This window comes from Lactuca saligna, chromosome 8, assembly GCF_052625555.1.
Source record: "Lactuca saligna cultivar CGN05327 chromosome 8, ASM5262555v1, whole genome shotgun sequence".
Lineage (NCBI taxonomy): Eukaryota > Viridiplantae > Streptophyta > Magnoliopsida > Asterales > Asteraceae > Lactuca > Lactuca saligna.
In genome coordinates this window covers 100,209,777-100,279,469 of record NC_136424.1, presented here as the reverse complement: position 1 = coordinate 100,279,469, position 69,693 = coordinate 100,209,777, and the positions used below count along the sequence as shown (strand labels likewise).

The window sequence follows — 69,693 nt, the reverse complement described above, 5'->3', positions numbered from 1 at the left end:
TTGTACACTACACTCACTATCTCTCTTCTCCAAATGATTTTTAAGTAGAAGGCTACTGCATATGAAGTTTGGGAAAATATTAAAACGGTTTTTCGTGACAACAAGGCCAACAAGATTATTCAGATTGACAATGAACTTCGCCACCCTGTTCCCGAGTTCAACTTAACGAGAGAAAGGAAAGAAAATGGGTGGAAATGAGAAAAAATAAAAGAAATTTGTGTTCGTGAGTTTCATTAAAGGAAGGAAGCAGAGGGAAATGGAATGATCATTTTCCCCTCCTATCTTTCCTTCCGATTTGGGAGGATTTGGAACGAAATAAGAAAATGATTAATTTTCCTTCCATTTCTCTCCAACTCGGGAACACAAAAGAAAATTTTGGTTTCCTTTCATTTCTCTTCTTTTCTCTCATGACTTTCTTTTCTCTTCTTTTCTTTTCTTTTGATAAACTAACTCCACAATCACTAAATATTGTAATCATATAAAAAAAATTATTGTTGGCCTGTTGGATAACATGGATGCAAAAGTGCCTAAACACAAACCTTGTTGCCTACACCTTGAATGGATTGTCTCAAAATTTTCGATATATTGCAACCACCATCGGTCATCGTGATCCCCTGCCTTCGTTTTGGGATACACTCTCCATCCTTCTACTTGAAGAACAACAGATGCAACAAGACGAATCCAGACATTCAACTCAAATCCACTCAAACCATTCGTCATCTTCTACAGTTTTGGTCTCGAAAGCCTCCCAATCTCACAACAGCCATCGAGGGCGCTATCGTGGGGGTCGCAATCAGCATCACAGAGGTCGAGGCAGCGGATGCTAAGGTGGTCGGAATAATCTTCAGGGTGGTGGTGGTGGTTACACGTCGTCCAAGAGCATGGGCGGATGCAGGATTTCATAGTAGAGGTTGCACGGGAAGATTATGGGTTGCACGATAGTAAAAAAAATAAAAATTTAAAATTTTCGAAAATTTTTCCACTGCGGCCGGAAAATTTAGGGGTTACCGGTGCCACCCTGGAACCCCCCTAAATTTGCCACTATCCAACAGCAACCATAGAAATAGCAGTGGTACGTAGGTGTTTGGTTGGCATCAAGTTCCGTCTGGTTCTAATTCGATGCAAGCAAGTCTTTTGTCAAGTCCACCTAATCTACCCTAACAGTCCTTAAATGGGCCTTGTCAACAAATAACCCAGCATCAAGTAGACCATTAGTTTTTCAGCAAGGACCTAACAACCCATTTTCGCCCCCAACAAGTCTTTCACGTCTCCCAGACTGCTCAAGGCCCCATGGCCCAACAATGCATATCCTAAGCTCACCTACATACCACAAATGTTCGACTCTATGCCAGTAAATAACCCGAGACAAGATGGATGCTACATGGACATTGGCGCTACGACTCATCTTCATTCCAATGTAGGTATACTCAACTTTCTTTTAGATAATAAAAGTAATTATACATCATCAGTTTTGGTTGGTAACAGGCCATCCATGCCCATCACTAAAACTTAACATATATTTATTCCAAATCCTTATCGCACCCTCAATCTTAAAAATGTCTTGATTACCCCTCGTATAAGTAAAAATCTCATTTTCGTTCATCAATTTACTCGTCAAAATACGTGCTCTATTGAATTTGATCCTTTTGGTTTTTCTATGAATGACTATCGGACAAAACAAACTCTAATGCAATGTGACAGCACCAGTGACCTCTATCACGTCATTCTCATACTCCTCAAGTATTTGCTTCCATTGCACAGTCAATTTGGCACTAACGCCTTGGCCACCCGGTCTCCACATCATCAAGCATCTAGTTCATAGTCGTTCTATTTCTTATTCTTTTAATAAAGACTCTAGTTTATGTCATGATATTCAAATTGGAAAACATGTTAAGGTGCCATTTAGTGTGTTAAATTCTATTATTCCTTTTAAAATTGTGCACTCTGATGGTTGGACCTCTCCGATTGGGAGTATTAGTAGTATTAAATATTATGTCATATTTTTGGATGGTTTTTCTCATTTTTATGTGGGTATATCCGTTATGTGCCAAATCTAAAGTGTTTTCTAAATTCATACACTTTCGTTTATTTGTCAAAAATGAATTTCACATTGACATTAAATCTTTTCAATGTGGAAATAGGGGTAAATATGAAAATCATCAGTTTCATCAATTATGTGATCAAAATGGTATTCGAATGCATTTTTTGTCGTAACACCCTGTTCTGAAAATGTTTGTTCGGAGGCTCAGGCTAGGGGCATTTTGGTCTTTTATGAGTTTTGAAGTTTTTATTCAAGAGGTTTGGAGTCGGGTGTCCTGCTAGAAGCGTAGGGCTTCTCGCCACCTTTTCGTGGATATAAAGTTCGTCAGAAACGGACTCAGAACGAAGGAGTTAAGCACTTTGAAGTTATTGGCAATATTGGTCCTTAAGGGAGAAATATGACAAAGAAGGATCATGCATGCAAGGTGGTGAGCACGTGAGTACGCCCAACGTAAGGCTGGGGTATGCCCAGCGTATAAGGGCACAAAGTCGCGGGTGTTTTTGGTGTACGCCCAGCGTACGTCCAGTGTCCAGAAACCCTAACTTTAGGGTGAGCCACTATATAAATAACATAATAGCTCAAACACCGACCTCCTTATCTGTTCCCCAAACCTCAGTGAAACCCTAGAACGCTCATCTCTTCATCCTTGGGCGATTTTGACTTCAAGAAGATCATTTTGGTGGTGTAGGCTTGGAAGAGGCAAAGAAGAAGTTGGCAAGGAAGAACCTGGAAGGTTGAAGATCGTAGATCTTGAATAGCATCCTCTTTTGGAACTCTTTTGAGGTCTAAAGTTCATAACTTTACTTAAGGGTGCTTAGATCTAGTGTAGTGTGGTTTTGGAGTTATTTTTGGTCGCAAGATTGGACCTTTATGATGAAATCCCATTCGTAAGCTTAGGGTTGCCACCCTCAAAGCTAAAAGGGTTCCATAAGCAGTAAAGTTTCCATCCTGAGTGACTTAGTGAGTTTATGCATGAGATTTAGCCCTCTTTATGGAAGAGGAGTATCATTTAGGGGGGTTTGGGCTTGTTGGGCCAAGTTAAGTCACCAAGTCAGTGACTTTTATGGATTAAGACGTGAAAAAGGACTTGGATCTATGTTTGTAGCCTCTGAAGTGGAGTATTAAGCTCTGAATGTGAAATGGACTTAACAGGGGGTTACGCTGAGCGTACGTGTAGGTACGCCCACTCACCACTTACCCAGTACGTTAAGCGTACGTGGGGGTACGCCCCGCGTACTCTGTCATTTTGGGCTTCGTGTTATTGGGCCTTGGTTTAGGCCATGCCTTGGACTGTGGGCCTTAGTGGGCCAGAAAAAGTCGGATTATGTGGGCCAATAAGATATTTGGGCTTAAGGTAAGGCTCATTAGAGGGATTGGGCTTAATTTAGCAAATTAGGCCATTAGTGGGCTTAGGAAGCTTACCTAATATTGGGTTTTAACCTTAGGCCTTAGTTATGGATCAGGTTGGCTTAGGGATAGAATGGTCATTCTACCCTATGAAGGGTTATTGAATTGGACTAAGTGATATTTTAGTATTAATAGCTCGAGAAGTCGAGGGATCAGCAGTGCGGGGATCGGCCAGCTAACAGCGAGGGGTATTCGTAGGATTCTACAGTCAGCTTTGCGAGGTGAGTTTTCTCCAGTAGGAACGGGTCTAAGGCACCAATGTCGGCCCGTTTATGTGTGTTAGTGAATACCGGATTTAGATTCGACGTCGGGTGAGGCTCGAGGAAGGTTTATATGTATGTTTCCAAGCTACGGCTCGATGTCGGTGGTACTCCAGGCAGTAGTGTATGTGTAGGTATAGTCATTATCTTTGTGATACTTGTATATGCCTGGTAAGGGGATGAGTGTGGGCGGGGGGTCGTATCTCATCACTAGCTAAGTGTGGACAGGGTTCCATATCTCATTAGTAGCAGAATAGGGGTGAGGCCCAAGATAGGCGGTGCCATGAGACTAGCAGTTATAATATAGTGATTTTTGTCACACCCCAAAACCAAGAACGACATAAACGTTCTGGGGCGGAGGACGTCATGTAAAGTATCACAACAGTGTAAAGTAGTAAACAAGCAACTGTTGGATAAGGTGTCTAAGTCCATAACTATTTCTGGTATGTACTTGACCCGACCCGGCATGGTCCATTTGGGTTGCATGGCACCATGCAATTGGATAAACTAAATGAGAGAAATAACGCTTGGAGATTATTAATATATTATAAGTTCTAATATATTAATAATATTATTTGATTAGTTTGATCAAGAATTAATTTAGAATTAATTAAGTGATCAAAAGATAACTAATTAAATATATGGGTTGATTAAGTAAATCATCCATATCTTGTATAGTGGGCTAAAAGGCTCCATGGATCATCAAGTTGGGTTCCACCCATAGGATGCTCCATGGGAGTTACAAACCCATGGGTCATGGAAATGAAGAGTCATGACACATTAGGGTTTAACCCTAGATGTGTCAACACTATATAAGGAATATGATCTCCTCCCAAATCGGTTACACTAAGTAATAAGGGGGCTTGGCCGATTTTGAAGAGTGTGTATTCTCTCATAAGTTCTTCCAAGAGCATTTGGTGTTGTGTGAAGCATTTGAGGCATCACCACTTGAGGTGCTAGGCTCACAAGGTTTCAAGGAACACAAGCAACAACAAGGTAAGTTATTCTATCTATACTTTATGTTAAAATTGTTCCCCATGTATGCTAGATAGGAATATAACCTTGGAAATCAACTTTGCATGACAAATTAGACAAACATAGATCCAAGGTTATTAGGGTTGCATGTACACTTAGGAAGTGTTAGAATGCTCAAAACCCATCAGTGGTATCAGAGCCTAGGCTTGTTTGTTCTTATTTGTGCTTAAAAGTTGAAAACAGAATCGAAAATTTGCTGTCTGCGAATGGACTCGTCGAGTCTATAGGGGGGACTCGTCGAGTCCATGTGTATCTTCAACCAACTCGGCGAGTCATGTTCATGCACTCGGTGAGTAGGGTCGACTGAGTGCAGAATTTCGATTCAGTTACTGGAAAATGAATTAGAAACATTACCCTAAACTGTTTTGGTAATTGTAAACTTGTTTTTGGTGGTGTAATGTTTTGCTTATTCATTTACAACAACTAGTTATCAAAATTACAAAGTTTTATGTAATTTTTTGATTATGTTCATATTCATGTTCTTGTTCTTATGATGTTTTAGATGATCATAGGAATTATTTGTAACCTATTTGGTAGTTTAATTCTTGATCATAATGTGTTTTAATGGAGTCCATAACTTATCCTTAAGTTATGGAAAACCAAGAGTCACACTTGAGTTAAAACCATTAAGAAAACACAAGAGTTATAAAAATGAAGAGTCTTCATTTTATGACTCTATTAAACTCATAAGTTACAAGAAATGAAAAGTTTTGAAAGTTACAAAACTTGCCCTCAAGTTTTGGAACAAGTAAAGTTAAGTTAAAACTTTAGTTCCAACCCCTAGAATTTTAAAAGTTAAAATTCAACCCTTATACTTATATTATGATGATTTAATAATTATATATATATGTATAAGAACAAGTCGTCTTACCGCTAGTACGCCTCATTCACGAAGCCGGTCTATAAGGTGGGTATAAGGTTGTTGCCTATAAAATGGTGACTTAATGGGTGTATATTCTCACCCACCGCTTGCTTGACTGGTGGAGGGTCGTTAGCCGAACGGGTAAGACAAGGACTTATAAATTCTCATTCAAAGTATGATGAATATATAAAGTAACTAAATGTTTATTAAATTCCCAATCTTAGTTACTTTAGGAAAAATGTGAATAAGGTGCTAATCCATGAAATTACACTTTACACTTTGTCTGAGTCGTTGGTGGAGCGTGTGTGGTTAACCGGCACACTAACTTGGACTTAACAAGGTAGGTAAAGGGTGACTTAAAGTTTATTATAGTATCGGTGGAGCGTGTGTGGTTTACCGGCACATCGATTGAGTGATAAACTTTAAGGGTACCAAGTGATTTGCATGGTTACTTCACACCTCGTTTTGTGATCCTCGGCATCCCAGTCACAAAACCTGGAGGGCACTCCCGAGATCGAAACATGCCTTTGAAAAGTTCATTGGATCTCAAAGAATCTAGGAATTTCTAAAACCTATAAAAACTAAATATTTAATATTTCGGTTTTCGTGGTGGAAATTGGTGAATCGCCATTCACCTACCTTTCAAATATGGTATAGCTTAGATTACGGCATACCTCTTCTAAGTTATATTATATTGTGATTGGATCCTAGCCTTAATATTACATTTGGGTGTTTTATTAAGGACTCTCTTAAATCTAAACTAAACTTGTTCTTCTTTTTCAGATGTCTTCAACTAATGCTTCTGGCTCGAATCCTAATGGCTCCTTTACTCTTATGATTCTATGTGGGAAAGTCACCTTTGATGGATCCAACTTCAATAAGTGGATCAGAAACATCAGGATGATTACCCGCTACGAGGACAAAGAATATGTCCTTGACAAGGAGCTTAAGGAAATTGACGAGTCCACTGCAACTCCCCAGGAGATCGCTGACTTTCATACTCATGAAAGAGATGCAACCAAGGTGGCTTGCATCATGTTAGCCACCATGACAGCTGAACTCCAAAAGTCTTACGAAGACTTCTACCCTTATGAAATGCACCAAGATTTGATGGAAAGATACCATCAAAGTGCACGACAAGAGAGGTACGAAGTCATCTGCTCCATGATAACAACCATGATGAAGGACGGAGAGTCCGTCACGAGCCACATGCAGAAAATGCAAAGGTATGTGGATCGGTTGCTGAAGCTCAATGTGAACTTCCCTGAGGAGCTTGCAATAGATATCATTTTGCACTCCTTACCATCGTGCTATGATCAATTCCGCATGACATATCACATGAACAAGGAAGAGGTCACCCTCAGCAAACTTCAGGGACTTCTCAAGACCGCAGAAACAGGTCTTAAGGGGAAGTCGGTTGCTATCACTCCTACTCCAGAAACAACTCCGGTCTTGGCAATCGGGCAAAGTCGAGGGAGGAAGAGAAAGAGATCTTCAAAGGGTACCAAGGCTCGGACCCTTGATGGCTCTTCTTCAAGTGGAACCAAGAAAGGTTTCATTACTCCTTCTTCTGACCCAAAAGAGGCGGAATGCTTCTATTGCCACGAAAAAGCTCATTGGAAGCGGAACTGCCCAAAGTACCAGCAAGATGTAAAGGATGGGAAAGTCAAACCCAACCATGCAGGTATTTACACTATCATTTCTAATAACTCACCCCATTCGAAATCTTGGGTCCTTGATACAGGTTGCGGAATGCATATTTGTTGTGACTTGCAGGGACTAGGAAGAAGTGAGAATGTGGAGCAAGGAAGAATAAACTTAATCATGGGGAATAGGAAAGTTACACCTGTCACCAAGATTGGAGTTTATACTTTATCGCTAAGTAGTGGGTTAAATTTAGATTTGAATAAATGTTGTTATTCGCCAGAAATGGCAAGAAATATTATTTCCTTTCATGCATTGTACAAACAAGGTTTCACCTTTTCGTTTGATAATGAAGTTGGTTCGATTAATGCTTTCTTTAATAATGTACTTTATTTTAAAGCATTACCTTGTGATGGTGTGTATGAAGCTGTATCTATTGTAGATAACTTAGGAAATAATGTTTTGTGTATTGATTCTACTAATAATAATAACTTGGATAAAGCATCACTATGGCATTGTCGTCTTGGACATATAAGCAAGAAACGCATAGGCCAACTCCAAAAGGATGGAGTCTTGGAGTCGTTTGACCTAAAGTCAAATGATAGTTGCGAATCATGCTTACTTGGAAAAATGACAAAGTCACCCTTCACAGGCTCATGTGAAAGGGGTGAAGGTTTGTTGGACCTTATACACACGGATGTGTGTGGACCATTCAAACATGCCACAAGAGATGCTAATCGTTATTATTTGACTTTTACCGATGATTACAGTAGATATGGATATGTCTACTTAATCAAGCATAAGTCAGAGACTTTCGAGAAGTTTAAGGAATTTAAACAGGAAGTCGAGAATCAATTGGGCAGGAACATTAAGATGCTTCGATCCGATCGAGGTGGTGAGTATCTTAGTTCAGAGTTCCTCGACTATCTAAAGGAATGTGGGATTGTCTCACAATTGACACCTCCCAGGACACCGCAGTTGAATGGTGTGGCTGAGAGGCGTAATCGAACCTTGTTGGACATGGTTCGTTCCATGATGAGTCGAGCTTCGCTACCTGGGGGTATGCCTTAGAGACTGCCGCCCATATCCTTAATCTAGTCCCTACAAAGAAAGTTGCCAAAACTCCTCACGAGATGTGGACTGGTAAAGTACCTAAACTAGACCACATCAAGATTTGGGGCTGCGAGGCTTTCGTGAGACGCGAGACTCATGATAAGCTCGAACCCCGAAGCGAGAGGTGTATTTTCATCGGCTACCCACAGCAATCCTTTGGTTACCTCTTCTACAGACCTAGTGACAATGTGGTCTTTGTAGCAAGAAGAGGAGTCTTTCGAGAAAGAGAGTTTATAAGCCAAGGAGACAGTGGGAGGCAAGTTGATCTTGAAGAAATTCAAGAGTCAAGTGGTGAAGGAACTTCAAACTCTAGCCCTCAACTTGAGGAGGAAACTCCTGTTGAGCCAATTGACGAATCTGTACCTCTGAGGCGTTCCACGAGAGTTAGGAGTGCACCTGAGCATTACCATGGATTCCATATTACTGCAGAAGGTGAGACACTTATTAGTGATGAGACACTAGTAAGTCAAGATGACCCTAACAGCTACGAGGAAGCCATGGCGGGCCCCGAGTCTGCCAAATGGAAAGAGGCTATGGATAGCGAGATACAATCCATGTATGACAATCAAGTTTGGAACTTGGTTGAGAATGTACCAGGTCGAAAGACTGTAGGGTGCAAATGGGTCTTCAAGAAGAAGACCGACATGGATGGTAAAGTACACACTTATAAGGCTAGACTGGTTGCAAAGGGCTTCTCTCAAATTCCTGGAGTGGACTATGATGAGACCTTTTCTCCGGTAGCCAAGATTAAGTCTATTCGGGTTCTGTTAGCCATAGCCGCATTTCATGACTATGAAATTTGGCAAATGGATGTCAAAACCGCTTTCCTTAATGGAAAGTTGGCTGAAGATGTTTACATGAGTCAGCCAGAGGGTTTTGTCAGTAACGAGTACCCTAATAGAGTGTGTAAGCTTGAGAAATCCATTTATGGATTAAAGAAAGCACCTCGCAGATGGAATCTTTGCTTTGATGAAAAGGTCAAGGAATTTGGCTTTTCTAGGAGTGAAGATGAATCTTGTGTATATGTCAAGGCTAGTGGGAGTATAGTTAGCTTTTTGGTATTGTATGTGGATGACATACTACTCATAGGAAACGACATTCCAACCCTGCAGGAAGTAAAGTCCTGGCTTGGAAAGTGTTTCGCTATGAAGGACCTTGGTGAAGCTGCCTATATTTTGGGGATAAGAATCTTGAGAGATCGGAGTAAAAGACTAATTGGACTTAGTCAAAGTACCTACTTGGAGAAGATTCTGAAGAGATTCAGAATGCAAAACTCCAAGAAAGGAGAGTTGCCCATCCAGAGTAGCGCCAAGCTGAGTAAGACACAAAGCCCTAGCACTGAGGCTGAGATAGCAGAAATGAGTCGAATACCTTATGCTTCGGCTGTAGATTCGATCATGTATGCTATGACGTGTACTCGACCTGATGTAGCCTTTGCCTTGAGCATGGTTAGCAGGTTTCAGGGGAACCCTGGCAAGGCACACTGGATTGCGGTAAAGAATATTCTCAAGTACCTACGAAGGACTAAGGACTGGGTCCTTACCCTCGGTGGGAGTGATGACTTGAGAGTTGTAGGGTATAGTGATGCTAGCTTCCAGACTGATAGGGATAACTTCCGCTCTCAGTCGGGCTGGGTCTTTACCCTAAATGGAGGAGCAATTTCTTGGAAGAGTTCCAAGCAAGAGACAGTGGCAGATTCTACTTGTGAATCAGAGTATATTGCAGCTAGCGAAGCGGCAAAGGAGGCGTTATGGCTGAGAAACTTCATTGGAGACCTTGGAGTTGTACCAGCTATTAAAGAGCCGATGGAAATTTTCTGTGATAGTGAAAGTGCAGTTGCCTTAGCCAAGGAACCAAGGGATCACGGGAGATCCAGACACATCGACAGAAAATACCATTTCATCAGACATCGGATCGAAGAAGGACTCCTCGTGGCAAAGAGGGTATCATCAGATGAGAATCCGGCAGATCCCCTCACGAAGGGACTGACTCGGGTTAAGCATCTCCAGCATGCTCGGAGCATAGGGCTGAAGGATGATATTAGATTTAGTAGTTAGATAATCTTGAAATTTGTAAAGTGTAATTGACATTTGATGATGAATAAAAGTGTTTTATTTATGAGTAAAGTGTTGCTATCTCTTGTCGATCGTTTACTATATTTCTTTTGCATGTTTTGACTTCCAGAATAATTTTGTTTGGTATAACATATTATTCAAACCTCCACAGTCGGTCATATGTCGGAAGTAGGTATGAATCAAGACTGTCATGTTTGGTTATAGAGGTCTGGGACAAGGCTACAACAATCATGAGTGCTCATAAGTTCTGAGCATTGGACTCAACCCACGCTCACTGGAATCACTTCATGGAATTCTATCTCGAGTGATCGTGAGACGGTAATATCATATAAGTCTTTAAACCTAGAGATATGATTTGTTACTTACGAGTTGGTTATGCATTGATTGTACGAAAAATGCATTGGTAACTCGATGTTATAAAATCGTGCTCTTATGTGTAATTCAATGAGTAGTAGAACAAACATATGAGTCGAAGTTTATCTGTTCCTTCTTGGATTAGAAGCTGATATCTGGGCCCCTCGATGATTTTGTTTTGACCTATGTACCGGGCCCGGTCAGAACTAAATTGATGTGTTCAATAAAGTTCTTTGTCAAACAAATCGGAAATCGGGAAACAAATGTTGGACAATAAGTAAGACATTGTTCCATGTATTTGTCCGACTGATATCTAGAACAGAGGATTATATGATCACTTATCTTAAATGGCGTACCATCATCTTCTCAAGTTTCGAGAAACCTTGTAAAGAGCTACGATTGCCGATCGGTTCCTGAAGTCATACTTGCAGTAATAGTTACTAGACTTATCCAAGTGGGAGACTGTTGGATAAGGTGTCTAAGTCCATAACTATTTCTGGTATGTACTTGACCCGACCCGGCATGGTCCATTTGGGTTGCATGGCACCATGCAATTGGATAAACTAAATGAGAGAAATAACGCTTGGAGATTATTAATATATTATAAGTTCTAATATATTAATAATATTATTTGATTAGTTTGATCAAGAATTAATTTAGAATTAATTAAGTGATCAAAAGATAACTAATTAAATATATGGGTTGATTAAGTAAATCATCCATATCTTGTATAGTGGGCTAAAAGGCTCCATGGATCATCAAGTTGGGTTCCACCCATAGGATGCTCCATGGGAGTTACAAACCCATGGGTCATGGAAATGAAGAGTCATGACACATTAGGGTTTAACCCTAGATGTGTCAACACTATATAAGGAATATGATCTCCTCCCAAATCGGTTACACTAAGTAATAAGGGGGCTTGGCCGATTTTGAAGAGTGTGTATTCTCTCATAAGTTCTTCCAAGAGCATTTGGTGTTGTGTGAAGCATTTGAGGCATCACCACTTGAGGTGCTAGGCTCACAAGGTTTCAAGGAACACAAGCAACAACAAGGTAAGTTATTCTATCTATACTTTATGTTAAAATTGTTCCCCATGTATGCTAGATAGGAATATAACCTTGGAAATCAACTTTGCATGACAAATTAGACAAACATAGATCCAAGGTTATTAGGGTTGCATGTACACTTAGGAAGTGTTAGAATGCTCAAAACCCATCAGCAACAACATCATCCATTGCATTAATAATATAATTTTAATACAATTGTGTTCTTTCATAGAATAAAACACCATAATAAATAATCAAAATAAAAGACGACTCTTGACTGCTCCATCTTCTCAAAACCTGGTCCTTGTACCCGTCTACTGGTGACTTGAGAATACAAGTTATTTTGAAAGAGTTTATTAGTATAAAGATGGTGAGTTCATAAGTATTTTAGTGTCATTGATTTGTAAGACTATAAAGAACGGACTTGTAAATGTTTGATGAAAAGTGTGTATAAGTATGAAAACCCTAGAAAATCCTATATTTCCTATTAGTAGTAAATGTTGTCTTCTACCAAGACCCGACTGTTTTTAAAGTATGATTCTTTGTAATAATGACGGTTTTTCCCATGTATAACTATTATTATAAAAATATAGTCTACCTCATCGTTTATGTGAATATATTACAAAATAAAGGTAATAAGGAAAATAATATATTCATTTGAAATCGTATCAAAATATATTCTACCTCATCATTTATGTGAACGTGTCACAAAGTAAAGGTAATAAGGAAAATTGTATAATCCTTAAAAATGTATCCATTTGTCTAGGATAAACACGGTGCAGTAAATCGCCGAACAGTACAACCGAGAACATCCATAGATGAACACACCTGCTGTAGCGAGCAGCCAGGTGTAGGATGGTCAGTCCAGGAGTGTGTAGTAGTATCTCTTCATATAGTATGTGATGGGTTTTGGTCATAAGACATCCTATGTGCTCATACAAACCCTAATGCTTGGATCTAGGTTTCTCTATTGTACATGCTTTGAATCCAAGACTATAAACCCTAATTCTAGCATACAAGTAATCATATTAATGTGTAATTAGGTTTGAGATCATACCTTGATTGTTATGTACCAATAACAATTACAAATCTCCTTGAATTGACTTTGGAAGGCTTAGAGTCACAAGTGTCACTCCTCTAATGGTTCACAAACACCATAAGCAAGAGGATGAAGAGGAGAGAGGATGGAGGCTGCCAAAAACGTGTAGAAACCCTTACAAGAAGCTTAGCCACGTTTTTGAGCCTTAAGGGGTCTTTATATAGTTGGGCTATTAGGGTTATCTAACAAGGAAACCCTAATTTGGATGCTTAAGCCCTAAGCAACCCATAGACTCCTTTAATTAAGCCCATGCACGATTTCCTTATGGGTTTCCCATTAGAATTCGTCCATCCCTTAATAAAAGGCAATCCATGGCCCAAATTATAATTATCTTATAATTACAATTCCAGTCCCTTAAGTTTAATTAATCTCTTTTAGTCACAAAACTAATTACCAATTAATTATTGACTAATATTAATTAAACAATATGATTTCTCCTTTAATATATTATTCCCATAATATATTAATAAATCATATTTAATCCTTACTCTCCATAAATCATCCTATCAAGTTGCTTTGGTGAAGGCAACCCAAAAGGACCATGCACCATCGGGTCAAGTACATACCAAAATAGTTATGGACTTAGACACTAATCCAACAGTCTCCCACTTGGATAAGTCTAACAACTATTATGCGTATGACTTCAGATCCCGATCTGCAATCGTAGCTTTCCAAAGCCGCTGTCAACTCTGATCATATCAGATACGCGTGTCCTTAGATAAGGGATCATATATTCCTCCATTCTTGATATCGTCTGAGATATGATTTCTAATCATTCTCTTTGTACTACTTCTCGATTTCTGATTTATGACGACAGACTAATTGAAAAAATCAAATTAGCCCTAGCCCGGCCGAGCATTTACGTATTTCATCACTAAACCATCGAGGGGCCCAAAGATATCGCTTTTATCCTACATTGGATAAAAGGAACGGATAAACTTTGATACAATGCTCGCTTGCACTCACTCACCGAATTACACACAACAATATGTTTTATAACACCAAGTTACTGGTGCGTTTACATATTATCAATGTCCAACCGATTCGCAAGATACAACTCACACATCTCGGTTTCAAGAATATAAGATATTATCGTCTCACTAATCACTCGTAATACAATTCATGGAGTGATCCAAGTGAGCGTGGGTTTAATCCAATGCTCAAATCATATTCATAAGCACTCATGAACGTTGCAGCAAACATTTGCTTATCTCTAATACTTTTCTAGACAATCCACACACCAATTCATGACAGTCTTCATTCATATCTACTTCCAACATATGAACGACTGTGGCCCGTTTGAATAATTCGATTATTCTTAATAAACTCAATTATCCTGGAAGTCAAAACATGCAAAGTGAAACACAAGAATAATACTAATCCCATATGGCCTCAAACCTTTGAGTATAAACAAAACACGTTTTATTTATCACCATATCGATTACTCATTATCTGTCGTTTCGGGTAATCAACTTCTTACTTGAATTCCAACACTTGTCCCATGCTCCTAGCATGCACACAATGTTTACCTATGGTTCTTACTTTTGTGAAATAGACAAATTGAACACGTTTCCAATCCTTCTCATTTTACAACTCCAAATCTGCTTTCTTAAGTGTAAGAATATCAAATTCTCGCTACTTATAGAATATGCTAGATTCTAACACTTTATGCAACGATCCTTTCGTAATGTCACTGCACCAAGGTCACAAAGACTATTGCCAATGATATTACAAAGTCCTCTATCGGAGATTGTTACAAGACAATTCCTTAGATACGATGTCTCTCACTCAAAGTACATTCCTTTGAACATCCTTTTGCATAAAAGTTTCTAATCTAGACATAGATTTTCAATATTTACTTCCTAATATGGACACGCTTCCATATTTTCCATATGACAACTCTTTTTCTTAATAGAATCTTATTTATTCATAATGATGTTGATATTGTCCATCCAATATGAAACATTTCCATAATTTCCAATATTATACTTCCAACTACTCACAAGCGACCAATCCTCGTCGAACTTTGGATTGTCCTTTGATAGTTGTTTAATTATTTTAGTCAAAACCGATTCTAGTCCCTTTTCCCTCTAAATGCACTAGACATTTGGAAAATTTTAGAATGGTCAAACATTAAAGCATTTGCAATCGATCCTATACTCAAAGCGTATGGGACACGACTCACAATGTTTTATTTTCTATGTTCTCAAAATTCGAATTGTGAAGAGGAATGCCGTAATCATAATCGAAATTTTAAGAACACACTATGTACCCTTGACTAAGTTTATTAACATTTCACAACCTAATCCTTTAGATTTGAAATGAAGCATAATATTCTCTCCCTTAATTATAGCAAAACAACCTTTCAACTCTTACAACTTTGCAAAGTATGACTCTTGTTTTCTATAATTAATATTACCAACTATGCAATACGTGCCTTAATAATCATACAATCATAACATTTATGCTCCCACTATCATGATGATTATTATAAAACATAACACTTATGCTCCCACTAGATTCGACATGTATTCATAAACATCTTAACTTTCAGAAAAACAATACTTATTGAATTTCTTAAGTTCATGTTTCTAATACTTAGTGCTTTGATAATCTTTTATCAAGGCTTCTTGAACTTATACACTTTTGCCTTAGAGAGTTCATATGTGTGTCTTAACAATTAAGACTAATTGCCAACCCTCACAATTCAAATTATGGAAAGGGATGCCGTAACCATGATTGAATTCGAGAATGCAATTTTACAATCACTATCTTTTAAAATCTTTCTTAGTGAAAGCATTTCCTCACAATCATTTTCATGAAGGAGGAAATCTTATGACACTTAGATTTAAACGGTGTATGTGTTCCTATCCATGTGAATTTGTTAAAAACCAAAGTTTACGACAAATTTAAACTCATATGGATCGAACTTTCTTAATCTTGAGTTCTTGCCTTATGGTAGCACAGCTACCCACCACGTCTTCCAAGTAGTTAAGTAGCTCACTTTTTCCTATCAATGTACTTTCCATTGATCAAAGTCCTTGCCTTTTATGCATTCAAATGAGAACTCATAGGACTCACATGCATAATTAACTCGATTGGATTGGCACAGAAACAAAATAATGTCTTCACGATAGGTTGTAAACCTCAACTCGTGTGCTAGTGATAATCGATAAGGTTTATTTGATTTGTTCTTGAAACTTTTCAAGACTATTAAGACTCCCACTGAATCCTTGACATATAAGATTCTCTTGTCAATACATTTCTTGACAAACAAATATTCAAGAGTTAGTGTAGCTTTTATCAAAACACTTCATAAATTGGTCCAAGTTGGTCTTTGTCTTATTCAAGACATCACAACTTTCCACATTTGATGAATGTTATAAACCTTTAATACTTTTCACTCATTGTCACAATCTTAACTTTAAGACTTGTTATTGGAACGAAGTATGATAAACTTCTTGATTTAACCATTTCTTCAATCCTTGATTCCTCTTCTTAAATATACAATTGTACTAAGACTCACTTAGAGGATCAATTGAGATATGGTTCTGAATCATTAAGACCTATCATAAAGCATAAAAGCTACTCTCCCTTCTTCTTAGAATGGAGAAACTCTTATCTTTCTGCCTACTTGATTCTTCTTATTCATTTTGCTATTGATCTAAACCCTTTAATCAATTCAAAATTACACTTAATCTTGTAAGTGTAATCATATTTACTAAGCCTTTAGTAAATCATGACGAATATATTTGTTACTCTTATGGTGAACTTGATCAACACACAACTTTGTGTACTCGATCTCCTAGTCCTTCACTTGACACTTTGTCAATGAATTAGTCTAATTTCCAAATACGAAATTTCTCATTCATCGTGCATCCACGTTGCATGATTCCAAGTTTCTGTCCAATTGAAACTTGGGCGATGAGAAACTCTCCATATTTGGTAAATTCTTGACATTTCCATAAATAACATAACTAAGAATCACATCCATTCGTTGTAGAAATATTCAAACATCAATTTTCATAACGATTTCATTGCAAGGAAATAAACAAATAAATAAGTGAGTCAAAATTTATTTTATTTATAAAAGCAGCGGAAAAACATTTGTCCTTACAATGCAAAATCCATTGAAAACTATGTAAAAAATGAAAATTTTCTAACAACTCTATCATAACTATCTAAGCTCAAAATCCAATCTCCAAGTCCATGCGATCAAGATCCATCCCTTGTGATTAGATTCATCTTGCTTTCTTATCAAGCTTCCTTTCTTTTCACCGATCCTTCAAAACATTCAAATGCAATCTTATCACATCATGTATTAAGAATCAATGAATAGGAACTTAATGGAGTTAGATAGTGGATTCTTACCTAAATCATAGTCATACTTTTGACTCTCCCATCTCTTAGATCTATTAGGTAAATAGGGAAACTTCGTCTCCAATGCCCCTTCTCTTGGCAATAAAAGCAAATTGACTCTTTTGGAACAACACATGGAACTACTTCAGACATCGCCTTTCTCTTATGATCAAACTTTTCGATCATTGCATGTCGTTCATTGCCATTGTCCATATCCATAGAAGTCTCGAAGGCAGATTCACCAATCAACTTTGCTTTTCTATTGCGCCAAATCATTGCAGATTCAGCAACAATAAGCATATAGGTGAGATCTATAAGGGTCACGTCGTAGTTCATCATATAGTACTCTCTTACGAACTCACTATACGAGTTAGGAAGTGACTGAAGAACCCAATCAACAGCCATTTCTTCACCGACAACGGATCCCAACATTCTTAACCTATCAATGTGTGACTTCATCCCTAGGACGTGTGCACACACGGACTTGCCCTCTTTATGTTTACTTGCCAAAAGGGCTTGAGTGATATTGAACCTTTCAATTTTACAATCTTGTGGGTTAGGGAGAATAATTGGAGGAGGAGGAGGAAGTGAAGCATAATTTCTTGTTCCTCGATCGAATCGTGGAATATCATCTTCATGTGGAATGCTTGTTCCATGGGATTTGAGAAGACCATAGTTGTCGAATTTTGACATCGAGAGAAAAACGAATTCAAGTTAGTTGATTGATTGAGTCCTTGGTAAATCACCCAAATGAAATTCCAAGGCTAGGACCCAACACAATATCCTACAACTCGGGAAAGGGATGTCGTAACCCAAATTGCAGAACATTTGAAGGTAAGTGAATGACGATTCACTAATTTCCACCATGAAAAACGAAAAAGAAATTTAAGTTTTAAATCTATGAAAACTCCTAGATCCTTTGAGATTCATTGAACATTTCAATGGCATGTTTAAATCTCGATATGCCCCTCTAGTTTGTGACTGGGATGCCGAGGATCACAAAGCGGGTGTGAATAACCATGCAAACTACATGGTGCCCTCACATGTTACAATCACCTATTCGATGTGCCGGTAAACCACACACGCTCCACCGAACTATAACAAACATTGAGTCACCCTTTGCTACCTTTGCTTAGAACCATTTAGTGTGCCGGTAAACCACACACGCTCCACTAACGTCTTCGCAAGAGCACAAAGTGTAATTTCATGGAATTGCATCAATTCACTTTTGCCTAAGTAACTAAGATTGGGAATTTGAAAAACATTTAGTTACTTTGTATTTCATTATACTTATAATGGAAGGTTTCGTCCTATCCTACCCGTTTGGCTAACGACCCTCCACTAGTCAAGAGTGCGGTGGGTAAGAGTGGATACCCATTCAATCGCCATTTTATAGGCAATTTCCTTAAACACCCCTTATAGACCAGCTTCGTGAATGAGGCCTACTAACGGTAAGACTGACTTTTAGTTATACATATATATAATGTTAGACTTTTAATGTTATATGTAGTATAGGGTGTATTTTATAACTTTTAAAATACTGTGTGGTTAACTTTAACAATTACACCTTTAATCCTATTAAATATTTAACCTAAACTTTTATGGATTTATTAAACCTCTTTTAATTATACTCCTTAATTAATTAATAAAACCATAAGGGTGTGATTTGAACTTTTCAAAACATTACTAGAGTTTTAGAATTTAACATTTCTAATTAAACCTTTTAATCAACTTTTAAATTCCAAAACTTGAGGGCAAGTTTTGAAACCTTTTTCAAAACATTAGGATTTTAACTATTTAAATTTCAAAACAACAAAACTTTTGGGGTTCAAATTTAAACTATAAAAAACCTAAAGGGATTAATTTGAAACTATTCCAAACTTTATCAAGAGTATTCTAGATCACATAATTCAAATAAGGCAATTAACTATAATTGGTGGTTATCTAATTAGATCTAGTTCAAATTCTTGCAAGATAATGATCAAATAATTTCCATAACTTCACATATATCAAATAAGGTAACAATTATCTAATTAGATGACCAAAATCTTTTATTTTGACAAGGATAATCATAAGGGATTAATAAAATTCGAATTTTATTAAGTTTAAACAATTATGGTAATTATCCTAAGTCATAATAGGTAAAAATCCCGAAAATCCGCCTGTCTGACGAGTTGACTCGTCGAGTCAGGCATGGACTCGTCGAGTCTGGCATGGACTCGGCGAGTTCAGCCATGGACTCGGCGAGTCCAGCCTCCACAATCCAAAAAATCGAATTTTTCAGTTATACAATGCATCAATACAATAGAAACCAATCAAGGCTCTGATACCACTGATGGGTTTTGGTCATAAGACATCCTATGTGCTCATACAAACCCTAATGCTTGGATCTAGGTTTCTCTATTGTACATGCTTTGAATCCAAGACTATAAACCCTAATTCTAGCATACAAGTAATCATATTAATGTGTAATTAGGTTTGAGATCATACCTTGATTGTTATGTACCAATAACAATTACAAATCTCCTTGAATTGACTTTGGAAGGCTTAGAGTCCCAAGTGTCACTCCTCTAATGGTTCACAAACACCATAAGCAAGAGGATGAAGAGGAAAGAGGATGGAGGCTGCCAAAAACGTGTAGAAACCCTTACAAGAAGCTTAGCCATGTTTTTGAGCCTTAAGGGGTCTTTATATAGTTGGGCTATTAGGGTTATCTAACAAGGAAACCCTAATTTGGATGCTTAAGCCCTAAGCAACCCATAGACTCCTTTAATTAAGCCCATGAACGATTTCCTTATGGGTTTCCCATTAGAATTCGTCCATCCCTTAATATAAGGCAATCCATGGCCCAAATTATAATTATCTTATAATTACAATTCCAGTCCCTTAAGTTTAATTAATCTCTTTTAGTCACAAAACTAATTACCAATTAATTATTGACTAATATTAATTAAACAATATGATTTCTCCTTTAATATATTATTCCCATAATATATTAATAAATCATATTTAATCCTTACTCTCCATAAATCATCCTATCAAGTTGCTTTGGTGAAGGCAACCCAAAAGGACCATGCACCATCGGGTCAAGTACATACCAAAATAGTTATGGACTTAGACACTAATCCAACAGTATGTAGTAGTGTCTCTTCATATAGTATGTATTAGTGTCTCTTTGTATAGTATGTCATAGTGTTTCTTCATATAGTATGTATTAATGTCTCTTCATTTAGTGTGTATTAGTGTCTCTTCATTTAGTGTGTATTATTATCTCTTCATTTAGTGTGTATTAGAGTAGTGTATATATTAGTGTATTTTATGTATTGTTTATAGTATGCATTGACTCATGTATGAACTGACTCTTAGTGTGATTCCTTGTACTGGGAATAGTAAATAGTATCTCCTAACTATATCTATTATAATTACTAGTAATGTACGTGTATAACCGAAAGTATGCCTTTGCTACCTAAAGGTACTGAATTGACTGATATAAATTTTATGTCTATATATGTATACATAATATATAACTAATATTTAGACGACATTCGGACATATAACCACTACCCTAAGGCCACATCCAAACAAGGAAAAGGAATTAAAGCGAGCTAGCAGTCCTAATTCCTTTAAACATTACTTATATAACTATACATATACAGGCATGCATTTGACAATACAAAATTTTAAAAAAAAATTTAATCTTTGAAAAGTTTAATAAATAAGAATTGATGACTTGATGTCAGTTTATAAAACGGTTTAAAAGCAGTTTTTTTGATAAGAACAGTTTAAAGTATAAGAAATCCTTTGTTTGAAACACAGCTTGGAGTACATGAAAACCTTTGTTTGAAACATAGTTATAACAGAGTTTGAAAGGAAAGATATAGTATGTAAGACAGTTTGATAAAGAGTTTAACATGTAAAAACGTTTTGAGAAATCATTTTTGAAGTAGTATACTTAGTAACACAGTTAAAGGTATAGTGAAATCCATTTGTATGCTAGTTATTAATCACATGTGATTGATATAATAACTAGTATAATTCAACTTGTATCCCCCCTCCCCAATAAAAGCATTTAAAAACATTTAAAAGGTTAATTAAGGGATATGAACTCACCTGTAGTGAGTGGATTGTACAGAAGTGTTGGACAAGGTGCTAAGTGTCAAATGAAGACTTGAACACACACAATGATCCTATTTAACATATATATATTTATCTAATTAGTGATTAACACACCAATTAAGCAAGTATAAACACCCTAAAACATGGAAAACACTTTGGTTTAAGTGTTAGAAGGTCATAGGGTTACATCTAAGGGTTGTAAAGCATTGCTATGGAGTTTATGGCCCAAGAACCACTCTCAATGGAGAGTGTTGAGGAGTTTACGACCCAGGGGAGTTTACTCCTGGATGTAAAGTCTCTAAATGGTCATATTTAGGGTCTTAAAGGCGGGGAGTCTCAAGGGTTTAAGTGTTCCAAGGTTAAACAAGAGTCTATATGAGTTTAAGGTTCAAGACTTGACCTTAATTGGAGTTTACGGCCTAAGGAGCATTTCTCCATGAGTTTACGGTCGTAAACTCATGGTATTATGTACCAACTCAAAGTTTAAGGTCCCTAGTTCAATGGTGGAGGGTTCTAATCCAAGTTCTAAGTATTAGGAAGGAAATTAGGGCAACATTAGACATGGAGTTTACGGCCTTGGGAGATTCTTGGCCATAAACTCTCTTCCAACTTGGATTTCTTGATGTTTCTTAAGTCTAAACAAGTTCATTCTAGTATATAACAATCTAGGACAAGATTACTTACGATATAGGAGCTTGAAATGGCTAATTATAGCCAAGAGCACTAGTGTGTGTTCTTGGTGTTCTTGGTGAAACTTGAAGATCTATGAAAACATAATTTTCATGGATGAAATCATGAGAGAATGCTAGATTAAGAGGTGTATCAACAAGTCAAGGAAGAATACTTACTAGTTTTGAAGATCTAAGGTGAAGATCAGGATGATAAGTGAGAGAGAACTCGGGTTTTCTCTAGTTTGGAAAGTGAGAAATGGGGTAAAAATGACTAAGTGTCATATATATATATATATATATATATATATATATATATATATATATATATATATATATATATATATATATATATATATATATATATATATATATATACTCCTTAGAGTTTACTGTCGTAAACTCCATGTTTGGGCCGCAAACTCCAAACTCTTGGAGTTTTGGGATTTCAATGTTGCACATTTAACCCTGGAATACACTTCCTATGATTACCTCTGAGGTATTAAAGCTCAGAATGGTCAAATGGACGCCAAAAGGGCTAAAAGTTAGCAGAAATGAATTTGATTTTCAATGAAGTGTTTGACTGTACAGGATAAAAAATTTCGGGTTGTCACAATTATGTTAGCTTGTTTATATGTTATTGTTGTATGTGAGTAGCGGGCGGGGCTCGAAGACAAGCGGGGCCTGGTAGGAACAAATCTGTATACCAAGCGGGGCTTGATGCCAGGCGGGGCCTGATATCGGAAATCTGATGTCGGGCTGGGCCCGATGTAGTAGTCTAGGCCCAGTGTTTGCAGTATGTGATTATGTATGGTATGTGGTAGGTTGGGGAACTCACTAAGCTTCGTGCTTGCGGTTTTCAGTTTTGGTTTCAGGTACTTCCGGTAGCGGAGGAAAGAGCTCGGGATGATCGCATTGCACACTCCAAGAAGTTTTAGCCTGGGAGGATTATACTCTGATAAAATATTATGTTTTGAGATGATACTCTGATTTGATATAACAACTTTTTTTTTATGAATTATATGATCTGTTATTATGGTTTTTATTAATTAATTATTTCGGGACCGTGTTTTTGGGACGTTACATTTATGCCCTCACATGTCCCAACAAAATGGCAAATCTGAACATATGTTCCGCACTATTAATAATGTTATTTGTACACTTTTGTTCCATGCTCGTATACCTCCAACTTATTGGGTTGAAGCTCTTCACATGGCTACACACCTACTTAATATCATTCCTACTATTATCCATAATGACACTCCATATCACAAACTCTTTCAAAAACAACCACCATACTCATCTTTGTGTTTTTGGATGTCTTTGTTTTTTGCATATTGTCACTCCTCATAAACTTTCACCAAGATACATCCCATGTGTCTTCCTTGGCTATCCATCCAATCAAAAAATTTATAGATGCGTCAATCTATATACCCAATAAATTATCATATATCGCCATGTTGTCTTTGACGAAACTATTTTCCCTTTTGGATCAATGACCCCGAATGTCACATCATCATACTCGTTCCTTGACTCTCTCCATTTCACTCAATCTCCATCTTCCAATAAAAATCATTTCGATGGAGGTATTCCTCATGAAACCTCCCCTCATACTCATTACACTATTTTTAATGAGACTCCATCCATCACCATCCCTCATTCGTCGGAATCAATTCCTAGCACTCTGATAATCTCTACCCCTTCAGCATCTTTTTCGCCGATATCTCCCGTCTCTGAGTCATTCCCCTCAACCACCTCTACTTTATCTCTTTCATTGATGAATTCATATTTGTCTCCTCCTCCAACACCGAATCTCTTAGGTTTCGACACCAAATGTTGACTCGTGCAAAAACAGGCATTTATAAGCCTATCTGGAAGCTCAACCTTCATGTTAACTACTCTTCTCTTAATCTTAAAAACTATTTGCAGGCCTTTACAGACCCTCATTGGCTAAAAGTGATGACTAATGAATTTACTTCTATTATCTCAAACAAAACTTAGGTTCTTGTATGACGACCACCTAATGATAATTTTATTAATTGTATTTGGTTGTTTAAAAAGAAACTCAATGAAGATGGATCTCTATCTCGTTACAAAGAGAGACTTGTTGCTAATGGTTGGAGGCAGAGACACGGTATTAATTGTGATGATACATTTAGCCCGGTTGTGAAACCAACTACTATACATATTGTTCTCAGTATTATTGTAACCAATCAGTAGCCTATTCGACAGCTTAATGTCAAGAATGCCTTTCTCCATGGGGATCTTTAGGAAACTGGGTATATGCAACAACCTCCAAGTTTCAAGAACCCTACTCGTCCTGACTATATTTTCCTACTTCATAGATCTCTATAAGGTCTCAAGCAGGCACCTCGAGCTTGATTTCAGCGGTTTGTTATGTTTATCTCATGTTTTGGTTTTCTTCATAGTAGGTGTGATACATTATTATTTATTTTTAGACATGGTTCTCATATTGCATATCTGCTCTTGTATGTGGATGATATAATTCTCACCAGATCCTCTTTACAACTTTGTCCATCCTTAGATATAAGTTTTCGATGAATGATCTTGGTCATCTACATTACTTATTGGGCATTTTGGCTACTAGATCAAAGGATGGTATGTTCTTATCTAAATAGAATGCCAATGAGATTCTTGAACGAGCGTCAATGCTCAACTGTAACCTTCCCGAACACTTGTTGATCTTTCTGATAAGTTCGATAACTCCAGCCCTCTAGTTGTTGACCTACTTTATATCTCAATCTTGTCAGTGCACTATAGTATCTCACATTTACTAGATTAGACATTTTATACGTTATTCAACATATATGTTTATATATGTATGACCCTCGGGAACCTCACTTTAACGTTCTTAAGCGTACTCTATGCTATATATGTGGCACTACAAGTTATGGTCTTCAACTTTTAGCTCTCCGTCTCGTGACATCATTGCTTACTCTGATGCTGATTAGGTTGGTTGGCCGGTCACCCATCAATCTACATCCGGATACTATGTCTTTTTGGGAAACATTCTATTGTCTTGGTCATCGAAACATCTGAATACCATCTCTCGGTCTAGTGCAGAAGCAAAATATTGAGGTGTTGCCAACGCTATTGTAGAAACCTGTTGGATTCTCAACTTGGTTCTTGAACCTCACTACTCACCACATCGGGCTACGACTGTTTATTGTGATAATATGAGTGTTGTGTGCATGTCTTCTCTCCCGATACAGAGTCTACGGACAAAGCATATTAAGATCGATCTTCATTTCGTTCGAGACAAGGTTTTGACAGGTCACATACGAGTTTTACATGTGTCATCATCTTCTCAATATGCTGACATATTTACCAAGTTTCTCCTATCGTCTCTTTTTCTAGACTTTCAGTCCAGCTTGAACATATGTGATTCTCCTCCTATTCGTACTATGGGGGGCTGTTAGTGGATCGTTATTTCTTGAATTATTTTTATTCTTGTATAGATAACCTACATTGTTTATCTCATTGTATTTGGGCCCTTTCCTATATATTTTCTATAGTTTCGTTAATCATGAATGGAATGATGTCACTGGTAATTATTAGAATTTCACAACCAAAAGCGTCGACTTTAATGGTGTTCACTTGTCTTCAAAAGATCCTCCGACAAATTTATTGTGGGGCCAACTATTGACAAAATGATATAAAAATATCATAGTCAAATTACAAATGTATCTGAATCTGAGTATGACATGATGTGTTAATATGATCGAGATATTAAGAACTTCGCCTGCTCTTTCCTCCTCTCTCAAGTTAAAGTTCAAATGAGCTCCTACGTTTGAGTAGGTATTATTAAAAAGTTCAATAGCATGTTTTGTCCACCAATCAAACAATCATTATCAGTTTGTATTCTAATTTCTATCAAGCTATTAATTATAGTGAAAATAATCATATATTGATAAGCATCTAATCTTGTTTTGAAAAGATCAATAATGAATCAATCAACATTCTAGCACACTTAGCTGTCTTCCTAAGATTTTGTGTTGCCTATACAGATCTTAGGCATTCACATTGGTCTAAAAATCATCCATATGGATCATCTTTATATGTATGAATTAGCTTCTACAATTAACTATATAGTTTTTTTTCAATCTTTTCTAGTTAGATTGTTTATTATTTATCGTAAGATTATGTACCAAATTTTGAACATGGACACAAAGTAAATCCAACTAAGACTCCTTTCTTAATTACCAGAAGCTTAGAGACCACAAGAGGACCATAAAAAGCTCTGAAGTTCCTCAAAGTCCAAGAGCATCCATGGAAGGGACCAAAAACACCCAAAATGACCCCAGATTTGAATCTAGAAGAACATATGCCAATATATGAACTTTATACCTCAAATAGTTCAGAAATCAAAAGATAATGATGGATCCAAACAAGCTCCTTTCTTCCTTGCACCAAAGTGATCTTTCTCCTTCCTCAAGCTCCACCAAAATCCAAGAACAAAGTCTTCAATCAAGCAAACAAGTTCCTAATCATCCATAGAGGCTAGGGTTTCGAGTTGAAGAGTTGGAGTAGCCTATTCGCAGCATTTTCTTCTTACAATTGAAAGAGAATATGTAGATTAGCTATTAAATTTAAATGGTGCACTTAGGAAAAAAAAGAATCACAATTTCGAGGTCAATAATTTCCAAGATTAGTAGTCATTTTATTGTAGTTTTTTTAACAAGAGAGAATATTTTAGTGAAGAACTCTATTTTAAGCCCAAGTTTATAAAAGACATTATAGTTTGATTTTTTTTTTTCGTTTTAACCATTTGAATTTTTTTTATTTAATTACCTAAACTCTGATTTCTTTCTTTAAAAAGCACTACATAAAACTTTGGATTTTATAAAAACCATTATAGTCTTGAATTTGTTTGGTGTATATATATATATATATATATATATATATATATATATATATATATATATATATATATATATATATATACCTTAAAAAGCATTTACAAGATTTTGCTGAATTTTAAGAGGTACAAGCTTTTAAGCATCATATACAATAATTTTGATGCATCGGAGAATAATAAATCTTATCCGGTCAAAGATAGATTTTGAATAGGTCTTTTAAGCTTATCTTCAAATTGAATGGGTTAAATATGAAAAAGTCAAATAAGATGACGATGATAAGATTTTGAATGGGTCAAAGTTTGACCAAGTGTTCCTTATATCCAATTGAATCGGTAAATACTAAATCTTATCCGGTCAACATTTATGAAAAAGTCAAATAAGATGATGATGATAAGATTTTGAATGGGTCAAAGTTTGACCAAGTGTTCCTCATATCCAACTGAATCGGTAGATACTAAATCTTATCCGGTCAACATTTATGAAAAAGTCAAATAAGATGATGATGATAAGATTTTGAATGGGTCAAACTTTGACCAACATTTATGAAAAAGTCATATCCAATTGAATCGCTAAATACTGAATCTGTCAATAATAATGAAAAAGTCAAATAAGATGATGATAAGATTCTGAATGGGTCAAAGTTTGACCAAGTGTTCTTCATATCCATTTGAATCGGTCTAATACGATGTACATGTTATAAAACATTTCATATAACCAAAAGAGACGCATCGATCTAGCATTCGTCTATCATGAATGCCTTGCCATTGACTGCAAAACCTTGGTTCTCTCTCATGTTCGCTACCTCCTCCTTTGTTTTTCTTTCTATTAAAAATGAATAAGCCCAAAAATATCTTACGTTTAATCCTAGCCCAGGTATAAGAAATCTCTATCTGTTCGTCATTTTGTTTAACAAATTTTTTATGTCATTTTGTTGATCCGCACCCGTCGCTTTGCGCGGGTAAACGGCTAGTGTATATATATATATATATATATATATATATATATATATATATATATATATATATATATGTATATATATATATATATATGTATATATATATATATATATATATATATATATATATATATACATATATATATATATATGTATATATATATATATATACATATATACATATATATATATATATACATATATATATATATATATATATATATATATATATATATGTATATATGTATATATATATATATATATATATATATATATATATATATATATATATATATATATATATATATATATATATATATATAGGTTCAGGTTCATTTGAAACCATGCTAATTTTGTAAGACCGTGAGAGCAAATCTAAAAATAATTTTAAAATGCAAAATAAAATGAAAAATCCAAAAATTATATTTTTAATTATTATTTTTGGAACTTTAATAATAATAATAATAATAATAATAAAATTACCGTTCTTTTTTTTTGAAAAATACGTGAAATATTCTAATAGAATATTACACTGTAAAAATTTTAATATGAATTTTAGAATGTTAGAATATTATACTAAAATTCTCAGATATGTAAAATATTCTATTATTCTACTAGAATATTTAAAAAAAATGTATTTTTTTTATTTTTTATTTAATTTTTTTGGTATTTTTTTTTGGAAAATATAAATTCTGAAAAAAAAAATTCAAAAATTTTCAATTATTTTGTATTTTAAAAATGTTTTTTGTTTTATTTACCAAATGAATGACTAGTATTACAAAATTAGACCGTTTCACATGGACCTAACCTTATATATATATATATATATATATATATATATATATATATATATATATAAAGAAATTCTTCAAATGTATTTTTATAATCCATTACCAAAAAACACATGTTTTTTCGAAAAAAAAACCAAACTACCTGTGGTTAACCCAGAAAAATAGGCGGTTAAACAAAGAAATTTGGCCTATTCTTTATCTGTAATTATGTGTAATGTTGTAAGTTTGAAATTTAGTTAAATGTTTTAAATTTATCCATATTTATCCACAAGAACAATTTATCTTTATCTGGAATTATGTGTAATGTTGTTAGTAAGTTTGAAATTTAGTTAAATATTTTAAATATATTCATATTTATCCATAAGAACAATTTACCTTCACCAAAACAATTATATAATGTGAATTAAAATGATAAAAATAAATAAAAGTAGGTACCAAACACACAATTTACTATTAACTTGACAGGTTTTTACACTCAATTCTCCTGTCCTGTACACTACTCCATCCGCGGAGTACAATACAACCTAAAAATTGTCTGCTTCCGCAAACCCTTCCTATATAATATATATAACTCCGTTCAAACATCCAAATCAATAATCAAATAATTGAAACTTGAAAAAAATAATAAACCAAAAATGCAAACACACAGGCATTAAAAAAAAAATGAATAAAGAAACAGAAAGTAAAGTATAAGAGTTAACTGAAATTTGCACTCCAACTCTCATATCAACCGTAAACCAGCTTCTTGAGAGCAGAAGCAGCCAGCTAAAAAAGCACCCCATGCTCTCAGCCTCTCACTATTACACGAAAAAATTAATCAACCTTCCGCTGCAAATGCAAGATATATAATAAACCTCAATTAGAACTAATATCGATGCCCCACCTAAAAAGACGTTAAAGAAAGAGGGAGAGAGAAAAGACATACAAATTTTTGGAATTCAGAAAAGTTGAAGTGCCATCTTGAGTTTATTTTGCTTCCATTTTGGGAGTTTGTAAAAGGCTTCTTTGGTCATTCCGAATTTCTCCCTGAACTCGGATGAGGAAAGGTATGTCTGGAGTGGAGAAAACAAGTTTTTATTAATTAGATTAAAAGTAAATATATATATATATATATATATATATATATATATATATATATATATATATATATATATATATATATATATATATATATTTCATTTAGAGAAAGAAAAGGAAAAGGAAAAGGAAAAATAGGTACCTCTCTTTTGGTTACATCAATATCTGGAGCAGGGTCGGTGGATAGAGTTGTGAGACGATCATATGGGTGCAATGTAAGGCCTTCCTCATCTTCAACTTCATTTTCTTTTACATCTTCTTGAATTGTTAAAGATTCCATTTTACTGCTCATCAAATTTTCCTTGGAGTTGGATTCTGATTTTGGTGGTGATTTTGGCCTCGCTACAACATTATAACAACTTTCACTAACTTTATTTATTTTATTTTTTTATCAAAAGAACAATATTTTAACATAATAATTTAGTAAATAGCACAAGGACCAAAATTTTAAGAGAAAACTTATTGGGACCAAAAATGTAATTTACTCTGTAATATAGTATAATAAGACAATGAAAGAAATCTTACGTTTCACAGAACGGGGCATGAGAGGTTCTCGTGGCGGCGGTTGTTCAAAAGTGGCGGTTAGTGATGCTATGGCGTTGGATCGTGCGGCGGCATTTGGGGAATCGGCGGCGCCGGATTTTGGATACGGTTTTCTCACAAGGGGTGGAGGAGTTGACAGGTTTCTTGCATTTGCATTCTCAAATGTGGAAGCAAGTGCATTAAAGGCTGGAGATCTGCCTCTCACACGAACTCGATCTGGGCTAAATGACACGCTTCTAGAACGTTGTGGTTTTTCGGTTGCTACAGACCTTCCTCCGTGTGATGACACAGGTGCTCGCCTTTTTGGTTTCTAATCACACAATTATAAACACCAAATCTCCCTTCCATTAATATTCATCAATTTTAATTTTTAACAAACAGCCTTGGCTTGAATAAATAAATACGGAATTTGTGTCTTACGGTATTCAAGGTTGGACGACCTCCATTTTTAATTATAGATAGCTTCCTTTGGAACGAGTTTCCGTGCATCTGCAATCATATTAACAGATACAAGTCGTTAAAATTTTATATATTTTTATTAGCTTTAACAGATTAAACTCGTTAAAAACTATATATAGTAAAGCAACTTACTGAAGATTTGGTTGAATCCCATGTGAAGAAACGTGTGAAAAACTGTGGCTCGCTTCCTTCAGTTATGATATAAATTGGAGTTTGAAGAGATAATTTCTCGAGAAGGAAATCATGTTTCAGGAATTTCTGTTGAATTCCCATCTCAATGAATGAACTGAACTATAGATATAAATTTTTGGAAAAATATATATATATAAAAAAAAAAAAAAAAAACCTTTATTTTTATTACCTCTCCAATAACCAATGCTTGTGTTTTCAGTTTCTGATCAACTTGCTGGCCTATCCAAACAAAGATGCTGGAATGACAATCAAGGATAAATATATCTTCAGTCATCAAATCATCCTGGCTGAAGTTGTATATCTCAGTGACCTGTATCAATGATATAATTAACTTATTAAATTCGGTTAAAATGAGAAACTCATATGAAAGAGAAAATTTGAGGTAATACGGACCTTCAGATCTCCTGAACCAGAAAAGTTTAAGAAAAGAGAAATAAATAAATTAGCATATTTGTAGCAAGTAAGAGATTTAAGAAAAGAATTCAATTCATCATGAAATTTGGTGTTTGTTTCAACCTTTTGAAAATGTGCATGTGAACAAATGGGGATCACTTTCAGCATCTCTAGCAATTTTCTGACTTGGGTATTCAGATTTTCCACCTAAAATTTCCCAAAATTGTTCGGACTCTGAACCCTCCTTTTGTAATTTGGACTGCATATTTGGCTGCATAAAAGTAAATCATAATAAGAAAACATGAACAGTTTGATACATTGTTAACAATCAAGTGGTTTTCAAAACCTTAATAACATCCAGTTGCCTCTCAACAAGTTCCTGGAGTTCAGGAGTTGTAAGATTTCCAATCCATGTGAAGAGAGAAGAACCACTGTGTAGTATGTAACAGTAGGAGGAGTTCAATGATGACGCCACCTAAGCCAATTACAAACTAAATTAAACACTTGAATAAATAACAAAATCTTATAAAGTAAACACAAAAAAATCAAAGAAGCGAAGGACTTACAGGTTCAACTTGGATTGCTTGCATGTTTTCAGGTCCAGACCCTTGAACTCTAAATAGTGCAACCCCATCTTCTTTATAAGTTTCATCCGGAAGTTCCTTCTCTAAGATATAATTCTTGTATCCATCACTTAAACCCCCCTGAGAATTCCATATATAAATGTAAATGATCAACAAAGATTTCATCTCTAATCTATGTTTTTTAATTTTTATAATAGCATCCGAATTAAAGCACACCTTAAAAACCAGAAAGCTCTGAAAGATCGCAAAGAAAAGAACGGGTTCTCTTCCTTCGTAAATTTGCAACTACAAATCCATGAAATCAACCAAATTATAAGTATAAGTATAAATAAATACAAGGTAATAAAAGAAATGTGAGAGTAAATTAATGATCAACCTGAGCAGCCATAAACTTGAGTGACTCAACCATCTTGTTTGCCTGTGAGCTAGCTGAATGTTGGTCTTCCTAAAAGACATATTTGGTTAAATATATAAGGTAGAAATAAAGATAAGATAATTTAATTTAATTTAATTGCAAAATAATTAAATACCTCAACACTTTGTTTTCCAAACCATGTCCCTATAAGATATTCCTCTTGATCTTCACCAGGATATGTATACTGGAAGATGTAACATTCTCCACTGTAGAACTTTGACTGATCAGAAACTGGAAGGAGAGTCTTCTCTTGCCCATTAACACGCCAAACCTGTGAATACAATCGTACATAAACAGATTTAATATATTTTAAATAAATAAATTTAATATTTTGATTTTTGAGAATAAGATATAATGTATTTTTTCCACTACCTGCAAATTTCCAGTGCAATCGATATATGGTTGGGGTTCCTCCTTTTCAGGAGCAGCTTTAAGAAGACCCCTCACATTCACCCCTTGGCGCTTCAGAAGTGCTAAAACAAAAGATACTCCAAATTTAGTAAATTACATTTTTGGTCCCTTAGTATAGCTGTTTTTTGCAATTTTGATCCTTATCTGAGATTTTTGTAGCGTTTTTAAAATAACTTTTTTTGTCTCTGAATATAGATCATTTTTGCAGATTTGGTCCCAAAAAATAGTCATTTTATTTGTAAAAGGGACCAAAAACATTACAAAATTCTCAAAATAAGGACGAAAGGTGCATTTTGGGATGAAAATGTAAATTACTCATAAATTTAAAGTGTAATAATGTAATTACTAACCTGCCACCTTGCCTCTACCATCCTCAGAGACTGCCACCTCAGCTGATTGAGGCCAGGTGTCAAATTTTGAGCGGAAAGCTACCGTCTCAAAATTTTCAATCACACGAACAATATGAAGTTTTCGTCTTTCTATGCTACGAAGATATTTCTACAAATTAAAGTCAATAATAATAAATGAAGATGATTTAATATAAAAGCAAGACACATGAGAGAAATGAAAATTTAAAGAATTAAATTTTACTTCTGCAGCTCCACTTGCAGATTTTCTTTCATCAAGAGAAGTATTTCTCCCCATCCATACATAAATTTCAGCCCCAGAATCCAAAAGATAGCATTTATTCGTGTCTAGCAACTCCTTTGTCAAAGAATCTGCTACAACAGATTCTGCCTCCCCTTTCTCCACACTTCAATACAACAAAAAGACTTTGTCAAAACTCAAAACCACTATGTATTCCATCAATGTAGAATCAACTTCATTAGAGATTCAGTTCTATGGTTATGGGAATAGCAAATTACCAAAATAGCTGCGTGGGAAGAGCATCAACACTTTTGGTGTCATCTGTTGCTGTTTTCCTTGGAAGTGGAGCAAAGCCACCAAAGAAACCCCAAAACTCTCCGGTTTCAGCATCAGACATCAATTTGCCATCCTCTATTCAAGAAATAAGATAAAATTTCAATTATAAAAACCATTCATTTATGTAGCAATAATGCAATATAACATCCACTTCACTTACCAACAGTGGCTATGTCACACTTCCCATCATGATAAGTGTCTTTGATATGCTGCACAACTTCTAGTGCTTTAGCACGTTCTTGAATGCAAGAATTGGAACCATTAAATTGGAATATCTTATTTGCAGTATCCAAGATAAAAATGTCATCATGATTTAGTGAGGATCGAGCAAAAGGAACCTGCATCAACAAAATACAACTCAGACATTGAAAAATCAAGATTCACAATTGACTTTCTTCAACTTATTTGTGACCCAAAAACCTCATGAATTAAGAACATAAACATACCTCTTTTACATGAACTACATGCTTTCCTTGACAAGTAAACATACGAATCTTGTGTTCTTCAAGTTCAACATGCTTGAAACCAGAAGCAACTCCACCTTCTTGAGGTATGATGCATGGTTTAAAGTAAGAAAGGAACCTTTCTGTTTCATGTCCTTGTACTTCACGATATTGAACAGCACGTCCTCCAAGAGCTGCATCAAGTTCAACTGTCTTCAGAGCTGCTGTTCCAGCTTCATCCTTTGGAAAAGAGATGTGATATTAGATAGTGAATAACTAACTACATGACATATAAAAGAATATTATGAAAAAGAATATTTTTTTTTCAAGTGAAAACACACCTGACTTGTATCTTTACCAAGCCAATAATGGATGTCATGACGTAAAGCACCACTTTTCAAGGCAATTGTCTGTAAAAGAAATGTAAGATGCATGAATTGGTCAACAAAGATAAGCATAAATAAGCCTTTCGGATGATTTAGTCAATAAAGATAGGTAAAAAAGATACTAGGCTCTTGATGTAATAGAAGTAATTATAAGTTTGGTCACTTTACAATAGAATGAATGTTTACTCAAAGAAATGCATATGGTAATACCCCATAGGTTTGATAAAATAAATTATGAATATGTTAATTTATGTTCACGGAAATGAATAATACAGAAAAAAAAAAAAAAAAGTAATAGAGAAAAAAATGTGTAACTGTATTAGGATTAGAGAAACAACCTTCAAAATAACATAAGAGTCCCCTGTAAAAAATTTCCCATAAGAAGACTGTGGAATGGCAACTGGCTTGAAATTCTCAATGCGCCACACTTCAATTCCTCTATTAATAGTTTAGGAAAGAACAAAGGAATAACATCCATGACATTAAAAAAAATGAATCATAGAACATATAATCTACCCCTTTTTCAATCCTATTTTTTACATAAGAAAAAATAAAATAAACGATGCAACTGGAAGAAATTGACTACATATATATTATCATACAATGGCAATGCCAAATTTTCTACTAAAATAAAATGATAGCATGATATATTAAAAGACAAAGGATACGCTTTTTGTCCAGCTCCTTGAAAGGCTGGATCCAAATCTCTCATAGAAACAGACATACTGTTTTTTACTTCAGTATGTGGCTGTTAAAAGCCACAACCTGAATACTAAGATGGAGTGCCAAGAACCCCTGAAATGTGTTTACAAAATCAAATTGATGAGTAACAATTAACAAGATAATAGAAATGCCAAAGTGTTGGTTTATACTTTATAGACATAATTCTTATCTAAAATCCCACTCTGTTTACAGATTTTTAGCATCCATACATGTTCTCAAGCGATCATTATTTTCTACATTAAACGGATTCCCCTTAAACCGATAGAGACATAATTTGAGAGTCTTAGATTATATGATCATAATGTGCATTGTTACATTCTTTAAGGGTCTTTACAGCACTAAAATTTAAATATAAAATAAGTTCAATGTGACTTTCTCAAACAAACCACAAGTAAGCTTCCTAGCAATGTGGTGTATTATGGTAATCCTACAATCCATTATAGAAAAGTTCATGAAGAAGTTCAGCTGCGAGAATCAAAGGTCATGAACTAACATATCAATATGTTTATTCCACCACACACAGGCTCAAGAAGACTATGATTTTTAAGCAGCAGTTGCTAGAGAAATCTTTATAACCTATCTACATCAATTCATGTGGCAAAAGGTCCTCTGTTATGAAACTACTTTGATTGTAACTTCAAAATCATAATCATAGTTAATGGGAGGTAAATTGCAGGCTACTAGGCAGCAAGGGCGAGCAAACTGGAGCAGACTTTTAAGAAGCTGGAATCATGCATTGCACATAACAAGTCCATTGGGAATTACAAAAGAAGAGTCAGTTTTCTTCTGATTTACAATCAGATAACTCAATTCCATGTGCAGGCCCGAAAACAAATGCAAAAAGCCAAAATTCGCACAATAATAATATATGTCTCCACCTTACACAGACCTCAACGCATTAACCCAACATGATAACGATTTATCGATCCACATACCATAATAATTAGCATCAGATATCGATAGCGTTATATGTTCCACCAACCAACATTTCCCCAAATTCTATACCAACATTCTCGAAAGGCACATCTAAAGCTAATACGTCAGATGAAAATTCCAATAATAAACTTCAGAACTCGAGGAATATCTTTACAGAATTGGACAATTAGACATCAAATCAAGTCAAATCACTTGAATTATCTAGATCAGTTCAAAGATACAACCAACAATTATTTCAGCATAACTCATGTAATTGGAAAGCTGAACAACTTGATGAAAATAGAAACAGGGAGAAGTAAATCCTGGTTGATGGAAACATCACATACCTTCCCGACGAATCTGATAGCCGAAAAAAGAACTTTTTAGATCCAATCCGTAAGTGCAAAACTGAGAAGAAAATTAATGGAAGACGAAGAAGGTTGTTGCTGAGAAGAAAGTCGTGGGCGGAAGGAGATGAGAGAGGGAAGAGAAAAAGGGAAGTTGGGGAGAATGATGAGTGACAGACGTGCTTATCACTAATGGCGATGGAAGCTCAAAAAGTGAAGGAAGAGAGAGTCATAAACACTGAAACAACTGTCAAAGTTAACTACGCCGTTTCTTCATAGAATCGCTTAATTCTGTCCGAATTTTTTTTTAATGCTTTCTTTTATCTAAAATTAAAATGGTAAATTTTGATATGTTTTAAATTTACAATAAAAATGTATAATAAGAGCTATAGAATATAAAATAAGCATGACCAAATCATAATATATGGTAATTTTGTTAGATAAAAGTTGTTACTAAACTTTTTGTAATGGTTAAACTATTACGATATTTACTTATGAATATATAATTTTACAAATACGCGACTTATATCGTGAAGTATAAGATAATAAAGTTTGAAAGTTTGGTCATTAAAATATTAAAGAATTTAATCAATATAATTATGAAAATACCTTCCATAAATATTGGTTAAAAACGGACACTTTACCTATTAAATTGGGTGGGCTCACAAAATAAAATGTTAAATAAATGAAATTAAATATAATAAATTAATTTTCTTTTACTATAAGATATAATTAAATAATTAACTTAATGGGATGAAAATACATATTATATTTTGTCTTTTTTGTTTAATTGAAAATTAATAAGAAGAAATGAAATGTTTTTTATTCGAAGTTTGTAATATTTTGCAATAAGGATGACGGATCGTTGCTTGATACCACTACTCCGTTGAGTAATTTATGATTCTTCTATTTTTAGTGCTAATACATTGTATAGATTTCGTATTTATATTATCTTTTAAAATTAGTTGTTTTCCAGAAAGCTATTTTTTTAGGAATACTTTTATATACATTTATTATTTTATTTTGTATTTCGAAGGCATTTTAAACGCTTTCAACTATTTCGTTATGAATCTCATTTATTTTCGTTTGACTTATATTCAATGAAAAGGTATATTGCTGAAAATAATATTTGATTAAAAACTACAGTAATTTATTTTTGTTTATTATCAAAATAGTAGTAACTAATTAAATAAAATATTTATCAATAATTAAATATGGTATTTTGAATATGTTTTAAGTGTTATTTATACATCGTTGTTTTTGTTGCATTGTTTTGGGACCCTGTGCATGATTAAGTATATAATTGGTGTGTGTTTTGGCTTTGAATCATAATTTTTTGGAGCTTAAGGTATGAGGATCAAGCAGCATGGCTATGTGCTTCTTTGTAGGAATCACGATTATGAAAATATCATAAAAAGAGCTTAACCAGTCGTCGTTTTTACTCGGGCCCTAAACGTGTAAGTAGGTGTTAGGGATAGGTTGCAATTTTTTGGTTACTTTGGGAAATGGTGGAATGTGATTCGTGTGAATATGACCTATAACCATACTAATATTGATTTCAAGGCAAGAAGGAATAAGGAAGGAAGAAGGAAATTAATGTCGATCATACTAATATTGATTTCAAGGCAAGAAGGAATAAAGAAGGAGGAAGGAAATTGATGTTGATCTATTAGAAGTCTTGCAACCAATTGTTCTTTCTTTGTGTAGATCAACTTTATAAGTTATTTACTCATGATAATTGGCCTCCAAAACATTTATGTACTATTCTAAACATCGTATAGTTTCGTTATATATATATATATATATATATATATATATATATATATATATATATATATATATATATATATATATATATATATATATATATATTGTAACTACATTCATGGCTTGGAGCTATAAATTTATAAATAAGTGATTTTTGCATATGTTGATATTCATTAATCTCCATTGGTTCTAATATGGGCATTAGGCTCCTTTGATGAGATCATATATATATATATATATATATATATATATATATATATATATATATATATATATATATATATATATATATATATATATATATTAACTAACATAAACATGTTTCGTGTTGTTATATAGTAGGTACATTACTAGTTGGTTATTTAAGGGGTGTTTGTGGATTGCTTATTGAACTCTAAAAGTGTTTTTGGGTAAAAATGTTTATTGACTTATGGTAGTGGTAAAAATGAGTTTTTTGTTAAATGTTTGAATTAGCTTTTGTGATAACAAAAATCAATAAATCAATTAGTGAAAAAGTGTTTGTTTTAAAATCTTATTTTTGAAACTATTATGGTTAAAAAAACTAGAAGGTGTTTCAAAAAGTCATGTTTCACAAGTTTTTCAAATCTCCTTTTTAAAACTAACGGAAAAGTCATTTTGTAAAGTGCTTTTGACAGACATTTTTTTTTATTTATTGACTTTTCACAAAATCAATAAGTCAAAAAGTTGTTTTGAAAACCAATTTTGTAACATCTCGATGTTCAGGTACTTCTAAATTCATCCCTATAATTCTATTTCATGTCAAATTGGTCCCTAAGTCCAAGAATTACGCTTTGAAGCCTTAGTGGCAATTTCGTAAATTAGACAGTATGAGTACGCCAAGCGTGCATGTGTGTACATTAGGCATACACTTATGTACGTGGGGCGTACTATTGTCAGGAGGAAACCTTAATTTTTAGGCTTTGGGTGGTATTTAAACAACATTATGGCTCATTTCTCCTCACCTTTTCAATCTCCACATCCTTGAGACATTTTTGCAAACCCTAACCCCCTTTAGTGTGTGTTTTGAGCTCAATAGTGTGTTTTTGGTGTGTTAAAGGAAGAAGAAGAAGTTGCATCAAGGAGCGTTGAAGTGGAAGCAAGCTTGTGTATTTTGGGATCTTTGCCTTCTTGCGTAGCTCCAGAAGGTACAAAGTCTATACCTTGATGTCTTGTTTGTTAGATCCCATCTTGGGTGTTTTATGTTGTTTTTCTTGTCCCAAAGGTCCCATTTTGTGCATGGTTGATTATTATCGTTTTAGGTTATCCTTCCAGACCCTATGAGGGGTCCTAAGCCATAAAAATGAGTTCCCAATTGCTAGAAATATTTCATGCATCTTGTGGAAGGTCTTAATGGATTAAGATCTTATGTTAAGCACTCTATGGACTTGTAAGGTCATAAAGTTGGAAACTTTATGACTCTAGGGTGCATTTGGACCCTATATCTAAGATATGGGCTTGAGTGCTTAAGCCATTAAGCACTTAATGAAGTTTTGGGGTTGCTAGGTTATGCCTCGTGTAAGTGGGAATATGCCCCGCGTACTCGTTGAACCACCCTGATGGTGGTCTTCTGCAAGGCTTCGTGTACGTTAAGCGTACCTCCGGAGTACACCACGTGTACTCGCATGGGTCAGCCTTGTTAAGTTTACTCGGTTGAGTTGACTCAGCTGGGTTAACTCCATTGACTTAGAGAGTTTAACTAGTTGACCAAGTTTGACCTTGAGTGCATTTTGGGTATTATGGGGTTTTAATGGTCATTTGGTGGAAATATGTATCGTTTAAAGAGCTGAGATTCGAAGTCGGACCTCATTAGTTAAGTTCAGTTTGCGAGGTGAGTTTTCCTCACTATATTTACGGGTTGAAGGCACCAATGTTGGCCCATTGGATTGACATCCTGTTATGCATGTTATTGCATTGTAGTGATCTATTAGATCGGTATTATGGTATATAGTATGATGATATGCTTAGTAATTTGCAGATCTATTTGACTAGTTGTAGACTGCTATATGATTATATGTTATATATGCACATGTTTGGTCGGTGGTTGAGGCTTCATTGCTTTGTGCGTAAGCCACCAGGCATGGGCATACCAACCCGATGGTTGAATGGGCCCGAGATTATTCCATCCCGAGGATGATTGGACCCATAATATGTTGGCATTCTAACCTGATGGTTGAGGGTCTGGGGTATTCTAACCCGAATGTTGATTGGACCCATAGTATGTTCGTATTCCAACCCGATGGTTGATCGGACCTATAATATGTTGTTATTGTATATGTGTTATTTGTTTTTGTATTGTTACTTTGGGGGAACTCACTAAGCTTTGGGTTTACAGTTTTAGGTTATGTTTTAGGTACCTCAGATGATCGTGGGAAGGCGAAAGCGTGATCATGCACTTCATTGTGTTTTGATTTGTGATTTTGGGAAAACTCTAAGATTAAACATGTTTTGACAACTAAATTGTAAACACTGATGATTGTGGATTGGTTTTTAAAAAATTAAAATTTTTCATAGATTTTGTGGATGTTACAAATTCCAAACTCACCCTTAGTAGTTACTAGCCATTAGCCATCTTGCTTATGTAATGTTCGTGTTTTGTAGTAGATACATTGTTGGTTTATTATTTTTTTAACTAAAAATTAGCGGAAACTTTTATATTAACTATGAAATAATTACTTGATATTAGTTTTCTAGAAGGTATGTCATGGCGTGCGCCAATGCATGTCATGGCGTGAGGCGCAACTCCGTCGTTTCGAAAAACCTCATGGTAGTACTGTTAGGCATCACATATCGTAAGGCATATTATAGCATGCCATCGCACGTTATGATACAAGTTTTTCTCTTTCGGGACACTTTTTTGTTATTTGTTTGTCTTTTCTGATCGGACATACATCATTGACTTTTGTTAAGTTTTTGTTATTAGTTATAGTTATAACACATCTAAAATTTTGATATATTTGATATAAATGTATATTATTTAATAATATAATTATAAATTAATACAACATCGCCACCTTACATCATGCCTTGAAAAACATCATGGTCTTGACATGGCTCATAAAGCTTGATGTTTGGCGTTGTCGTTACATCAAGTCACGCCTAACGTCTTTTAGAACTTTTATTGGTATATAAAAGATTGATACAATATATACTGACGTGTACGTGAATAAATATTGATAACAATTGAATCATCATAAAGTATATATTAAAGAACAAACTGTTATCTTTCATTGCCTAAAGAAGCACGCAACCAATATGTTGTATAATAATATAATAATGAGAAACATGCAGTCTCTTTGTTGGTAGAACAATGGAAAGTGAAAACAAACATACCGTCTCACCACTCACTATGTATTGTATAAACTAAAAGTTAAAAGACACTAATATGTCTACGGGACTAAGCATCTTATCCAAAATACTCATAATGCCTAAAATACTTATTAACATTTCGATAAATGTTATGATGCTATTTATATAGATGATCCCATCAAAAGAGAGAAAAAATAATTATTGAAGATTTCATGTTCCTCCACATGTCGTACTTACTGCTAAGTGATATCCCTCCTATGTAGGAGGTATTTATATGTTGATGGAGGGGACAATGTCACGATTTATGCATCTCTATCGTGTCTTCTTTTTGCAGGTGATTGTTAGTGGCGAAGGATCCACATTGAATTAGACAAGGATGCTTCTGGCACCTCAACATTACTGTGAGCTCACATATATCTTAACTAAGTATGACCCTAGATCAAAATAACTAACTAACACTCGGTTCCAGGTATGAAATTATTTTCGAATGTGTATGGTATTTTTCTTTGAAGGCCATGATGTGGTGAAGCCTCACCATGGCGAGGGTTTAATGAACCACCACGACGTGGTGGTGGCTGTTGGGGAAAACCCCTAAAGTTTAAGGGCCGAGCCCTATTTAAAGATCCTTAACCCCTCTTAGCCTCCTTCCAATCATCCTCTATCTCTCCAAGTCATTCCTTGCAAACCCTAGATCCCTTGTGTGAGTTTTTAGCCTTAAAAGTGTGGGTTTATGGTGCTTGTGAAGGAAGAAGGTGGTGAATGATCTCATTGGGAGTCCAAAGCAAAGAAGATCCAGGAGTTTACCATCCTCTAGCATCTCAAGAAGGTATAAAGTCTTCATCTTGTTGAGTCAATGGATAGATCTATAGATTTTTCCCTGTTTTTCTCCATGTCTTGTTGCCTTGGGTGGTTGAACTTCATAAAGCTTGCAACTTTATGAGTCTACAAGCCATTTGGAGCATTTGGCTCTTTGGATCTAGTCCAAAATTGAGTTTTGGGACCTGATGGGTTTTACAAAAAATAACATCCTATGTGTTCATGCAAACCTTAAAGCTTAGATCTAGGTTTCTCTATTGTACATGCAATTCATCCAGGATGTAACGCCTGCAGATCTGGGCTAGTCAATTTAGAGACAATGAGCGTCAAAAATGAGTTTTTAATGGAAGATTATTTAGAAGGATTAATCTTAACCAAGTTGTAGTATATGTTACAAGGGTTCGGTACACATAAAGAACACCGAAATCCGAGTTATAACGAAGAAGTTATGGTCCGTCGAAGTTTTACGGCAAAACCGGCACGACACCGGGAGACGTAAAAAGTGAATTTATGATAGAGGACTTTTTAGCCTTAGTGATCTAAACAAAATTTGTAGTATACATTAAATCGAGAACATACAAAAAAAAAACGCCCAAATCTGACTTTGTATGAGGAAGTTATGAATTTTCTAAGATTTGACATAGCAGTGCACGGTCCGAAACTCGAATTTTAGTTCGAGCGGTTTTTGGCCGACACAACCTAAATGAGAATCGAAGATCTCATTAATAGTAGCACAACGGTAAAAAGACAGATGAAAACGGACGTCGAATGAAGAAGTTATGAATTTTTAACTATTCCTGTCCCGACCTGTTAAAAATATAACTTTAAAAATAAAGTCAAAATTAGCCGACAGAGTCTAAAAGAAAGTTGTAGAGTATGGTCCCGCCTATGTGTGGATATAAAAATGTCAAAAATGGAGCTCGTTTGCGAAAGTTACGGATTTTAGACGATAATTAGTTTGTTGGGTAATCTGCGAGTGACACGTGGCGCAATCTGGGCCACACCTTCTTCCCCACGGCTTGCAACAAGATGGCGACACGTGGTAACGAACGTGCTGTGTTCGTGTAGGGAACATGCCGCATTCGTGAACAAGTTGTGTTCGTTTTGGGAACGTGATGCGTTCGCACCGAGCTCAGCCTATAAATAGAGGCGTAAATCACCCTCAAAACTCACACCTTCAGTCTTCTTTCTCTCTCAATACTCCAAACCTCTCCTCCCCAATCCCTAGAAACTTCTGAGTGCTAGAGGCGAGTCCCGTAGCACCAGAAGGATCTGAGAAGAAGAGCTTTTCGACTCAGGAACACTGCTCCAGAGAAGCCCGGTTTTGCAAAAAAAAATCGTTGTAAGTGAGCTACGCCTAGCCCATCGTTAGTATATCTTATGTTTTAACATAGTAATGTTATTAGGACATTATAATAAGTATTTGGGCTATTATTATGAGTTATATAAGTATTGTTTAACGCTTATATAATAGTAATAATAGCAAGACTATTAATTAGTCTCGATGAATATTAGACTAAACTCTAGTGGTAATGATACTAGGTTTTGTCAAAGGAAGATTGTGTTAAGGGTAACGAAGTGTTATCCGAGTGCCGAGTCACCACCTTCTCAGGTGAGTGCATGGTCCCTTTCATCTTACACATAGATATGAAATATTTTATATAAACTACGTGCTATGTGTGCATATTATCTGTATATTTGCTATCTATGCTAGATGAACGATTTTATATAATTTTATATGATTTGCACTGTATATGTATTTATATCTACATAATATGTTGGGTAAAACATGGGTAGATGAAATATGAGTTGTATGATGAGTTGAGAGGTGATATAAACCATGAGGTAAGGGTGAGAGGTGGACGATGTGAGAAGCCTTGTTCCAAATGTTGGCCCCGTCATCTAGCAGAGTATGGATGACAACCACAGACTATTCTAGACAGTCTGGTGGAACACTAGCAGACTCGCAACCTGTAGGTGTTGTGAACGATGTGTTCACTCGGTGTACTCTAAATCTTGGCGATCATGCAGACTTGATGCCTAAACCCTGACGACTATGCAAATTTAATGCCTGTTGTAAACCGTGGCAACGATGGACTTCGTACTGATTCCTTAGGATGATCCTTAGAGTAATCGGTATGGGAAAAACGAGAACCAACGCCGACTGACGTGGCTAGAGGCAACGGCTGCGTAACGGGGGGAACACCGCCCCCCTGCTTGTTGCAACTCGTCGAAGGTACATCTCGTTGGCGTGGCGACAGGAAGAAACAGATCAATTTGACCATTTGAGTGCACGGGTTTAAAAAAAAATAATTATTAAAAAAAACAATTTATTATCCTATAAATATCTCATATTTTATTAAAGTTTTCACATTTTCTCTTCTCCTCTCTACATACTTTCAATTAACTTCAAAAAAAAAATATGGATCCTTTCGACTCGTCCGATGATTTAGATGACGATATTTTCTTTAGGATGATGTATCATTATTACACTACCGACCTGCTACAGCCAGACCTAGCCCCGCTACTAACAAGACATGCGATGTTAAACAGAAATCGCGAGGAAGGACACGAACATCTATATCGCCATTACTTTGCGGATAATTGTGTATACGGGGTGAAGGTCTTGAAAAGAAGATCTCGTTTGAGTAGGGATGTGTTCTTACGAATCGCCAACGCCTTGGAAAGCCGATATCGTTTCTTTACTATATTTTTATACAAAATAAATAAAAATGTACTACATGTTTCTTTAATTTTACAACATATGCAATATATTTTTAAACTGTAGTTAATTTATGTTTAGGTACGAATTTTTTCAATTACGATATGATGCTAGAGGTAGACAGGGTTTACAACGTTGCAGAAATGTGCTGCGGCCATTCGTTTGATGGCTATGGAGGAGTCACCCGACACCATGGATGATTATATGAGAATGTCCGAAAGAACCGCAAGAGAGAGTTTGTATACATTGTCAAGGGGTGTTGTTGAAACTTTTGGTGACGTGTATTTGCAAGAATTGTATGCGGCGCATGAAGAACGCCATGGGTTTCCTGGAATGATCGGAAGCATTGATTGCACACACTGGAAATGGAAAAATTGTCCGGTAGCATGGAAAGGGCAATACGCAAGTGGTCATCACGGATCACTTTCGTTGGTGTTAGAGGTTGTCGCTTCTCAAGATTTATGGATTTGGCATGCATTTTTTGGGGTTGCAGGTTCCAACAACGACGTCAACGTTCTTGATCAGTTGCTAATATTCGACGATCTTTTGAATGGAAAAGCCCCGGATGCTCCTTTCACGGTGAATGGAAACGAATACAAATATGGGTATTACCTTACAGATGAAATATATCCTCAGTATTCCACATTCGTGAAGGCATTCCGCCACCCGGTTGAAGAACGAGACAAAATTTTTAAGAGAAGACAAGAAGAAGCACGTAAGGATGTGAAACGTGCTTTTGGAGTGCTGAAGGCGAAGTGGCATAGAGTCGAACATGCAGTACGACCATTGGATTTAGAAACTTTACGATATACCATGTATGCATGTATCATAATGCATAACATGGTAGTAGAAGATAAATGGCAAAATATTGCACACTATATCTCAACGGAGCCCAGACACGTTCAGTTTCAACCAGGAACAGCAGATTATTTGTATCGCGTTGTTGACATTCAGGACGCAAATAAACACAGACAACTTCGAGAGGACTTGGCGGATTATATCTTCTATGGTAACAATAACGATAACGAATAGCGTTGTATATATATATATATATATATATATATATATATATATATATATATATATATATATATATATATATATATATTTGAATTTGGATGTTATTTCTTTTTTGTTTTTGGATATTATGTGTAATTTAGTCTTTATGTTAATTTTAATCTTTATAAATTTTTAATTGTTTTTTATAATTTTTAAACATTATGTTTTATTTATTTTTTAATTTAAAAAATATTTGTCTCAGTTTAAAAAAAAATCGAAATAAATGAAAAATAAATTATAAAATGAAAAAAAAGTTCGTGTCATAACAAGATACAACATGTTGCCTATTTCCTCACTTGGTGTTATAACATCATTGATGATGTGGCATGTGATGTGACACCAAAATGGTGTTACATTTAGTTGCCCAGACGTTATGGTCTTAGGAATGAATGAATGAGAAATAGTTGATTTTTAGGGTGGATCCTTAATAGTAAAGAATATAATGGAGGTGGGTAATTGGGTTAACTGTTTGATGATTAAACATAATAATCATATTATTGTGGGTTGAAAACCCTATGTACTCACCAGGTTTCCCAACTTGGCCAACTCAGTTTATTTATATCACAGGTGTTGATATGAAGTCACATTACACTGAGAGATTAATGTAATATAAATCACTAGTGATAATGAATGTAAGATCTGTTTATGCTTATGTTTCTGTATTGACGATAACATCTCAAATGTTTTAAAATAATTAAAAATACATTTCTTCGGAAATGCCTTGATAACGTATTTATCATGTTTTACTGGGAACAAATTCCGCAACATTTTTATTGAAAGAGGTACTCTGGGTTTTTTTATAAAGTATAAACAAAATCGGTCTTTTCTGACCGTAAGTTTATTGGGTTTTTGAGATACATTCGTATGGTTTTGTTACTACTTGTGTAGATATTATGAATGACAATTGTTAATGATATTTTCCCTTTAGTTATGAATATCTACTTGTTTACTAGATTAAAGATTGTATGTGCCATATTAATCAAAAATTATTAAATGCAATTTAAAAATGATTTAACCAAGGTACATTCGATCATAAAGAAAAACAATAGTGTACCACACTTAACCAAGTTAAACCACCAATACCTTTAATGAGTAATAATTAAAGATATACTTCTACTGCCATTAACGAACACCAACTCAAGTGTAAGGTATTCTAAAGGGAACTGATTCGTACACAACACTTTTTTTCCATACACAACAATTTGTGCTTTAAAGTGTTGTATTGTACAACTCTATAATGCATAAATTGTTGTGTACGGTAAAAAACTGTTGTGTACGAATCACTTCCCCATCCTAAATAAGTTATATTATCACTTTACATGCATGATTTTCCAATCTATTAAACTAAATTAAACTAATCATAGTTATTGCTTCTCATTAGTATTGACTATTCATACCATTAACGACTAGCAAATCAAATATGAATCAAACATATACATATAATCGTCACTTCAGTCTTGTTAGTAATTCATCATTAATTGTTAAGGTATCCTAAATAAGTTATAATGTCACTTTACATTCATTCATGATTGTCACTTCATTTTTGTTAGTCATTCAATAATAATTTATATAATCACATTGTTGATTCATGATAATACATAATGGCAGATTATTGATAAATCAATTAATGAATACCAATTAAAAAATGGTTCAACCATATACCACAAGTATTAATGCTAAATCAATTAACTAAAAAAACATATTTATGACTTCTCTTGTGCAATTCTCACTAGCAGTCACCATTCTTTTTTTCCACTTCCTTTGTTACGTATGTCAGTTGGTGCATGAATTTTTATTGTATTTTGAGGTTTTACTCCGAACATTTTTATTGTTGTATCTTCGTATTTGTTTGCAGATGATCCACTTGACTTTGCTATCTCCATTGCCGCCTTCTTAATAATTCGAGTGGTCTTTACAAACTCTAACAATTTGTCCTTATTGTCTTTAAATCAGTACTCCATGTTACTATAGACCTCACTTAGAAGATTAAAAGTATCATCTTCGGTTTCCATACATCCATACTTGTAACACCCCCTTCTTCAAGTGTTAATTATGAGTCCCTGAGATTTAAGAGAAAGGTAATTCTGGTCCCTTTCGAGAAATGAGTTTCATCCGAGAAGGTTTCGGGTGGGTGTATGTGTTAGAAGTATTGGGCTTCTCGTCACCCTCGTATGAATGTGAAGTTATTTGAGAGTGGGTTTAGATTAGAGGAGTTGCGGTGCCTCGAAGTTGATCATTGTTTATAGTCCTTTGTGGAATAAGAAGGACATGGTCCCATGCATGCATGCTTTTGGTTTTGAAAGGTGGCTGGGTACGCCCAACATAAGTTGGACGTAGCCCAGCGTAATGGGACGGAAGGTTGCGGGTGGCCGGGTGAGTACGCCCAGCGTACTCTCAGAAACCCCAAACCCTATTTTTAGGGTCAGCCACTATATAAGGAACATGTTGGTTCACCCCTCAGCCTCCTTATGCTCATCTTCAACTTCAGAGAAACCCTAATCTCGTATTCCCTCCATATTTGAGTGTGTTTGATCTTGGAAAGCTCTTGTTGGCAAAAGAAAGGCTTGAAGGAGAAAAGGGAAGTTGTCAAAGAAGAGGAAGAATGTGTGGAGCTTGTAGATCTGAAGAAATACCACCCTTTGGAGTTGGTTTAAGGTATAAAGTTTCTTGCTTGACCTTCATATGGCATGGATCTATGTATTTTGAAGCTTTGTCTCCATTCTTGTCCCAAAAGTCTTCATCTTATAGTTCGATTTGGTCAAGTGTATCTATCCTTTCAGACCTTTGGAGAGGTCTTGAGTGATAAAAATGAGGTCCCAAGGGCTGTAGTTGTTCCATGTATGAGATATATAGGTCTTAATGGATTAAGACCTTGGATTAAGAGCTTAAGGACGTCCCAAGTGATAAAGTCTGAGACTTTATAATTTCTAATCATATTTGGCCTATGGATCTAAAGCTTGGGCTTAAGAGCTTAAGCCATTAAGTTGTTAAAAAGGACTTATTGGATCTCGCAGTTACGCCCCGCGTAACCTTCAAGTACGCCCCGCGTAGCGGGCCAGTGCCCCGTTTCATTTTTGCGATCATTGCAGTACGCCCAGCGTACTCCTCCTGTGGACTTCCTTTTGGGCTTTTGTGTTGGGCTATTTGTGGGTTGTTGGTGTTTGGGCCAAGTCTGGAAATTATGAATAGAGTATTTTGGGCCCAATTAATATTATGAATATTGGATCTAGGCCCATTTGGTGAGGTGGGCCCAATTTGGTAAATTGGGCCAATGTTGGACTTTGTGTGAGATTTGGACTTTGGTCTTGTCCCGTTAAGTGGAAGTATGTTTGACCTAATGCTTATGCTTGTTATGTTGGTTAGTTCGGGATTTGCGGTGAGTTGGTGGTTCGAGAGTCTGCTTCTTCGGTTCAGAGTATCGGCAATCGCGAGGTGAGTTATCCTCACTATATCAACAGGGTCTAAGGCACCAAGGCCAGTCCTTTATTGGATTAAGATTCGGATATGGTTATTATGTTATTGCTTGATATGTCTGCATCCTGGTAGCTAGGATGCTATGCTAGAGACCTGGTTAAGGTCAGTTTCCCGATATGTAGAGTGATGCTATGCTAGTGATCGGTTAGGTCGGTAACCTGGTTAGGGTAATGATATGTTATGTGATCTGCTTGATCGGTTTGTTGACTATGACTGTTATATGATTGTATGTTATGTGCACATGGACTGGAGATGGGTTGAGGCGGGTCCTACTTTGTGTTGTAGGCCAAGATACCCAGGGCGGACCGGTTGTTCCGAAATCCCAACGAGCGGTCCGGATAGGCTGTAGGCCCCACGAGGGCGGACCAGACGTGCCGAGGCTCGGAGAGTGGACCAGACCGACTAAAGGCCCGATGCGGGCGAACCAGTCGTACTGTAGACTCATAGAGTGGACCAGGTGGGTTGAAGGCTCGGTGCGGACGGACCAACCACACTGTAGACTCGAAGGACATGACTAGACTCGGAGGGTGGACCCGGTAGACTGAAGGCCCGATATGGCGGACCAGTCACACAGTAAACCCGATATACATGACTGTTCTATGCTCTGTTATGTTATGTATACTTTTTATGCTATGGGCCGGAAGGCAATATGTTTTGGACCGGAAGGGCGTATATGTGGTTGGTAGTTTGGGGGTATCTCACTAAGCTTTCGGGCTTACAGTTGTGGTTTAATGTTTTTCAGGTTCTTCAGGAGACTGTGGCAAGGCAAAGGCATGATCGTACCGTTCCTCGCGTTTATGTTTTATGAAATGGACCTGGGAATACTCTGATAAATAATGTATTGAAAACCTTTTTGTAATAATGTTATTAAAATGGATTGTTTTGAAAAGTTTAAATTATATTGAAATATTTGGTCGTTACAATACTTTTTGATAGGTAACGGACTTGATATAACATCTTTTCTCCATCTTCTTTGAATATACTGTTCTGTGGATCTCCTCAAATTGATCATTCTTCAAAACTGAAACTATATGATGGCACAATATCTTGTACGATTAAATTAGTGGCATTAACACTTTACAATTTTTTCAAGCATCTTTTATTCAACCTACCAAAATGTTAAAAGATCACTTCCTGATTGCATTACCAAAACGATAAATTACCATTCATATGCGATTAATTATGTCTTGTTGTATTTTACTTAAATTCATTAACTTTTTAAAATTAAAAAAAAATAAAACATATTTTGCATTTAGTATTAACTTATTTTTCCTTGTATAAATATGTTATCATAACAACTTGCCAACCATTAACCATTTCAACTTTATCCAAAGAACAATTCCGCATTCCTTTGTATATCTCCTTTTGAACCTCTATTTTGTGTACACCTCCGATGTGTCCTGTTCTAATCCACTTGGCATTTTCAAATTTTTGTTCGCCATTTTTGTGTCATGCTCTAGCTTCCCGTGGGTATTACGTTTCTTTTCAATTGTCATGTCAAAATTCATCATTATAAGTAAATTTCCAGTATTAGAGTATTTATTAAAAAATGAATTTGCACTTTCCGACCAGGATGTTGTTTTCATTATACCATGAAGTGGCATATCCTTAAAATATGTTGGTGTTTTCATTATACCATGAAGTGGCATATCCTTAAAATATGTTGGTATCTGATACTTGTGCCGATCATAGATGTCTTTAAACTATCTTTTCCCATTCAATTTATACTTCTTCATCAGTATATCCCATCTTTTCTCGAATTCTTCAGACTCTAAGTACACGTTCCAAACAAGTTTGTTGAAACATTTTCTGAAATTCGTATTTTTCAAAAAAAAAAAAAAAAAAAAAAACTAATAGAAACCTACAAAAGAAATATACCCGTTATTATTTAATGAACTAAGCGAATGTCCGTGCATTGCGCAGAAACACCTATATAATTGAAGTCTTTACGAATATATGATTTTTTTTAAATATAACAATAACGTTGTTGTTAAATTTGATATAATAATTTGTATGTACTAAACTGATATAATATATTGATTATTTTGAATTGTATGATAATATATACATTTATTATAACTTTATAATCTCAATCGTTTGAATGACTTCTACCCGCGAGTTACATATGAGTAAAATTAAATATAATATATGATTTGATGTTATTTATAGTTGTTTTTATTATTAATTAATTTTTTAAAACTTATTTGCTTAATATTTTAATTTCTATCATTATAGTTATTTAAAACATGAAACATTGTTTTTTTTTTTTTTTTAAAGCTGACAATATAATCATTTATATAGAGTTGTTTTTAACTATTGTTATTACAAGTTATTTTAAGCTACCTATTTGGAAACTTTTAACGATTATAAAAATATATTTAAGAAATATTTTAGTTAAATTGAAATTACAATAAGTCTTTACAAATATATATTTTTTAAAATATAACACTAACGTTGTTGTTAAATTTGATATAATAATTCGTATATTAATTTGATATAATATATTGATTATTTTGAATTACATGATAATATATAAATCTATTATAATGTCATAATCTCAATCGTTTGAATGACTTCTACTCGCGAGTTACACATCAATAAAATTAAATATTATATATGGTTTAATATTATTTATAGTTGTTATTTTTAACTAATTTTTTAAAATTTATTTGCTTAATGTTTTAATTTCTATTATTATAATTATTTAAAACATCAAACATTATTTTTTGAGTTTAAAGGTAACAATATAATCATTTATATAGAGTTATTTTTAACTATTGTTATTATAAATTATTTTAAGCTACTTATTTGAAATTTTTTAACGCTTATATAAATATATTTATGAAATATTTTAGTTAAACTAATATTACAATTTAGTTTTTGCATTTATTACTATAATTTATCACTTTTAACTATTTACAAAATATTATTTGGTTTTTTTAGTGGAACTGAAATTTATATTTAAGTTGACACTGTAATATTATATTTAAATTAACAATTTAAGTATTTTGTCCAAACTATTCAAAAATTGTAGCTTTAAACTGATAATGGTTTACATGCAACAACATTTTAAATATAATAAATTAAGTATAATATATTAAAATTTAAAGACATAACTTTGTAAATAGAAGTAAAAATATTATTTTAAAATTGAAATTTAGTCTATTTATGATTATACTTTAGGTTTGATATTTATTTAACCTTATTAACCAACTTACAATCATTATTAGAAAGACACTACAATTTATCACTTTTAACTATTTATAAAATAATCTTTAGGTTGTTTAAGTTAAATAAAATTTATATTTAAGTTGAGCCTATAATGTTATATTTTAATTAATAATTGAAGTATTTTATACAAATTGTTCAAAAATTATACTTTTAAAATGATAATGGTTTACATCCAACAATATATTAAAATTAATAAATTAAGTATAATATGTTAAAAGTTAAAAACTAGAATTTTATAAGTAGAATTAAAGATATTATTTTAATATTGAAATTTAGTTTATATATGAATACCCTTTAGATTTGATATTTATTTAACCTAATTATCAAATTATAATTATTATTATAAAGAAATTGAAAAGTCATGGGAGTTTCAAATGAATGTGGTGAAAGAAAAAAAGAATGGGGGTTTCAAATGCATGAGATTTAAGAAAACATGCTAACTTTATAAGTATGTATGATAATAATTAACATATGCTCTTTTTAGACAATATGAATGTTTCAATCATTTACGAACAAATGACATTCAACATTAAAAATATATCTATTATTATACAGTACCAATAGTTATATTAATTATTTTCAATATTCGATATTGAACTTAGCTTCTAACTTCTTCATAATATGTCACATACACAATCTATAACAAGGGTTCAACAACTTGTAAAACAACGGGATCTTGGTCCGTTAGCACTAATTTCGGTTGTTTACCATGTGCTTTTAAAAAAAGCTTCCAACAAACACTTATATGATTATATTAGCTCATTATTAAGCAACCTAGCTCCAATATTAATTGACCTTTTATGATTATCAATAGTTGTAAATGGAACACCATTTCATACCTGTGTAACATAAAACAATTATAATCATTACCGAGTAACTTAATACTTAATAGTAAAAATAACAATAATATTCGATCATTTTAACTTCATAATTGATTATTCTAACTTATTCGTTCTGAATGTTGCATCAAATGAAATGGCGACCCCAAACTCATTGTAATACATCTTATCTATCTCGGTTGCCTAGAACATTGCATTTAAAACAATGTATATACATTTATATTCACAGGTGTAATTTGTTAACTCTTTCTTCGTTATTTCCATTTTATCAACTATCAACTGAGCATCTCGGTCTCCTATATTATTTCCTACCTTTTTTCTAAAATTTTGATAATCAATTTCTTTAGGTCCAACATTATCATACATGCCTTTCAAACTTGCTTGCAAGTTATGTGCCCTAGTTGCGCCAATGTTTGCAATTAAAGAGTGCATTATGAATTCATTGTCTTTATAAGTCAATTTTCTTGCTCTTTTTGAATATTATCTTTCCTCTTTCGTATTCAGGGATGGTTATGAAATTCCACAAACTTTTTAACCATGCACACATTACACTAAATATCACCTCGTTCGAAAAATATCATAGCCTTACAACCAGTGATTTTGAATTTAGAGTTCCATTTTTTCCTACCACCTATATCTGTATCCGAGGTGCTCATTGATCTATTTGATATTTTACCATTACGATGGCCCACTACATATCATTTCTTGATGGTTTTATCCACAAATCTTGTCGTGATGTTTAGTCTTACGGTGAATCCTGCTTTGTCTGCATATATTCTTTACATTTAAATACCAACCTCTATTTATTCAAAAGTTGCTTCTTCATTTGGTATATATTCTTTCGGGGCTAATGACTACCATAATTTTGTTTTTCCTTCAGGAGAATCAACCACATTACTATCTTAAGATTCATCATATATAAACTTCTCCTAATTTAAGTTTTAAGTTTACGACATATTCATGAATGATTAATGTAATGCCCGCAGATTCGTGCTAGTCAATTTAGAGATGACAAGCGTAAAAAATGACTTTTTTATAGATTATTATTTAGAATAAATAATCTTAACTAAGTTGTATTATATGTCACAAGGTTTCCGTACATATAAAGAACGCCAAAATCCAAGTTATAACGAAGAAGATATGATTGGTCGAAGTTTCGCGACAAAACCGACATGACACTGGGAGTCGTAAAAAGTGAGTTTACGATAAAGTACTTTTTAGCCTTAGGGATCTAAATGAAATTTGTAGAGTATGTCTACACCTATGCGTGGATATAAATAACATCAAAAACGGAGCTCGTATGCAAAAGTTATGAGCTTCCGAAAATGTAGCTATCTAAGAGCATGACACGTGTCAGAAACCCTAATATGATTGGACTCACGACGTGAGCATTATTTCTCACAATGTGAGGAGTCAAACGGACATTGACTGAGCCTATAAAACACCTGGGAAGTCTACGAGATGACTCTTGGAAGCTCACAACATGAGCATATCATTCTCACGACGTGAGAAGTCGCCCGAACACGTTTCGGAGCTATAAACACAAATGACAAGTCTATGGGGAGAGCAGGCATGGCTCACGACGTGGGCATGTGAGGCTCACGACGAGAGAGGGCCAAAATCAGCCTATAAATAGCAAATTCAATCATTTCATTCCTTACACATTTCTTTCTCTCTCTACTCTCTCTAGCCACCCTAAACCACCCTGAAGCCTAGGGAACCTCCTTAGCACTAGAAGATAGCCCCGGAGATCCTGAATACTCCAAGAAAAAGAGTTTTTCGGTTTGGAACTCTGCCCGCGTAGAGTTCGGTTTTCAAGCAAATCTCTCGGTTTCATCAAAGAAGATTATTTTAAGAAGCGAAGTGATGTCTGAATCACCACCTTATCAGGTGAGTGCATAGTTACTTGGGTAAATTACACCAATCGTCCCTCGTGCACATGCTAGAAAGCGTGTTTAGTCCCTATTTTCAAAAATTAACTCGGACCGTCCCTCGTTTGTTTAAAATTTGCACGGTTCATCCTTCAAAGAAGAATTTGTTGAAGTTTTAGTCCGTTCCATATTTGAAATGACCATAATGCCCTTATGTATTTATTTTTCATTTAATCTGATAATTTTTATTCTTATTTAAAATTTAAAAAGTAAATGGACCCCTCTCCCAACACCCCTCACCACACCCCATGTCACCGCACACACCCGTTATCCTCCTCTCCCGATCTGCTCTTCTCCGACCACCCTAATTTTCACCTTTCACAACCAGTTCCCAGATTTGAAACATGTACCAAGTGGTTTTAGAATTTGGAAATCAATTAGAAATCAAAATCAAACGAAGATTCAACCTGAAACCTAAATAGTTCTGATTTCCAAACCCACAATCTAACTCGGAATCAAACCCATAAATCGTATCTGGAAATCAAATCTACCATCAAGACGCAGAGAGTGGGACAAGAAAAAGATTGGCGGAGAAAGAAGAAGGGCATCATCAAAACTGCTGATGGTGGTGTGGTGGTGGTTCCTACCTTGATGAAGATGGTGATTGAAGATGATGGTGGTGGTAGTGGGTACCCCGATGAACAGAAACAGATGCAACGAGTCTTTGTCGCCTGAAAATTAAATCTGGTAACATCCTTGCCGCCGGAAAAACGAATCTGGTGCCCTGACTAACAAAACCCTTGAAACGATCTCTAGAATAACATTCAGAGAAGATCTTCATACAACATTCTTGCATATGTGTCTCAGAGGAAAGTTTTAAAGGGTGTGTATCGTGAAACCCTAGAGCCGTCATCACCACCTATTTACTTGAAAACCTTTATCGTCTCAGATCCATGCCACCATCTCAATATATGATGTTGCTTTAGATCTACACCATCATCATCATCAACTGTGTAGATCGCGTCAAGTCATTTAACATGTTGGTTGTTTCCAGTGAAGTGAGGATAGTAAGTGGAGATAGAGGATTGTTCGAGTCTATAGAGGTGGTCGGAAGTCCATTGACATTGTTGCGTTTTCCGGCGGAGCGGCGATGATAATTGGTGGGCGGTGGTTGGGTGTATGTTTTAAATATACGAAAAAGATGGTCAACTGGTATTCTAAAATGGGTGGGACAAGATAATTTATTATATAATCTTTAATAGGTTAATAAGAAATACATAATAAATAAATGAAAAAAGAAAAATATAAGGGTAAAATAGTCTTTTTATGACACTAGGGACAACACATGCAACGTTTTACGGCATGTGGGACGGTCCGAGTTAATTTTTGAAAATAGGAACTAAACACCCTTTCTGGCATATGCACGAGGGACGATTGGTGTAATTTACCCTAGTTACTTTCATCTTACACATAGATATGAAGTATTTTATATAAATTACATGCTATGTGTGCATATTTTCTGTTTATTTGAGATCTATGTTGGATGAACAATTTTATACATGTTTTTAATGAATTGAACTGTATATGTATTTTATATCTACAAATATGTTGGGTAAAACATGGGTAGATGAAATAGTTGGTGTGTGGTGAAAGATGAGTTGGATGATGAGATGAAAAGTGATATAGATCATGAGATGAGGGTGAGAGGTGAAAAATAAGAGAAACCTTTACCCAAGCGTTGGCCCAATAATCTAGCAGAGTATGGATGACAACCACAGACTATTCTAGACAGTCTAATGGAACACTAGCAGACTCACAACCTGTAGGTGTTGTGAATGATATGTTCACTCGGTGTACTCTAAAAACCCTGGCAGCTATGGACTTAGTGTCTTATATATGTACGTTGGTAGCTATGGATTTAGTACCGTATAGATGAACATTTGTAGCTATGGAATTAGTACCTTGGCAACTATAGACTTAGTGCCTATTAGATAAAGGATGGTAGCTATGGAATTAGCCCCTCATAAACAAACATTGGCAGCTACGGACTTAGTGCCTTATAAATGTACATTGGTAGTTATGGATTTAGTACCCTATAGATGAACCTTGACAACTATGGACTTAATGCCTGTTAAACAAACCCTGGAAGCAATGGACTTCATGCCTATTCCTTAGAAAGAATCTTAGGGATAAATGAATGAAGAATAGCTGATTCTTAAGGTAGATCCTTAAGAATAAAGAAGATAATGGGGTTGAGTAATTGGGTTGATTGTTTGATGATTAAACATAATAATTATGTTATTGTGGGTTGAAAACCCTATGTACTCACTAGGTTTTCCAACCTGACCCACTCAGTTTGTTTATATCACAGGTGTCGATACGACGCTACATTACACTGATAGATTAAAAGAGATGTTGATCATTAGTGTAAATGAATGTAAGGTTTGTTTATACTTATGTTTCTGTATTGACAATGACATCCTAAAGTTTTAATATAAACAAACATACATTTCTTTGGAAATGCTTTGATAATATGTTTATCATGTTTTTCTGGGAACAAATTCCGCAACACTTTTCTTTAAAAGGATACTCTGATTTTTAAAATAAAGCATAAACAAATCGGTATTTTCTGCTCGTGAAAATGGGGATGTCATAATTAACTAGGTTGCATCATGTCTATACTAATCTAAATGATTACCTAATAATCATTAATGAAATTAACATACAAGTTATATGTCCATTGGGTTGGGTATTACCTATTGATCACTAATCTACATAATTACCTAATAATCATATTAATATAGAAGAATTTGGTGACGTATAACTTGTAATGATTACCTATTAATCATTAAACAAATTAATATATCATTCATGAAACTATACAATATAATTAGGAATCATTTACATAACATTGTACAAATCTTTAATGTTTGTCCTACGTATTTTCTATACAATATACTTCAATTAGGAACCTAAAGGTCACATGGATGATAAATTTAAGGCACATATTATTACTTAATCACAACTAATTACATTTTCTATTCATAACTGATTACAATAAATAAGAAATGATTAAATGCAATTATCAAATGATAAGAAACTCTATTTTTGATTATATCATTAGGAATGATTGAATGACTAATAATGATTGAATGACTAATATTCATTAACCAAATTACAATACAATTGAAAACTTTATACAAATTATGTATGATTAACTACAACCACATCATTGTTTAACTCACCTATTACAATTCTAAAACAATAATCAATTCATTTAGTACGACTAATAAAACTCAGATAATAGATTATAGATTCAGACCCATATAAACCGACATTCAACATATCATTTACAAAAAAGCAAAATCTATCAATCATTCATCACTTCCACGTTAAATCAAAGTAGAAAGCTTGTTATAAATATTACCTTCTCAATCAGTTTCAATGTTTGCACTGTTACCATCACTTTGATTATCTTAATTATCAACTTCATCGCCTGTGCCACGGTAATATTCCGTTTGATTCCTGAATTAAACAATTTCAACGACTACAAAGTATCTAGATCATAATGTATATACTCTCAATTGTGAATACTGATTCAATCGTCCATTTCCTTGATTCCTATTTGTGAATGTCGTGATTCCTAATTTATTACGAATCATGATTTTTTTGTTGACTATGATTTATTTCATTGAATGTTTTTTCTAATATTATGGAAACCTCGTGTTCTTATCCTATGATTATAGGAAAAATAATAATCACAACATATATTTAGTTAATTAATATTAAGACAAAATTGCAAAAATGGTCCTTGTGATATGTATTTTTTTTGGAGTTTTAGTTCAAACCTCGATTTTTTTATTGATGGTCATTTTGAGCTATTTTACATACACTTTTATTCTCTATCCATACTAAAAAGACTATTATACCCTTAATGAATTTAATTTTCATTTTTCTTTCACTTTTTAAAATTATTATTATGATTGAATATAAAACCAGACCCACCTTTCTCTTTCTCTCTCTCTCTCTCTCCCTCTCTCTCTCTCTCTCCTGATCACACACAATTGTTTTTTGGTTTTTGGCAATCAATTCACATGTTCACATGGAAATTGATTCATAGGTTTGCACTTTAACACACACCGACACACACACACACACACACGAACATTCTATGTTCTGGGTTTGCTCTTCAAGAACAACAGATGAAATTGATTGAGAAGTTGAAGACATATCAGGGGAAAAAATCGATTTCAAATATGTCAAGATTTAACCACCGTCGATCTCTGATCCAATCTCGATAAGCCCTAATGCAATATGAAATCAATTTCGAATCTGAAATTGATTTTACATGTGAAATTGAACCATGAATATCCTTTCTTTATCTTAGCTGTATCGATTAATAGGTGTGTATGTGTTTTCGATCGCAACTCTCAGTGATCCTCTTTTTCTTATTTGATTTTGAACGAGAAGATGGGACTGAGATGGAGATTCGATGTCTCTTTCTTCTTTCTTTGTAAAATTAATAACCAGGTCTCAAGTTGTAGGTATGATATGATGATAAGGGCCGATTTCCTTAGGATTCAAGTTGCAATTGGTGATTATGACGTTAGGCTTTTGAGGAAATCGGTTACTAGTAAGTCAATTGCGTTGCAGGAGAAGGTGGACTTGATTGTGCAGGCTGATCAACAAAGCCTAGATTCACTTTACGACACTGGATTGCACAGGGAGAGAAATCGGCTATGGTGATGGTATTTCCGATGGTGGTCCACATTTTTGGTGGTGATGCAGAGGGAGAAAAATAGTCTCCAAATTGCTGCAAAAGCTCAGGCTGCTCAGTTAACAGCTTCTCCAGATTCCAACAGTTGACTTCTTCCAAAGAGACCCTTTTTACATATAGATTGGTTGTTGATTTCAAGAGATTGTGGGTCCGATGATATTAATTACAATTGTGATGGACTTTGACGGAAAGAAGAAGAAGACCCAAAAAAATGAGGTGAGGAACAGACCTGTTTTTTTCTCTCTGTGTATACTTTGACGGAAAAAAGAAGAACAAATGTTGTTAATCGATTGAGAGCTACACCCGGTTCTTGATTTTATGGGTTTAGAAGCATAGATGATTTGTTGATTGGATTTCTACAAAAGTTGTACTGTGTGTATTAATGATGTAGATGTGAAGAAGACAAGCATGAATTTGGGGGTTACGGGGTGGTTGTGTGTGTGTGTGTGAGAGAGAGAGAGAGAGAGAGAGCCCAAATTGATTATTTATATTTTTTTTCATTTAAATTAAATAGAAATAATATATATATATATATATATATATATATATATATATATATATATATCAGAAGGGTATTATAGTCATTTCAATTTTATGAGGGACCAAATCTACGTACAAACATGGTCAAAATGACCACTAATCTAAAAAGTCGTAGTTTAGACTAAAATTCCAAAAAAATGCAAATCACATGGACCATTTTTGCAGTTTTATCTTAATATTAAAACATAATTAATTTGTTACCCTTATCGAATGATTGACCCGGATTCATTATCGCATTCTCAATGTTTTACTCGTTTTCAATCTCTCTCTCTCTCTATATATATATATATATATATATATATATATATATATATATATATATATATATATATATATATATATATATATATATATATATATATAAAATAGAGGCAAGGAATCTGTTTTTACAGATAGCATGTGTGGGTCTGTTTTTTATGTTGGGATTATTTTAGTAGAGACAAGTACTCCACCTCCAGGGATGGAATCTTCTACAAATCCCTGTTTATCAAAATGATTATATTTACTTAATTAAAAACCTGAACTTTAATTATATTTAAAAGCTTTATTTATAAGTTGCATTTTATATATTAATAATAATTATAATTATGTTATATTATACGACTTGTAGTTTCATCCTATAAACAATCTTTGATTACTTAACATTTAACAAGATGAAATAGACTAAGATATTATATTAAAATGTTAATGGCTTGATACCAAAATCTTTCCAATTAACCCTTCAAGTAATAAAAAAAATTCGAAAAGTGATCTTAACATGACTAGGCAACAATTTTCGGTCTCATTTGTCTATCTTGTTATGCTGTATGAGGTGCAATTTGTTTTGATGCCTACATGACAAATAGTCAAATACATTGGCACATTTTGATCACAAACGTTACTGATAATTCTTCTTTCTTCTAAAATATGCATTATATATGTACACTCACAATATACACATATACATACATATTATACATGCATGTATACAAACATATGCGTACATGTCTACTTGCATATAGGCCGTCTTTTTATTTTTTGTACATAATTTGTAATAAAAAGATACTCGAAGATAATATATATTGAAATTTCATCCCATGAAGAAATTGGTTCTCTTGTTTCAAAAAGGTTTGATTTTGGTCAAATTTGATATCCAGATAATACGATCGACTTATGAGCAAATGAAAAATAATATCGTCATTCTGAATCTAGGAAATAAACTATGATACGATTGATATCTTATGATTACACGTGATATATATACAAATTACAAAATTCCGAATTTAAGAACATCTCTCGCACTGATTTTTACTCTGTCATTTTATATATTAGAAAGAAGCCCACTTAATCTGTAGGGAGCCCAGAAAGAGTCCATAGTATTATAGTTTATGTATGGTGTATGTATGGGCCTTATAATATATTGAATATTTTAATTTTGGGCCTTAGAATAAACAGTATATTTTAAATTTTATTATGATGAAATATTTTCAATTAGACTAATCACATGTTTAGATTTTCATAAGTATGTATGTCAGTTTTGTTATATAACCGGTATGAGATCCTACATATCTGAAAATCAGATAACTAAATAACTTATGCTAATACTAGCAACAAATCTTGCAACTTATGAACTAATTCATTTTTTCATAATAAGTAAAAATATCAATACATTTATGACTAACGTTTAAAAAAAATTATGATGAAATTTTGAATTTTAAATGACAGAAAACACATATTTAGACTTTTAAAATTTGTAAGCAAAAATTGTGTAACTTTGTATAAATGTGTTGTCACAATCCTTTTAACTATTTTGTCCGCACCTTTTGAAAATAACATTTAACGATGGCTCATTTGTGCTCCCTTTGATGAAAGTAATAAGTGTACATCTTTTTTAATTATTGTACATGTTGTTTTGTTGTATTTATTTAAACACATTTTTTTTTATGTATATATTGTTTAGAGCCAACCATTAACTCGTTATTATATAATACTATAAAGTATAGACCCTTTTAAAACACTATGCACATAAATCTTCTTTCAAATTTAGAGTGTTCGGTATGGGACCAACGAGAAGCAGCGCGGCTGACTTGGCATTCCACAACGGCTGCGTAACGGGTGGAACACCGCCCCCCTGCTCGTTGCAACTCGTCTAAGGCGCATCTCGTTGGCGTGGCGACGGGAAGAAACGAATGGATTTTGACCGTTTGAGTGCAACGGTTAAAAAAAAATTATTAAAAAAACAATTTATTATCCTATAAATACCTCCTATTTTATTTTAAAAATTTCACACTTTCTCTTCTCCTCTCTACATACTTTCAATTATCTTCAAAAAAAATATGGATCCTTTCGACTCGTCCGATGATTCAGATGACGATATTTTCTTTAGGATGATGTATCATTATTACACTACCGACCTGCTACAACCAGACCCAGCCCTGCTACTAACAAGACGTGCGATGTTAAACAGAAATCGCGAGGAAGGATACGAACATCTATATCGCGATTACTTTGCGGATAATTGTGTATACGGGGCGAAGGACTTCAAAAAAAGATTTCGTTTGAGTAGGGATGTGTTCTTACGAATCGCTAACGCCTTGGAAAACCGGTATCATTTCTTTACTATATTTTTATACAAAATAAATAAAAATGTACTACATGTTTCTTTAATTTTACAACATATGCAATATATTTTTAAACTGTAGTTAATTTATGTTTAAGTACAAATTTTTTCAATTAAGATATGATGCTAGAGGTAGACGGGGGTTTACAACGTTGCAGAAGTGTGTTGCAACCATTCGTTTGATGACTATGGGGGAGTCACCAGACACCATGGACGACTATATGAGAATGTCCGAAAGAACCGTAATAGAGAGTTTGTATACATCGTCAATGGGTGTTGTTGAAACATTTGGTGACGTGTATTTGCGGAAACCTTCGTTGCATGATTTGCAAGAATTGTATGTGGCGCAGGAAGAACGCCATGGGTTTCCCGGAATGATCGGAAGCATTGATTGCACACATTGGAAATGAAAAAAATTGTCCGTTAGCATGGAAAGGGCAATACGCAAGTGGTCATCACGGATCACCTTCTTTGGTGTTAGAGGTTGTCGCTTTTCAAGATTTATGGATTTGGCATGCATTTTTTGGGGTTGCGGGTTCCAACAACGACGTCAACGTTCTTAATCAGTCGTCAATATTCAACGATCTTTTGAATGGAAAAGCCCCGGATGCTCCTTTCACGGTGAATGGAAACGAATACAAATATGTGTATTACCTTACAGATGGAATATATCCTCAGTATTCCACATTCGTGAAGGCATTCCGCCACCCGGTTGAAGAACGAGACAAATTTTTTAAGAGAAGACAAGAAGGAGCACGTAAGGATGTGGAACGTGCTTTTGGAGTGCTGAAGGCGAAGTGGCATAGAGTCGAACATGCAACACGACCATTGGATTTAGAAACTTTACGATATATCATGTATGCATGTATTATAATGCATAACATGGTAGTAGAAGATAAATGGCGAAATATTGCACATTATATCCCAACGGAGCTCAGACACGTTCAGTTTCAACCAGGAACAACAGATTATTTGCATCGCGTTGTTGACATTCAGGACGCAAATAAACACAGACAACTTCGAGAGGACTTGGCGGATTATATCTTCTATGGTAACAATAACGATAACGAATAGCGTTGTATTTTTTTTTTTTTGAATTTGGATGTTATTTTTTTTTTGGATATTATGTGTAATTTAGTCTTTATGTTAATTTTAATTTTTAAAAATTTTTAATTGTTTTTTATACTTTTTAAACATTATGTTTTATTTATTTTTTAATTTAAAAAATATTTGTCTCAATTTAAAAAAAATCGAAATAAATAAAAAATAAATTATAAAATGAAAAAAAAGTTGGTGTCATAACAAGATATAACATGTTACCCATTTCCTCACTTGGTGTTATCACACTATTGATGATGTGGCATGTGATGTGACACCAAAATAGTGTTGCATCTAGTTGTCCACACCTTATGGTCTTACACATTTTACCTCCGCATGGGCATAGTTTTACTTAAATGATCATCCACTTCAATTATCTCTACAAAAAGACGGCTAAATATATTTTTAGAACGGTTTACATAAATATACAACTTTAGTCTTAAATCTAGGCCTTTTGTCCGAAAAGGGACTAGAACCTATGCACCTATCCGTCAACTGATGATATTGCTAGACAAAAAAATATCATTTTTAAAGCAAACACTCTAAACATGTCTTCATAATTGATCTTCTAAAACAACTCATCTTTAGTAAAAAAAAGATTACATACACATATTAAGTAACACTTTTTTTAAACACTCACTTGGGATAACATTGTAAGTATTATAGTTATTCTTACATTGATTAATATAACAATTTAAATAAGAATGACAAACATGTAAATGCAAGGCCTTGATTAATGAATGTCGAATACCAACTTTCCTTTTCTCATTGACGATCACACTCATCTTAATATGGTTTTATTTGCTATAAGTATGTTTATATATTAACAAAAAGCAACGTCCAAATATAGACTCTAAACAATATCTTAAGCTAGGTAATATGTGACCCACCAACATATATAATATAGACTCTAAACAATATCTTAAGCTAGGTAATATGTGACCCACCAACATATATAATATAAGAAGGTATACAAGACCTAAGCGTATTGTTATGATGGCGATCTAGATGTTCCATTATTTCCATTCTTATGTGTATGTGTATTAGTTATGGTTTTAGTAAGTCCTTTATCGAGAGAGTAGTTGTTTTGGTGGATGAATCTTTGGAGTAGGATCTTCATATGTTATGTGGTATTTATAGGAAGGGAATTACATAGACTCAAAACTTTTTGGCTTAACCATACTGCCTATTCTTATTTGATATGATCCTAAGGCAAAGTTGATTATTTGAAGGACTATGTGATTCTACATTAAGTATAGTCATTGAGAACCAAGGATTGTAAGTAATGGTTAGGCTGACTCGGGGCTCTCGTGTTTGTGGACGACATGCAATGATAGTTCGAACCCTAAGTAGGGGAGACTGACTATGCATATTAAGTAGACAAAGAGAATTCGACCCTCGATTTTGGTCTCAATGAATATGTGGTACGAGTATTCGAGATTATTCGTTTAAAATGATCGTTTCAAGAAGGGAGGGAAAACATACTATCACTCGAGTACTCATGGTTATAAAGTTTTCTCGTTATATTTCTCAGAGATTTTTCGGATTTCCTTCCAAGTGTTAGGGAGAATTTAGTAATAGATTGTATTGCGGGTACAACATACAGGACCAATTAGGTTCATGCATGTTTTGATGGATGCATGAATGGTCCTCATATCATAGGAGCTGTTTGAAAAGGAATTCACTAATGCAAGTAGTTCACCATGGGGAGCGTTGAGTATTTTCATGAGAAGGAAGGATAGGCCAGTCGGGTTGTGAATCAGATTCACAGAGCTTTGTTAGTTCGTAATAAGGATCAATTATCTAGCGTCAAGGATTGACAATTGTTAATCATTTACATATAAGGACATGTATGCTTTATTCATAAAACATTATGTTATGTAGCATTATAATTATATGAGTAAAGAGTGTTAGAGGTCAGGTTTCAAGTTGGTGATGGTCGTTAATGTTTGTAGTAATTAGAAGCCCGTTTTAACGTGATTTATAGATTTAGGATTTGATGAGTTGTTATGGATAGAGCGTCCCTGATACTCGCTTCATGGTAGGATGACAGTGTTCCTTGTCGTGGGGACGGGTGAATGTGTATATCATGAATGTGATAGCCAGTCTTAGAGTGTAATCTCTGAGGTTTCAGAATAATGAATTTATGATCTTAGGAAGTTCCTCGTTTGGTTGGGATTATGGTTGCAATATTGGAGTTTTCTGGTTTTTTTGTGCTCTCGCAATGAGATTGATTGAATTGTCGGTGGTGAGAAAGGGATGTTGCAGTTTGAGTTAGTACATATGGTTGAGTTTAAAATGGTGGCACTACTTAGGTCCAAAAGAGTCTCGAGAACCTTTTTTTGATGTGTCAATTTAGTGAATAGTTATGGAAAAGGCTTAAAGTATTTGTGTATGGGTTGTTTTTTGCAAATTCACCAAGACAAGTTTTAAGGACGAAATCTAGTCACTCATTTTTTGGGTTTTGTTCTATCTCTTGATTTTTTTAAAGTTAAGTTTAAACAAGGGTTTTGGTTGGGTCGCAACAAGGTTGCTTGGTGTTCGTGGTACGGGCCACATCATTTAGTAGCAGTGCAGTTGGTTGTTGGTCGCGCCGTAGTGGCCGCCACAACCCAAAACCTTAGGTCTTAGGGTTTTGAACCCTACTTAAGGAATGTGATGTTTAAGTTTAGTAATTTTCCTCATCATCCATCTCTAGATACCCTCCAACCTCAAAACCCTAGCCCCTCCCATCTCTTTTGGAGATATTGGTTCTTTTGGTGATGCTTGAAGTTGAACCAAGGAAGGTTTTGGTGTACAAAAGGCTAGATCCATGGATTAAAAGCTTCTTAACCACACCTTTGTGCTTTGTAAGTATTCAAGTTCCGAATTGTAATACCTTGTTCCAAATCGTTTCCTAATCCGGGGTCGTGACTCGAAAATCAGTCATCATAAGGCTTTGGGCCTTGAGGAAAGTGTTGGAATAGTGTCTAAGGCTGCAACTATGTTAGGCAAGTATTTGACCCGGTTGTGCATGGTCCTTTTGGGTTGCCTTCATCGTAGAAACTTGATGGATGATTTGCTAAGAGAGAGTAAATATTATAAGGAATAATATATGGTTATTTGATTAATATAAGTCATAGATTAATTGGAATTAATTTGGTGACTTAAAGAGATTAATTAAATAAGAGGGTATAAACTGTCAATTGTTTGATAGTTAAACTTGAGACTGTAAATCCATACAGATATGGATTGGACGAATTCTAGGAGCTAAAGGATAGCTCAAAATCGTCCATGATGTTATCTAGGAATGGATTTGGATAGCCTTAAGAGAAGATTATCCAATTAGGGTTTAGACTGTAACTCTTAAGGAGTCTGCAAGTATAAATAGACCCTATGGGTAAGGGAAATCGGAATCTCATAAAAAGTAAGAGAACTCTGGCTGATTTCCTCCCCTCTCCTCTCTCCTAAATCATCCTCCTTGCTATTGGTGTTTGTAAGCCATTAGAGGAGTGACATTTGTGACTCTGGAAGCTCCAAGACAACAAGATCAACAAGGAATTCAAAGGTATGGTTCTAGATCTATTTCAATGTTGTTATTTAACCGAATTAGGCATTAGAAGTCTTGGATTCAAAGCATGTTTAATTAGAAAGCCTAGATCCGAGCATTAGGGTTTTGCATGCGCACATAGGAAAGTTCTTATGGCTAAAACCCATCAGTGGTATCAGAGCCTAGCTTGGTTTTCTTTAAATTGTTGCTTCATTAACTGAAACAAACCTGCAAAATTCGATTTTTTGGGTTTTGAGTCATGGACTCGGCAAGTAGGCCGGACTCGGCGAGTCCCTTTGTGTACTCGGCGAGTCCGGGCGTCAGGATTAGCTAAAACCGGGATTTTTTCATGTTTATCTTATGGAAACTTACCTTAATCATATTAGATCAACCCTAATCCGATTTTTTGATATATATGACTATAATCTTGATCTAATTAAAGATATTTATCATCTAATAAAATATTTAATTTCCTTATATGATAATTAATTAATTATTTTGATTATTTTGGTAATTATCTTAAAAGAAATCTTGGATAAATCAAATATAGATAATTAGGATATTAATTGTTAATTGGAATTATTTGTTATTTGATCCTCCATGTTTTAAATGTTTAAAACTTGCCCTCACGTTTTGAAATTTATATTTGTGATTAAAAGTTTTAATTTAGACAACTTAAATTTCAAACCCTACGTTTTAAAAGGTTTAAAACACAACCTTATACTAATATGATATTACTAGAATAATATATATATATATATATATATATATATATATATATATATATATATATATATATATATATATATATGTATAACTAAACGCTAGTCTTACCGTTAGTAGGCCTCATTCACGAAGCCGATCTATAAGGTGGGTATAAGGTTGCGGCCTATAAAATGGCGCTTAATGGGTGTACACTCACACCCACCGCTTGCTTGATTGGCGGAGGGTCGTTAGTCGAACGGGTAGGATAGGGCAACATCATCCTCTCATTAAAAGTATAATAAGTAATACAAAGTAACTACACGTTTTTAAAATTTCCCAATCTTAGTTACTTTAGGAAAAGTGAATTGATGCAATCCCATGAAATTACACTTTGCACCCTTGCTAAGAAGTTAGTGGAGCGTGTGTGGTTTACTGGCACACTAATTGGTTTTAAGCAAAGGTGGCAAAGGGTGATTCATTGTTTATATATCATAGTTCGATGGAGCGTGTGTGGTTTACCGGCACATCGAATAGGTGATCGTTACAATGAAGGCACCATGTGAATTTGCATGGTAATTCACACCCGCTTTGTGATCCTCGGTATCCCAGTCACAAACAAGATGGGCATATCGAGATTTAAACATGCCATTGAATAGTTTCAATGAATCTCATCCGAACCTAGGAATTCTCAATACACTTAGGACTAATAGTTTAGGTTTTGTGATGGAGAATTAGTGAATCGTCATTCACTTACCTTCAATTTATTTGCATGTTGGATTACGACATCCCTTTTCTAGCATGTAAATGTTATTGTTGGATCCT

General features: G+C 34.5%; 3 protein-coding genes across 3 annotated transcripts; 2 read left to right on the top strand and 1 right to left on the bottom strand.

Moving 5' to 3' along the window:
• Positions 1-29,137: 29,137 nt before the first annotated feature.
• On the bottom strand, positions 29,138-36,768 carry LOC145008945 (villin-4-like). Its single transcript, XM_078967582.1, has 24 exons — positions 36,518-36,768; positions 35,201-35,327; positions 34,871-34,970; positions 34,488-34,556; positions 34,150-34,386; positions 33,864-34,041; positions 33,646-33,778; positions 33,371-33,533; positions 33,130-33,277; positions 32,741-32,841; positions 32,484-32,639; positions 32,330-32,398; positions 32,170-32,238; positions 31,936-32,073; positions 31,716-31,844; positions 31,493-31,640; positions 31,370-31,380; positions 31,146-31,286; positions 30,917-31,042; positions 30,746-30,814; positions 30,308-30,635; positions 29,925-30,124; positions 29,631-29,757; positions 29,138-29,533 (listed from the first exon to the last, which is right to left on the bottom strand). The coding sequence occupies exons 2-23, from the start codon at positions 35,254-35,256 to the stop codon at positions 29,644-29,646; spliced, it is 2,883 nt and encodes a 960-aa protein (XP_078823708.1). The 5' UTR covers positions 35,257-35,327; positions 36,518-36,768; the 3' UTR covers positions 29,138-29,533; positions 29,631-29,643.
• An 8,552-nt stretch (positions 36,769-45,320) lies between these two features.
• LOC145009944 (uncharacterized) lies at positions 45,321-46,181 on the top strand. Its single transcript, XM_078968555.1, has one exon. The coding sequence runs from the start codon at positions 45,321-45,323 to the stop codon at positions 46,179-46,181; it is 861 nt and encodes a 286-aa protein (XP_078824681.1).
• Positions 46,182-63,727: 17,546 nt separating this feature from the next.
• On the top strand, positions 63,728-64,613 carry LOC145009943 (uncharacterized). Its single transcript, XM_078968554.1, has 2 exons — positions 63,728-63,923; positions 63,967-64,613. The coding sequence occupies exons 1-2, from the start codon at positions 63,728-63,730 to the stop codon at positions 64,611-64,613; spliced, it is 843 nt and encodes a 280-aa protein (XP_078824680.1).
• The last annotated feature ends 5,080 nt before the right edge of the window (positions 64,614-69,693 follow it).

Coding starts and splice junctions, on each gene's coding strand:
- LOC145008945 (XM_078967582.1), bottom strand. CDS start 35,256: ATGTCTGTTTCTATGAGAGATTTGGATCCAGCCTTTCAAGGAGCTGGA. Junction 32,842..33,129: donor TGGTAGAGGCAAGGTGGCAG/GTTAGTAATTAC, acceptor CTTTTGTTTTAG/CACTTCTGAAGCGCCAAGGG. Junction 31,845..31,935: donor AAGCAATCCAAGTTGAACCT/GTAAGTCCTTCG, acceptor TAATTGGCTTAG/GTGGCGTCATCATTGAACTC.
- LOC145009944 (XM_078968555.1), top strand. CDS start 45,321: ATGGAGGAGTCACCCGACACCATGGATGATTATATGAGAATGTCCGAA.
- LOC145009943 (XM_078968554.1), top strand. CDS start 63,728: ATGGGGGAGTCACCAGACACCATGGACGACTATATGAGAATGTCCGAA. Junction 63,924..63,966: donor GTTTCCCGGAATGATCGGAA/GCATTGATTGCA, acceptor ATTGTCCGTTAG/CATGGAAAGGGCAATACGCA.